Raw genomic sequence first — 71,401 nt, forward strand, 5'->3', positions numbered from 1 at the left:
TCAGTGCTGGTAGAGTTTTGTTGGAACATGGTCACACCATTTGGCTGTGGCTGCTTTTGCACTGCAATGGCAGAATTAAGTACTTGTGACAGAGACCAAATGGCCTGCAGAGGTGAGAAAATTTATTCTCTAGATCTTTACAGAAGAAGTTTGCTGACCCATGATATAGGGACTTGGATGCCAGGTTTAGGAGTGTGACTCCTGCGTGCTGCGCAGTGAGGCAGGAAGCATTATGATTGGTGGCTTGTTTAAGGAAGACGACACTGCTGTGGGCTGGAGATTTGCAGGTGAGAGCGGGGCAGGGAGGTGCTACAGGTGGTCTGGGAAACAATCCAAGTAACAAATAATAGTTTCAACTCTAGAGTGGAAAGAAAAGAGGGGGAATGTGAACAATTCATTCATTCATCAAGGCTTACTGCAGTCTGCACATAGTTCTGGGTGCCGAAAGGTCTTATGAAGGTAGAAATGGTAGCTCTGAGGGGTATGGATACTGTATTAGTTTGCTAGGATTGCCATTGTATCACAAACTGGGAGGCTTAAACAACAGAAACGTATTTTCTCACAATTCTGGAGGCCATTAACCGAAGATCAAGGTGACGGCAGGGCCATGCCCCCTCTGAAGGAGTTAGGGAAGGATCTGGTCCAGGACCCTCTCTCAGCTTCGGACAGTTCCTTGATTTGTGGCAGCATAGCTCGAGTCTTCATGTGGACACTCCCCATGCACGTCTCTGTGTCCAAATGTCCCACTTTTATAAGGACACCAGACATACTGGATTAGAGCCCATCCTACTCCAGTATGACATCGTAACTAATTATATTTGCAATGACCTTATTTCCAAATGAGGTCACATTCTGAGATACTGGGGGCTAGGACTTCAACATATAAATTTTGGGCGAATGCAATTCAACCCCTAACAAGTACCTAACAGTTTGGCATAAAGTAGTGTTGAGGGGACTCCTCTCCTTCCCCTACCCTCTGCCCCTGCCCATAGCATGGAGAGAACTTCCACTGAGCCTCCTCTGTCCCCTTCTGGCTCCTCTCACTAAGCCCCTTGCTCAGCCTCCCATAGGAGGAAAAGTTTATTTGGCGAGTCAGTGCCGACCTTTCTGCACCTGTCTGCTAGTGGGCTGTGCTTGTGGGTATAGCTCTCCTTTTCTGCCCAGTCTTCCTGCTCCCTGTCCCCACAGAGAGACACCCTCAAGGCCAGCCCACGGCACATCCTCTGGCTCCAGCTCCTTGCCTGTGTGTCTGACGGGGAAAGGGCATTCCAGTGCCTTCCTGCAGACCTAGCCACACCTGGCTGTCCTGGCAGGGACACGTAAGTGGGCAGCGTGGATTTTGTGTTCAGGGAATTACTCTTTGGACCTGACCTGGGAGTGTGGATCATGTGGATTATCAACATTTATTAAAGAAAATATGGTTAGGAGAATGTGGTGACCAATAGCACCATTAATGAAAAGCCATAGGGAAGAAAAGACATTTTATTTAAAAAAGTTCACTTTATTACGTTAATTTTACGCACTAAAACAATATGAAATGCAGACTTGTTTAAATTCTCTTGCTGATTCTCTTGAAGACAATGTTGCCCAATGTCATGGTCTGAAAGCCAGAAAAGAAATTATGAAATGTTCATCCGATGTTGCATTGTAAAAAAAAAAAAAATAAGCTTAAAAAATAGCACCAGATATGTTGGCATATGAAACAATTCAAAAATCCGTCTGGTTTTCTGTAGGGCAGGAGGAAGGGTTGGCAATTTTTTCCAAAATCCTATGCCAAGTCTTTTTCACTTCTCCTCCCCACCTGGAAAGTCCTCCTGCCTTTTACTAAATTCCTTTCTACATCGACAGCTGTTACAGCAAGACCATCCAAACCAGCCCAATCCAATTTCTCAAAGTTTCATGGAGTACCTACTATACACAAAATACATGTTGAGCACCAAGGATATATGTACATGGACACAATGAGGCACACAGCCTGGAAGGCAGTGGGTAGTACCTAATTGTCCTCCTAGAGCTGTGAAGCTTATAAAAACAGTGGATGCATCAGGTTTGTTTTTTAAGGATGTTCCCTCCGCCCCTGCCAATTCTCTTGAATAATTCTTCTGGAATGCCACAGCATGTCATCAGGGTGAAAAGGAGCCCCTTAGCTTCAGCAGCAATGCAATGGTTGCTGCTTGATGGGTTCAAGCCCTGGGTCTATCATTTATTAGCTGATGACTTGGACAGGTCAACCTGTCTATTGAATCCCTCATCCAGCCTCCCACAAGGAGACAGGAGGATTAGGTGAGATGGAGTCTATCAAAGGGTATTGGCCAGACTCACTACAGGACAGCTCATCTCCTGCTCCCTTGCTCTCCTGAGAATGTGCTGGGGGGGAGCTGGAGACTACAGATTAGGTGGGTGATGCTTACACCCTATGTAGTTTAAGAATTTTTCCATTTGAACAGAGTGATGACAGCTCCCTGAGGCAGGGTTCTGTTGTTTGTGACTCCCTAAAGCATATATTGGGGGCAAAGAAGAATCAGGGAGACATACCTGCAGGAGAAACACTGTACTGTTCACCCTCAAATAGGGGATAGGACGTAGTTGGCAGCCAGGCATGAAGGCTGACTGAATAACTGGACTGTGCCAGGCCTGTAAGCTGCCATAATATCGCCATGAATGGGATCCTTTTTATAAATGCTAAATGGACAAAGGCATTTATGAAGCACCCTGGACATGCAGGGCAGGTGGAAGCCTCTGTGGCTGGTTGGTTAGTGCTGAGCAGAATGAATTAGTGACAATGTGTGTAAACTGCCTGGGACATTATGGATCTGCAGTAAGCTATAGCAGATACTGACCACAGGAAAGAAGTTTGGGGGTTGGAGGGTGGAGAGGTGGGGTTAGGGTTTGTGAACTGCTCCCCATCCTTCACCTTTCCTCTCCCCTCAAGCACTGGGAGCCACACACTCAGAGCACCGTCAACTTACACTGGTGATTATGTCGCCGTTGAGTTCAGTCTCAGACTTGATGTTTTTGAAAGTTGTCACCAGTTTATTGTCACCTTCCATCTGAACCACTGCCTGCAGGAAACAGAGAGGTAGCCTGTGATGAAGAGGTGGTGGGGGGCAAGAGCCTTGCTAATGAAGTTGGTTCTTCTGCACAGGTCTCAGCTCATATCAACCAAAATGCTCTGGTTCCTATGCTCCTGAGCTTCCAGTTCTCTGGCTCTAAAGAGAAGCGAGGGCATTTAAGAACTAAATAAAATGTCAGGACTTCTTTTGTCTTATGGCATGTAATCTAGAAATGACCATGGAACACCTAAGTGGCCCCAAATACCAATGCTAAAATCAAATCAAGTAAAATCTCAATTCTCCCAAGCTAATGGAGGGAGGTAGTGGCAAAATTCAAAATATTGACCAGTAGAGAATACATATTTTCCTTTGGTATGTATTCTTCTTCTTTCCTTTTTTTTTTAAATTGAGGTGGGGTCTTGCTATGTTTCCCAGGCTGGTCTTAAAATCCTGGGCTCAAGCAGTCCTCCCACTTCGGCCTCCCAGAGTGCTGGGATTGCAGGCATGAGCCACCATGCCCAACCAGGTATGTATTATTCTTTCCAGAATGTTAATCTTTTCTATTGTGGCCTCTTTCCAAGCCCTTATACATTCTGGAAGAGATGACAGGAACCCAGCAGGGGGCAGAAGACCCTGGACAACATTAAACATTTTGCCTCCAAAAAGAAAATTTGGAAAAGGCCCCTGGTTAAATCCCTTGACCATGAACACATCAAGACAATTTTCCTTCTAAAATCATCCTGACTTGTAATGTTCTAATTGGAGAGGCAGAAATAAAGAGTGACCAGAAGAGACAAAAAGATGAACATGCCCAGCCCAATGCACAGAGCTGTCTGCAGGACGGGGGGTGGGGGTGGGGGGAGTGGGGGGAGAAGAGGGGTGCAAGGGCATGGAGTGTTTCAGAGGGAGGAGGAGACAGTCACTCCCATTGCTGGGATCCCCCTGCCACTGTCTGCCAATCACTCACACAGCCCACACCCAGCTCTCATTGCACACCTTGAGTTGTGCCCAGCAGAAGTGATGCTGCCCTGCCCACTGCCTTCAGTCTAGGGGCGTTGACTGTTCTTATTTTACAGATGTGGTGGCTGAAGCCAGGGACTTTGTGACCACCCCTGAAGGCTGGGTCTGAGCACCTGCCTGGGACCCTGGTATTCTGGTGTTGCCAGCACCTCCTTCAGGAAGTCTCTCCCCATTGCCACCAGCTCTAGGTTCAGTGAAGGCCAGTTGACTTTGGGTTCAGTTAAGGGTTTTTCACAAACTCCCACTTGCCCCCCTCCTGGGCCCTGCTTAGAGGACTGTTAGTGCCAGGAGCACTGAGCCTGGGAGAACCTGAGACTTAGAATCCTGCTCTATGCCTGGCTCCCCCATATCCTCCATGTGGGAGAACTCAGACTTTGGGGACTGGAACACCCCGCAGACAGTCCCTGGGAAGTGGAGAGCAGCTTCCCTATGAGATTCTTCCCTAAGAACTGTCTTTTTCTCTCTGCCTCTCCCACATGGGAGGTGGGTTCAGAGATGGGGTATCTGTGGGTGGAATTGTGAGGTTTCAGCCTTGAGGAAGGAGGCCCCAGGGCCAGGTTCCAGGGAAAGTTCTGACAGCAGAAGGGATGCTCTCCTACCTTGACCTTCTCCCCTGTCATTGTCTCCAGCTCACATTCCTCTCCCAGGGTGAACTCGTTGCTGATCACTTTGGACCCAGTGGTGATGGTGAGCTTGAAGTGCTTCCCGTTCTGCACGATTTCTGACACCCCCTTGATATCCTTCCCCTTCTGGATGAGCTCGTCTGGCAGACCTGGTGGAAACCATCTGAGGTTTAGAGACGGGCAGAGGTGGGAGTTTCATGACCGTGGTAGGTAGAGGAGAGAAATGTTATGGCATGGAGGGGCAGAGAAGGGCACCGGTTTCCCCAAGGGGCCACAGAAACTCACTGGGGGCTTGTGAGCAGCATGGGCTGTGGCCTCAGGAAGGAAGGGACAGTGGCCTAGTCTGGCCTGCTGCTATCTTGCCAGTCAGTTTATAAAAAGGACACTCTTGTGATGATGAGCATTTTTTCATATGTTTGTTGGCTGCATAAATGTCTTCTTTTGAGAAGTGTGGACGCAGCAAACCACCATGGCATGTGTATACCTATGTAACAATCTTGCACGATCTGCACATGTACCCCAGAACTTAAAGTATTAAAAAAAAAAAAAAAGAACATTCTTCTGGCCCAAAGAACTGTTCCTCTTGTAAGTACCCTGGTTCTCGTTCACTCTCCTTCCTCATTCCCTCCTCCTTTGATGACTTTGCTCTTGGAGTATGAGCATTTCATTGCTGATACCCAGGGTGACCAGAGAGTCGATCTTCCAAGCTAGGTCCCTCCTGAGAGTGACAGGGGAACTGCCGATAATTGTGACAGGTCAACACACACAAAGCAGTACTGTGCCAGGCAAGCCTGTGTCCACCTCTGCATTCAAGACTCTGGAGGAAGATGTACCAGAAATCCCTTGCCCTGGCATAGAGCTTTACAAATTTCAGAATTTGTCTACACTGTTACATAAATTGAGGTTCACAAAAATTACGTGAGTGGACAGTGAATATGGAGAGTCCTGTTGCATGAGTGAGAGATTCGACACACAGAGGTGTCATGACTTGCCTGCAGAAGATCCAAGCTCTCTGGCAACGCTGAAGGTCCTCCTCTCCCTGCCCCTGCAGTCTTCGGCACTCTTCTCATTCTTGGCACCCTCCCTTGCCATACAGAGGGACCCCTTTGCCTGTAGGGGTCCCTCTGCCTGGAGCCCCTTGGGGCACACCTGCTCATCTTCCAAGGCTCAACCTGAGCCTTCTCTTTACCTCCACCGAGCCATCCCCCTATGCCCTCCGTGAGTCTCACTCTCCTGTACTTGACCCTGGGAGGCACAGGGGTTAAATCAAGGTCTCTGAGAACCAGTGCCTGCTTCTATTCCTAACTTAAACACTTCCTACTTGCATGACCTTGGTTGTGATTACTAAATGTTTCTAGGCTTCCATTGCCTCAACTGTAAGGTGGGAAGATAATGGTACCCAACTTAGTGTTTTGGTGAGGAATAAATGAGGTATTGCATATCCCATGGTCAGCACGGTCACTTGGCACAGTCAGCCAGCGCTCCATACACCTTAGGGAATGCCTTATTACCTTCATTTCTTCTCTTCTCCCTCTAAACCTTGGAAATGTAGCTCATGATCATGTCTCTCTGATATCTATCCAGCACAGTGTTCAGTGTGTGGTTGGCCTTGAATCACTGTTTGTTTGAAGAATGAATAACTGCAGGAATAGGATCATGCAATGAAGTGCCAACGACATGGCCATCAATCCAGACCACACCCTAGTTCAGTGCTCTTTCCACTTCCTTATGGGGTGGGCTTGTGCAGTGAGGACTCGCTGCAAATAACTCCAGAAGTCAGTAAAATGCCCCCCTAGTTTCAGTATATAGCCTGAATCTCTCCCCCCATCTCAACATCCAGACCCTGAGTAGCCACTGCTGGTGGGGCCAGACCCTCATTGCTGCACAGCTTTGCCGTTCAGTTCAGCACTCACCAATTGCCTTCATGAAGGGTTCAAAGTTTTCCTGGCTTTGCAGTTGGTACTTGCCGGTGAAGTTCATGGTGGCGATAGAGCTCCCTCTCCACGACTGATCTGCAGCTCTGCCGAACAGACTGTCCACTGTGGGCTATTTTATAGGGGGCTCCCTTCCCTTCGAATAGCAGCCAGAGGTCAGCGGCTGTCAATTCCTTTATGGCCAGGTTCAAACATTAACTCCTGAGAGCAATGGTCAATGATAAAGAACAGGATGGGCACAGCAGAGGTTTGTTGTAATTCAGCAAACATTAATGAATATCAGTCAAGCACGAAGCCCTATGGCCCTGCAGCCTTTTAGTGACTCTCCACTTCCCATGAAATGTGTGTGTATATGCATGTATATGTGTATGTATGCACACGTGTGTATATATATATGCATGCATACATACATGTGTTCATGTGTTTGTACATTTGTGTTTATAGATATGTATTATATACATAAAGATGTATGAATGTGCATATATGTAATGCATATGTGTATACGCATTATGTATATATGTGTTTATATATGTCTATACACATACACACACATGTGTGCGTGTGTGTGTACACACAGAAAAATACCAAAGAATTCCTTTGAACTCAAAACCTCACTTTATTTACATAACCTTATGATGTCTTCTCATCCCAATTATTATATAAACTTAATTTTTAGAGTTGTCATCAGCTGCTAGTGCTATTTTGTATTCTGGGAATTCCTCCTGGATAACTCTAGGCTCCCCTGCAGTCCTGTTTGAGGTGTTAAAGCAGTCCATGCTAAATGGCAGGTGTAAAACATTGGAACCAGCTGTGCGGAATTGAGATGTATTTTATTAGGCTGAGACAAGGCAGGAGAAAGTGGCACCTGCTGACTTGCTCCAGCCCATCTGAGAAGACAGGACAAGGGATCTAGGGTTATGTGTAGGGAACTAGTCTTGTGGAGCCCCCGACCAGCACTGGACTTGGGGAGACAGCCCAGCAGGGCCTCTAGCGGCCTTGGGATACGCTACTTTGTTGTGAAACACAGAGAGACGTGGTGCCCAATGGCTGCACATGCCCCACTTCCTGCCTCTGAGGCAGCTCTTGACAAGCACGTCCCCCTCCCCACCGCACCAGATTCTCTCCTTTCTTTGTCTGGACTTTGGTTTCAACCTTTTCACCTGCAGCCTCCAGTCTTCGTCCTCTGGACCTCCTCTACTCTGTGGTTAGACAGATCGTCCTGAAGCATAGGCTGAGTCAGGCCACTGCTCCAGGCATGAGCCTTGGTGGTTCCCATCACTTCAGAGGCCACAGGTCCTGGATGGCCTGGTGTCATGTGTCGGGTCATGACGGCCACCCCCAAAACACTCCCATTTCCCTATCATGAGTTCTAATTTTTGGCTTGGAAAATAACTCCCACTGCCCACACTTCTAGCAGGGCTGCCAGTCCTCAAAAGGCAGCTCCAGTCTGCCTTTCCATTCTTCTTTCCTTCCTTCTCTCCAGGCCACAGTTCCAGCCACAGGGCCTAGTGGACATATCAGGGGTGTCCATGCTGTTCTCTCTGCCCTCTGTGGTCTACAGCATTTGGACACGTTGACCCAGCAAATCACTTCAGAAGTTCTCTTCTCCATCCACAGTCCCAGTGCCAGGGTCCTTCTACCACATCCCTGACAGGTGGTGTTAAGGCACACCCTGCCACGGGGAGGTCCCCGCCTTTGCAGCGATGTGAGCAGAGAGCACTCACTAATGGAATGTCCCGCCATGCAGATTGTCCTGCCATGCACCAGCAGACCTTTCCCTCCAGCACAGAGGGGTGCTCTGGCCCTCTCTGCTTGGCCCTCTTCTGACAGTGTCTAGGACACAAGGTGCCTCCCAGGCCACGAATTGGGGCTATCCCTGCAGGAAGTGAAGCGGGCTTGCATGATGAGAACTTACGGCGTTTTATAATTACCACGACTGCCTGAGTAGCGGGTGGGAAGGGGCAAGGTGGTTCAAAGAAGGCTGGGCACACCCACAGCCCCTCTCTCATCTTGCTCTGAGCTTTGATTGTGCATCTTTTAACATGTCTCATTGTACTGAAGGGGCCCATATTAGACTCTGGTCTCCAGGTGGGATGCTGATTTTTCATTTTTGTATATGTAAGGGAGCAAAAAATCCATTATCTTAAAAACTGGCATGAGAATTCCTCGTGTGTGTGTGTGTGTGTGTGTGTGTGTGTGTGTGTCTGTGTGTGTCTGTGTGTCTAAATGACTGGATTAGCTGCCTGGGAGACAGAGTGTGTGAGACCCCAGACCTCAGACCCGTGTGTTAGTGAGAACCAAGCTGGTGAAGAGAAGGGCAGCTCCCTCTGCAGGAGACCAGAAGAGGCCGGGTGTGGCTTTCTCTCCCTTTCCCAGACTGCAGAGAGAAGAGAGAGGAATGTGGCAGGCAGGCAGGAGAGGGGCCACAAAGAGGGCGTGGGGTGATGGGTCACTGAGATACCCCCAGTGACCACAAAGCAAGAAAAGCTCCAGGATGACATTGGATTTGAAGCTGCTCGTTTGCTATAATGAATCCCCATCTTTCTTTAATTCCCACCTCAACTATTTCAAAAGCTTCAGTAAAATATAGTGCCTGGATCAATACGTGAGCAAGTTGAACATGATCAGGGCTGAGCTTTATTTCTGGCTGATGTGATGGGGCTGAGGTGGCACATGCAGAAGCAGTACTGGGAAGCAGAGTGTCCAGGGGCTGCATTCCCCACAGGGTTTCCCAGGTCCCTGGAAATCCTAGGGAGGGCTTTGGAGGAATTCAAGCTCATTTTATTTAGATCCCAGATGGCATCTGGTTTACATGTGACACCTAAAGCCTGGGCCAGTAGCTGACATATGTCTGTCTAATGACCTTGCGAAGGTTCAGCCTAGGGCTGAATTCAGGTCCATACCTGAGACCCTATTCACCACCTACCTAAAGAACTCTTCCAGCATTTGTCTAGGAAGGAATACGTAAATGCTTGCTTAGCTGAGAAGTTTAGGAGCTTTGCAGCCTAAAATCAATGAAATAATCACTGAGGAAAATGACCGTGATAGAGTCACTACCATGCCCAACTCCCATCCCACGCACCAGTTGCTTAGTTTGGGAGAACCTGCTGAAGTGCCCATGTTCTCTCATGCCCCCAGCTGCCTGCCTGACATCCTACTCACATAAAGGGATATCTGGCCTATAAATTCCATATGCAGGCCCTCTCCCCTTGATTGCAAATGTCAAGTATCATGCCCCATACTGCTGCTTTCTGGGGTCTACGGAGGGGAGCGGGAAGGAGTGTCATTCGAGCTTCTCCATAGAGCAAGTCAGCACCATCGCCTGAGGCCTCAGGAGAAGTATAAAACAGGTGCACTTTTCCTGGTGTCTGAGGAAGAGCAGGACCCATGAGCTGTCTCCTTGGGGACCCCTCTGCCTGGCCTGCACTCCCTGCCTACCCTGTCCAGACTCAGAACAGCATTGGGAATGCAACTGACTCGGAGGCTGGTCAAGGGCCTGGCACAGCCAGTGAAGCCTTGACAGTTTCCCTGGCAGATGGGCAGCCTGACAAGTATATTGAGCTGACCCACACTGGGCCAGGACTCCCTCTTTCACCCAGATCTGAGATATGGCCATTCTTAGGCAGCCCCTGATGATTTCCTTTTGTCTTTTTTTTTTTTGGTGAATCTTGAGGGCACAAAGATTAGTAGCCATTTCAAAAATTAGTACTCATGAGTTTTCCATAAAATTAGGAGAGGGTAATGACATCTTCCACCCACTAGCTGAGCAAACACAAGAAGAGATAAGCTTAACTGCAATGACAAAGTTCAAGTGGCTTTCAAGAAAAAAAAAAGTCTTCCATTCTGTGGACACAGCTTAGGAGTGTTTAAAGACTCTGGCCCTGCTCACTCCACACCAGACATCTCCTGTTCCCACACCCCTACTCAGATGGGCAGCATATTGGTGTGGGAAGGGAGGGGAGTCACCTCTTGGTAGCCAGGATATGACAGGCATTCATTTTAGAACAAGCGCCTTGGATCTCAGAGCCTGCAGTGTCAGTCTGCCCATCTCCTGGGTGTTTTGAACACAGGAGGTGGCCCAAGAAGCCCATACTTCTGCTACAGGCAGGGCTGTGGAGGGAAAGGACTTGGGTTTGAGCCCAGCTCTTCTTTATACCTGATGTGGAGCCTTGCTGAGCCTCTACTTGACTATCTGTTAAATGGTCATAACATGTTTTTGCCTTGTGAAATAATCATGTAAACTAATCACAACTATAATGAGATTCTATTTCACACCAGTCAGAAAGGCTACTATTAAAAGTCAAAAAATAGTAAATGCTGGCAAGCTTGCAGAGAAAAGGAATACTTACAGACCACTGGTGAGAGTGTGAATTAATTCAGCCATTGTGGAAAGCAGTGTGGGGATTCCTCAAAGAACTTAAATCAGAATTACCATTTGACCCAGCCATCCCACTACTGGGTGTATACCCAGAGGAACATAAATTGTCCTACCAAAAGGACACATGCATGAGTATGCTCACTGCAACACTAGTCACAATAGCAAAGACACAGAATCAACCTAACGCCCAGCAATGATAGACTGCATAAAGAAAGTATGGTATACATACATGATGGAATACTATGCAGCCATAAAAAAGAATGAGATCATGTCCTTTGCAGCAACATGGATGGAGCTGGAGGCCATTATTCTAGGCAAATGAACAGAGGAACAGAAAATTAAATAGTGTTTGTTTTCACTTATAAGTGGGCGCTAAACATTGAGAACACGTGGATACTAGTAGAGGAGCAACAGACACTGGGGCGTAATTGAGGGTGGGGGGGAGGAGGGAGAGGGTCAGAAAAAATACCTATTTGGTCCTATGGTTACTACTTGGGTGATGAAATTATCTGTACACCAAACCCATTACACACATTTTACCTATACAATAAACCTGCACATGTACCCCTGAATCTAAAATGAAAGTTAAAAAAATTTTTAAAAACTTTAAGTGGTTATTGTAAAAATAAAAAAATGTTTAAAAGAATTATGTAAACTGTCAAGCCTTTCAGAAATGCAACACTCATTATCACAGGGGATTGGAGCACTTTGCATTTGCATCTGTCAGATGTCCCAGAGGTATGACCAGTGAGGACCAGTTTTTCAATCTCCTGGCTTGGGGACAAGCTTCCTTCCCATCTCCCTGGGCCAGTGGGTAGCACCTCCATTCCCCGGTTTCCTGATGGTGCAGCTGTGTCTTGTGCAGTGCCGGGGCCTCATCTCCTGCTCCAGATGGCAACAGAACCCAAGCGCCTAGCCATTTGAGTCCTTTTCAATTCTGGCAACCACCTCAGGTACCCCAGACTCAGCTCACTGCTTACTGCTCTGACTTTTAACTCCTTCTGTGTTCCTGGCATCTGGGGTTTTCCTTTTTTCTTGTGACTTCAGCTGAAAAATTATTATGCTTCAACTTGGACACTCAAGAATTTGCTGTGGGAAGAATTTGAGTCAGCTTCATCAGCCATGTCATTGGTCCTGGAAGTCCTGTGTTTTTACCATGTGCTTTTTTCAATCTTTTTGGTAGAATTTCAGGATGTACATACTTCAACAAAAAACTATTTAAGGATATATATAAAAGACTTATTTTATATATACCGATTTTGTCTTTTCAATCATGGTAAGTTCCTTAAAGAATTCCCCTGTAACAACTGTACAATATTTAGAATGAGACCTGCTCTATAATGAATCATTCAATATCCTTAGCATTTTTGGATGCTTACCTGCTAGAAAAACCCATGGGGAGGAGCAAAAATAAAAATATGCTAAACAAAAATTGTGGGTGGTGGCTTGCACTATCAAAGGAATCTTACTACACAGAAAAGTGTGTTGAATGAACAATCTTTTCCTTTACATGATAACTTGTTAGGGATGTCCTTGTTGTATGATATGAGACCTTCCCATAATTTACCTTAGGAACCCCACTAAGCTCTTCTTTACGTGGTAGAGGGGGAGAGCCCGTGGATGGTGTGGCAGGCAGTGGCGATTATGTGTCGGCTGATGTAATCAAGACAGAATCCAAAACTTACCTGCAAGGCTGGTTCATTAGGTTCCTATTTTGGCTGTAAAAGCTAATACTGTTTATTTGTCCCATGTCCCTTGTCCCCGACGGTCGAATGTTTGCCCAGCTGGTGGTTTAATGTCAGCCTCACACTTTAAAAAGAAATATCTCCCAAGCAATCCTGGACCCACTTATCACTCCCACCCTGTAACCTTTCTCCTCTGCTTTACAGCCATGGGTAATCAACCCTTCAGAGCCACGGTGGCACTGCCCTGGCCTCCTTCAAAACTCAGAGCCTTGGTTCCTCTCCAGGAAGCCCTCCTGAGGTCTCTGCCTTCTCTGCACTCCTAGACCAACATCACCAAAGCAATTTCTATTCTACTCTAATACAGTAATCATGATAACAGCTTTCATTAATTGAACAATCAGTGCTTTCTCTGTATTATCACATTGAATTCTCAAAATAATACTGTAAGATAAGCAATATGCTCCCATTTTTCAGATGAGAAAACTAAGGTATAAAGAGGTCAGTAACTGCTTCCATGTGCCCAAATAAGAAGTTGCCAAGTAGAAACACAAATCCAGCCTGCTGGCCTCCAAAACTTGTGCTTTTGACTTTTATTATTTCTATATATTATAATTTTTAAAGATAAAGCTTGGGCACCCTTCTAAAAATTCTTCTAAACTTAGCACTACACTTTCCATGGAGTATATGCCTAGAAAATGTCAACAGGACAATAGCCTAGGCACCACTGACCTCTCGAGTCATTCATTGATGGGTTACTCTTGGTTCAGAAATGTCTTATTATTCCAGAACAAAGAGCCTGACGGTTCATGTGCATGAAGACAGATCTCATGAAATCAAAGATCCTAAGGTGGCTGCTAGATTCTTGTGTTTATCAGAGGTATGGTGTAAAGCATATATACTGAATCCCAATTCTTTAAAGCAAGGATTTACAGTTCTTCCAATACTGGATTTACTGGAATACTCCATCTGGGCCAAGTTGTAAATATATACCTGTGTTTTATCATAATCACAAGCATCATCCTGTTCCCTCCCCTTGGGTTTCCTTCTTCAACTTCAGATCTTGCTGAAGCCACAAGACATCAGATGACCTATCCACTGCTTAATTATTCACTCAACAAGCATCCTCTGACCTATTATGTGAGATTTGTGCTGGGCTAACATTTTGAATCTATGAAAAACTTGCTATCTAGTAGGAAACACAAAGGGAGTTAAAGCTGCCTTTTAAATAGGATGAAGTTTGAATAAAACTTCAAAATCTAGAGAAGGTTTGAATTAAGAGAAAGAATAAATTTTCTGGTCAGGGAGGAAGTCAGCTTTCATGAAGAGAGAGCAAAGCATGTAAAAGCATAAAAAATGCTGCAGAAGCAAGGCACTTGATTAGAGCAAGATGGAGAGGGGCATGGGAAAGTCTGAATAGGGAGATGGATGTGGGAGCTGCAGAGGGGACCACACCAGGTTGTGAGAGGGAGGGGAACTGGACCATGCTTTCCCACAGTGGGCATAGTGTCAGTGCTTAGATGGTTTTAGATGGTACATGGATGAATATTTTCAATATGAATAATTAAGCATTTAGTCTAATGTGTATTAGAAAAATATAGACCAACTTGTGATCTTATGATAATTGAGAGAAAAATAGTGCATAAAATAGTACAAGAGCATATCAGTCAGAGTCCAATATGGAAGACAGACATTAACCTAGGCATTTCAAACTAGGGAATTTAATACATGAGATTGGTTACCAAGAGTGGAAACAGATGGAAGAGCAGAGGAAAAAGGGATTTGAAGCTGCTAATGCCGGGGCTGGAACCCAGGTGTCTACAGCTGCTTCTACAGCATCAGAGGTTGCTGGTGCCTTCAGTTTTGTATTCAGTAAAGTGGCGCCACCTCTACCAGGGTTTGAACCATGGAAAACCTGCTTCCTCTGCTCAGGCTGCTGGGATCTAGACCTACTGCATGGCTGCAGCCACAACAGCAACCACTAGAATTTCCAGCAAAGCTACAGAAGGAAGAGTGTCTCTTACTTCTGACTTCTAATTCCCACTGAGCAGGTGATTGGCATATTCTAGTCCTAACAGAGACACAGCTAGCAAAGAAGTCTGGAAAACATAGCGTGTAGACACCATGCTCCCCAAATACAGAACAGAGTGATGAAGTGAGGGTAAGTAGCTGAGACACGCAGGCAAACAACTGGCACAGGACATACAAAGATACGAGAAACCTAAAATAGCTGATATGCTAGTGACAAAATTTTGGATTTGCTGTAGTAGGTAATGAAAAGTCAGCAAAAGTTCTTAAGCAGAAGAGTGAAATGGTCAGATCTGTGATTTTTGAAGATTACTTCCGAGGCAGCAGGAAATATGGGATGGAGGGGAGATCTAGAGGTAGAGAAATGGGTTAGGAAACTCTTACAAAAGTTCTGGCAAGAGAGGATGAGGACCTGAATTTGGGAATAGGCAGGAGGGCATGAATTGGAGAGAGATTCTGTAATTGCAACAGAGAGCATTTGGGGGTCCATCATAGGTGGGTATGAGGGAAGGGGAGAAGCTGAAGATGCCCCTGGAAGCCCAGCTTGGGTGACCATGAGGATGTTAATGGCACGAACTGAGAAGAGCAATGGAGGGAGAAAGTCATCCCTGCCCCTCCTCTTGCTCCCTTCTCCTAGTGGGAAGCATTTTTCTTCACTCTGAACTGTCCTGCTCTAGACCACTGGGCCTCTTATTTTTTAGACCACTGTATCTTACAACCTCACCTAGGCTATGCCTTTCTTTCCTCTGGACGGTAAGGTGGTCGGTGGCAGGGAACAGGGGTTCATTTTGTCTCCTCTACTGGTCTTTCCTGGTCCCTGGCACAGACAGGCTCAATACATGTTTGGTGAATGAAGCAATGGCTGTAATATTGGGACATACTTCTTATGTGATTAATTTTTTTAAATGAGGCAGTCTTTGCTATGTGAGAAATATTCAGTCCATTCTCTCCCTCTTCCTGAGAAGGATAAGTGCTGGCTCCCACCTGTGGAGATGAGAAAAGTCGCTGCCCAGTCTCCTTCCAGACCTGGACTACGGCCGCTGTCTCACTAGGACTCAAAGCCACACTGCTGAAGAGTCACCACATTCCTCCAGCAGGTTCTTGGGTGTTACAGCCACACACACAGCTACCACTTGCTGGATGCTCACTGCTATTAGGCACACTATATGAACTTTCCCATCTACAGTACATTATAATCCATTTTAGAGATGAGCATTCTGGGCACAGAGAAGTATGGGAACTTAGTCAAGGTCGTTCAGGGCAGAAACAGAGGAGCCAGGATTCAAACTCACAGAGTCCAGCTCCAGAGCCTGGGCCCTTCCCCAACAGTCACACTGATGCAAGATGAGAAGTCAGAATCAATTCGATTTCCCAGGTGGATTATGATCCACAGGGAGCCACACTCACCAAACTCTTAGGAAACTTGTATGGAGACCAGGGCAGACGGATCCATTCATGTCAAAGCTGCTCCAATCTTCTTCTCTTTATTAGTACTGGACCTAGGAGTGATCCCACTTAGAAGAAACCATTGTAAATCCTTCAACAGGATGCTTCCCATAAATGTGCCAAACATTTGGGACTGCCTCACATAAATGGTACCTCGCCAAATGCTCTGTATAGTTTTTGATCTGCCAAGGTCTCAGAGTGGAAGGTTTCATAACTGAGCTTTCCTGCAGCATGGCCAACAGGTACAGAGGTACTGCAGGCTGCATTTGTTCTGAGGTTGATGGGAAAATCTTGAGGTTCCCTGAATTATTGTCTCACCTTTTGTGCCTCAAACTCTGGTTGAACTGTTAAATTTAAAATATTAGAAAAGAAGTAAAGTTTTCACAAAGCACAAAAAACAAATTTTCTACTGCTTATTTTCAGTCTACTGATCCATTACTAGTAGGATTTCAACTTTTAGGAAATACTAATCATAATATTAAGTCAAGAGTACAATGATAAAATTGGACATGGAGGTTTTGGGTTTGTAATGACATTTCTTTTTCTAGTTTCATCTGTTTATTACTTGTGTAAGTTTCTCAAGGGCAGGGACTGTTTTTATTTGTGTCTCTGGAGCTTAGCAAAGTTACTGAGATTAGAAGGCACTCAGGATGTCCTTATTGAATGCCTGAGTGCATGGATAAGAATAAAACAAATGTCTCCAGTTTCATCTATAAGTGCTTCTTAGCAGGATGTTTGATTACACACAGAAACAAGTGCCTTGCACAGAGTGAAGGTGAGAGAATAATTAGAGGTCTATGAGATAGAGCCAGGACTCTATTTAACAGTATTCTTATAAGCGTCTCATAGAAACTCTAAAGCCCACTGCCCTAGATGGGAAGCGGCCCCAGGGAAATTGCCTGGGAAGTACAGGATTGCATGATGCAGGCAGATCTCACCAAACGGACATTGTCCATTGAGAACAGGAGTGAGACAGATCACCCTATCTGCTGAGAGGTGTGTGTATGTGGGCCGTGTTAAATCACAGGTTCAACTTTGACCCCAAATTCCTCTTTGACCAAAGCTTTTGACAATTAGGTTAAATTTCAACTAATAGTATTTGACTAAACTGCTCTCTTATAATTTACAGGACTGGAGACTGTCAGCCTTTTTTGGATGTCTTTGCTGAAAGTAGCTCTGATGGGAATAGTTTTTTAATGTCACAGCAAAGTGAAACCCTAGTGTTTTGGGAAAGGGCAGGATTAGCCATGATAAGTGGGATTTAAACCTTTATTTACAAAGATATGTGGGCCAAATGGGACCATCCACGGGTTTCAAACCATTCACTTGATTCCTTTTCCAAATAAGCCAAAGTGGACCAACTCCTGACCCTGGTTTTTGCTGATATTTTTGATTAATGTCAGTTGGAAGACTGATTCAAAGAGACTTCAAATTCGCGAAGACCATAATAAAAAGATGACCCTTATCCTACGTAGCGTGGCTCACCATGATTTGCTCACTTCCAACTACCTATTTGGCAGACACGGTGTATACACTGAGTTCCATTTCACCAGAAAGAAAACTGCGACTCAGAAGATATGGAAACTGTCTTGCCTGAGGCCACACAGCCAGGAAACAGCAGAGAAGGCAGGTCTTCTGAGAGTAATCCCGAACTGTCTCCACTACATTGAAGATGCCTCCCTTTCATATCTTTATCCTAAATGCAAGGCAACTACTGACCTAGGAATGTTTCTGCACATACCTATTAATGCAGCAGACACTTTGGTTGCTTCCTAACATCCAACCCTACCCATCTTCCTTACTAACAAAACCTAATCTTTTTCATATACCAGCAGTGTATGAGAGCTCTAATTTTTCCACGTTTGCCAACTGTTATAATTGCATCTTTAGTATAGCCATTCTAGTGAGTGTAAAGTGGCACTGCATTGTAGTTTTGATTTATATCTCTCCCATGACTAACGGTCTTGAGCGTTTATTGGCCAATTATATATCTCCTTTGAGGAAAAGTCTATTGAAATTTTTTTGCCCATTTTAAACTTAGGTTGCCTTTTAGTTGTTGAGCTGCATGAGATTGTTATATATTCTAGGCACAAGTTCCTTATCAGATGTATAATTTGCAAAGATTCCCTCTTACTTTGTGAGTTGTAATGGTGTCCTTTGAAGCAAGAAAAAAAAAAAGCTTTTAATTGGGATTAAATTTAATTCATCATTTTTCTTTTATTACTTATGCTTTTGGTGTTGTATCTAGAAACCACTGCCTAAATCTATAGACCATAAGCTTTTATTTTATTTTATTTTATTTTATTTTGGGACGGAGTTTCGCTCGTTACCCAGGCTGGAGTGCAATGGCGCGATCTCGGCTCACCACAACCTCCGCCTCCTGGGTTCAGGCAATTCTCCTGCCTCAGCCTCCTGAGTAGCTGGGATTACAGGCACGCACCACCATGCCCAGGTAATGTTTTGTATTTTTAGTAGAGACGGGGTTTCACCGTGTTGACCAGGATGGTCTCGATCTCTTGACCTCGTGATCCACCCGCCTCGGCCTCCCAAAGTGCTGGGATTACAGGCTTGAGCCACCGCGCCCGGCCGACCATAAGCTTTTAAAGTGCTCGTTGATAACAGGTTGAAATCTGTCATCTTGTTATTTGTTTACTATTTGTCCCATTTAATGTATTCTTTATTTCTTTTCTCTGTCTTCTTTTGGTTTATTATATATAAAATCTTCATTATTTTTGTGATTGCTTTAGGGTTTAGAGTACACATCTTAACTTATCACATGCTATCTTTAAGTGGTATTATGTCATTTCAGGTATAGTAGAAGAACCTTACAGTGGTTTTTAAAATTAATTAATTAATTAATTAATTGAGACCAAGTCTCACTCTTGTTGCCCAGGCTGGAGTGCAATGGCACAATCTCAGCTCACTGCAGCCTCCACCTCCTGGGTACAAGTGATTCTCCTGCCTTAGTCCCTGAGTAGCTGGAATTACAGGCATCTACCACCATGCCCACTAATTTTTGTGTTTTTAGTGGAGACAGGGCTTCACCATCGTGGCCAGGCTGATTTCGAACTCCTGACCTCAGGTGATCCACCTGCCTTGGCCTCCCAAAGTGTTGGGATTACAGGAGTGAGCCACTTTGCCCAGCCCTTACAGTAGCAGACTTTAATTTCTTCCCCCTAGACCTTTGTGCTACTGTTATCATACATCTTACCTTTACGTATGTTATAAACTCCAGACTACATTGTTATTATTTAGGTTTAAATGGTTGATTATGTTTTAAAGAGATTTAAATACTAAAGTTTCATCACAGTTACCATTTCCTTTGCTATTCATTCCTTTGTGTGGATCCAGACTTCCATTTGGTATCATTTCCTTTCTTCCTATAAGACTTTTATATTTCTTGTAGTATGGCCCTGGTGGTTTTAAATTTTTTCAGCTTGTTTGTCTGAAACAGTCTTTATTTTGCCTTCATTTCTGAAAGTTATTTCTACTGATACAGAATTCTAGGTTGACAGAGTTTTTTTTTTTTTAATTCACTGCTTTAAAGATGTTTCTTCACTCTGTGCTTGTGTTGTTTTCAAATGAGAAGTTTGCTATAATTTTTATCTTTTTTTTTTAATTTTTATCTTTATTATTCTAGGTAATATGCCTTTTCTTTTGGTTGTGTTAAATATTTTTCTCTTTATCATTGGTTTTGAACAATATGATTATGATGAGCTGTGGCATAGTTTTTTCATGTTTCTTGTGCTTGGGATTTGTTGAGCTTCTTGAATCTACATGTTAACAGTTTTTGTTATTATTTCTTCAAATATTTTCCCCATACCTCCTTCTCTCTCCTCTCCTTTGAGGACTCCAATCAGACTTCTATTAGGCTACTGGAAGTCTTTTAGCTCACTGCCTCACAGCTTAGTAGAGAAGGCATAAAAGCAAGTTGGCTCTTCCAAGTGCAAGGTATCATATGCTAAACAAGATAAATGTCCAAGGGGCTATCGGCACAGAGATAAAGGGCAAATGACTTGCCTGAAGGAAAGCTGGTAGGATAAGTCAGAGAAAACTTCACAGAGGCAGCTCTATTTATTTTTAAAATTCTATTTGTTTCTGTGTTTTTGTGTAGGATTTATTGCTGTGTTCTCAAGTTCACTAATCTTTTCTTTTATAATATCTAAGTTTTTTTTTTTTTCCTTGAGACAGGTTTTGCTCTGTCACCAGACTGCAGTGCAGTGGTGCTATCATAGCTCACTGCAGCCTTGAATTCCTGGGCTCCAGTGATCCTCCCACCTCAGCCTCTTGAGTAGCTTAGACTACAGGCATGTGCCACCACATCTGGCCAATTTTTAAATTTTTTATAAAGATGGGGTCTTGTGATGTTGCCTAGGCTGGTTTCGAACTCCTGGCTTCAAGCAATTCTCCTGCCTTGGCCTCCCAAAGTGCTGGAATTACAGGCATGAGCTACCATGCTTGGCTGCTACATTCTTTTAATCCCATCCAGTGTATTTTTCATCTCAGACATTCAGACATTGTAGTTTTCATCTCTAAACATTCAATGTGCTTTTGTCTGTTTGGTTTTTAGATCTTTTCTACCTTTACTTAACATGGTAAACATATAGAATACAAGAATAATAACTGATTCAATATCTTTTTTTCTAATTTTAGCATCTTTATAAATTCTGAGGAGGTAGAATTGATTGGATTTTCTACTTTTTATGGCTATTTTTTCCTGTTTCTTTGCATGCTTGGTAATTTTTTATTGGATGCCATATGTTGTAAATTTTACTGTATTGAGTGGAGGATAGTTTTGTATTCCTGTAAATATTCTGGGTCTTTTACTCTGATATGCAGCTTAGTTATTTTGAAGTACTCTAATCTTTTTAAGTCTTGCTTTTAAGATTTGATAGGCAAGACTGAAACAGTGATCTGGCTAGGGCTAATCCTTCACCTAGTACTAAGACAAGATTTTTCAGCACAATGTATTCAATGAGCATAAATCATGAGGTTTTTCATTTGTGCAGGTAGAAACAGGCACTCTTCCTGGCCCTATGTGAGTACTAGATACTGTTACCTTCTAATCCTTTTGGTTGGTTCTTTCCTTAGCCTTGGATAATTTCCTTGCTGATCAGTTGTCTGGGGACTGCTTGAAGATCTGCAGATCTCTGGAGTTCTTACCTGTGCAGCTGTCTCCTCTCCAGTATTCTTTTATGTAAACTCTGGCTGACTTGGTCTTCCTGAACTCTCAGTTCTGTCTCTTCAACTCAAGGAATTCACCACAGTCTGCCTGGGTTTTGCCTAACTGTGCCATAGCTTAGAAACTCTCTCAAAGCAGTAAGTTGGGGAAGATTCTAATAATTTATTTCCAGTTTCTTAGAGATCAGTTTCCTTCATTGTATGATGTTGTCTAGTGTCTTGGAAACTATTATTGTTTGTTTTTTGGTTGTTTCATGCAGAATGATTGGCCAGAAACAGGAGTTAACTTTTTTTTGATAATCATATTATCTTCAAGTAATGATAATCTCAGCTCTTTCCTTCCAATCCTTCATTTTGTTTTCTTGCCTTTTAGTCTTGACTAAGACTACCAGAACTGTGATAACAATAATGGTAATAGTGAATTATCTTGTTTTATTCTAAAGTTTCCTTGCATTTTCAACTATGGTGGTTGGTGTTGGTTTTAGCCAATCAATTTCACTTGCTTCCTTATGTTTCATTTGAGTCCAAGGGATCTCCTTAGTGCAAATGTATGCCAAGCATTGTACTTTAGGTGCTGGGTGTAGAAAGAGGCAGGTGATAGAGTCTTTGAGGGAGGGAGATCAGAGTTTAATAGAGAAGGCAGAAAATCAAGTTAGCTTTTTCAAATGCAGTGTGTTAGATGCTAATCAAGAGATATGTCCAGGCTATTATAGGCACAGAGAGAAAGGGCATATGACTTGCCTGAAAGAAAGAGGGTGGGAGAAGTCAGGGAGGACACCACAGAAATGGTGATACTTAGGCCTGATATTGAAGGATGAACAGGAGTTCAACAGTCTGACCAAAGGGGAATGGCACTACGGCAGAAGGAAAAGCATATACCAAGCAGAGAGGTGTGAAAGCAAACAGTCAATGTGACTAGAGAAGTGAGTGCTTGAGGAAATAAGAGGAATAAAGTCAGGTCTTGATGGTTTTCGAATAATTTTTAACTTTTATTCTGGAGCGTACCTCCTTTCTGAGTTGATCTGTGAATCATCTCTATTTAAATATAGGGCATATAACTCTGGAACATATATTGCTTATTCTTATTGCCTTATGGTTTTTTTTGTGTCAGCCAAATGAAGTGATAAAAAACGTCTAGCAGAATAAAAAGACCTGGGCAGGGTGCAGTTAAGAGGGGCATTTTAGCAATCCTGCTTTATAGCCCAGTGTCTTCAGTTTTTATAATTCATAAATCAATAACATTTTCAAAAGAATTTTGGTTACAAAAATGTTAAAATATGAAAATAATAATTACTATAGATGATCACATCATAACACAAATAACAAAAAAGGCAAGAAAAGCATAATCTGAGCCCAGTTGGCAACCTGATTCTGATTTGTTCTGTAACCCAGTCATGATGCAATAGTTGGGTTTTCAGTTTGGCAGTGAGAAGAGAGAACAGCAGGCTGATGACAAAAATTAATATCTTTGGCAGGTAAGTCTTCTTATGTGTGCCTTATAGTCAAACCAGGTCCTCCCCACTTCTCTACTCCCATGTAGATGGCCTCCCAGTCTAGGCTGGGGAGAATGGTGAACAGAGGTCAGGAGCCTGGTGCCAGCATGTATGTCCCAATGGGGTGGCTCACAGCTTTAGTGGCCCTGAGCCTACTTTTCCTATCGAAAAACTTGGCCCTGTGATCATTGACTATCTGGGCATGAGCCATATATCATATTAATCTTATTTAGATTGGGAAGCAGTAGTCTAATCAATGGCTCCTTTGATTAGACCTGGACAGTATGAAGTCAACACTTGATCCCAGAGGCTTCCAGTGACCCTAGATAATGGGCACAGCTGTACCATGGCTCCCCTCTGGGTGAAAGGTCTCGTCAGTCTTGACAAAGCTGGCTAAGGACTTTGAACCTATGACTACACAGATTGCCTCACCCCTTCCCAGCAAATATGAACTCTCCTAGCTCAGTTTTTCATTTATGTGTCCATAGATGGAATGAGAAATTAGCACCATAGCCATTAGTAAAATTATTTCTATAAGAAATTTTGTACTTCTCTAGAAAGGCCATTTATTCTAGGATCTGAAGGAGAAGAGTAGAGCTCAGGTCACTTCCTTAGGCTGATCCGTTTATCTTTCTTGATAGTCAGTTTCTGATTAATGCAACTCTTTTGAGATATTCTGCTTTTTTATTGCGCTGGATGTCCTTGATCACTCAGCACGCCCAGGAGGTTTAGCTACCATTATCTTGGTGAAGGTGGGGGAGATTTGTGTCTTGTTTGTATCTGCCAAGTTAGTGACCAGCTCTTCATCCCTGTAAAAGGCAAAAGGAGGTACTGATTCGATGTATGTCAGGAGACCACCCACAGGCTGGGATTCTAAACCTGCTGTCTAAAGTGAGTTCCGTCCTCTCCCCAGCCAGCCTGCCCACAGCATCCAGGATCCAGATCATCCATGAATGTCAAAGTTGACAGATCTTTGAGGACATTTATTCCAAGAAATTATAACTAGGAGTCTTTAGGAACCTAGAGAGCCCAGAAACACCTGAATTAAGTGCAAAATTTCAGATTACATTTTTCGGATAAGGCTTTCAATAGATTCGCAAACTGAAGCTTCCCCAAAGTTCAAGAATCCTTGACTTAATGCAATCCCTTGTTAACTAATGAGCAAATAGAGAAGTAAAGTGATCTGCACAAGTCACACAGCTAGGAAGAAGTGGAGCTGGAAGAGAAGTTGGGGTCTGCTACATTCCACTCTCTACTCCCAGTTGGAATCTAGAGCAGAATTCCCCAAAGTGGTCCACTCAGCTCTTGTATCAAGTTAAACATTCAGATGTCTGCATCTATCACAGAACTACTGAGTCAGAGTGTCTCAGGACAGGGCCTAGGTGTTTAGCAAGCTCCCCTAGTGTTTTGGGGACACACTAAAGTTTGGCAATCCAGGACCCTTCCCCAAATTAAAAAAACACACGAAAAAGATAAAATAATGAGATGGCTGTAACCAGCTGCAACTCTTTTAGCTACTTTTCTGGTGCTTTTCTTCACATTTCTAAATGACATGTTTTTATAAGCTTTCTTTCCTCCTCTTCTCCATTTTCCTTTTAGCTTGAGATATTATCACCTGATTTGTTATCAGAGACATTAAGGATCATGAGACTGATTTGGTGGTTTTCAGGTGCCCACCTTGGCACACCCCAATTATCTCTATTTTCAGGGAATGCTCCAGAAGCACAACTGACTTGCCCCACTTCACCCAGCAGATTCAATCTCTGCTTATCTGGGAAGGCACTGGAGAGCTGGTCTATGACCCATGTTCCTAGCTGCCTTCCACAGCTTCCTTGAGCCCACAGCAAACTTAGTAATCATTAATAAACCTCAATAGAAACATGCAGGTAAGGGAGGGGATCTTTGCATTCTCCTGATTTGCAAGGTCCACCTGCAACCTCGCTGCTACCCTACTCCTAGGCTCCAGTGTTTTCATTCCCCTGCCTGCACACTTTCACTGTAATATCATCTTCCCAATTCATCAGTGTTGATAAAATACGCCATAATTTTTATTGGTTGTTCTTTCATTTGTGTTCACTTGAAAACAAAGGTCATTCCTCTGCTAAGGACTCAGACTTGTAATATTCTTTGTTTTCACTACTTAGGATGGGATGCTTCACATTCTCACCACAAACACCTGCAATCCTAGCTACAGGAGAGCTCCCTGGCCCTTGCAGGCCCTGAGTGTACTATAGAGAGCTGCCTCGTGTCCCAGAGAAGGAATTTGTACTGGGTCACATGCTCCTCCTGGGACCCAAATGCTGCATGGCAACATTCTGAGAGTGGAGCCAACACAAGACTACATGCTGCCCTGGGGTACATATCCACTCAGAGGACTGCATCATTACAACCTTGGCTGGACCCAGCAATACAGCTGTGTCCCTAGCATCCAAGCCCATGCAGTAGGCTACACCCCAGGGAACAGAGAGCTCAGCACCTCAGGGAGGCTGCTCCTAGGACATAGGGAGCCAAAACATATGCTACATAGAGTTTGAGAGCAACCTGCTTGGGACCACTGCCACTGACAGTGATCTCACTCCCTTGAGGGGAGAGCCTGTTGTGTACCTGTATGAGCCATCTGGGGACCCAAAACCCAGCCTGACTAAGCCACCGTGCCATCACAGGTGCTCATGCATGCTGCTTGAGGGCCTGAGGACTGACTGGTCTGCCCAGACCACCACTGCCACTGCACATACCTGCACATGTTGCCTAGAAGCCAAAAGACTGGCCTTCCTGGACCACCACTGCCATTGCAGACACCTGGCTGCCCAGGAGGCTGAGGATTGGCCTTCCTGGACTTCTATCACCACTGCTAACACTCTCACATACTACCTGAGGGCTCAAAGATTGGCTTGCCTGGCCTACTGCCACAATCATGCCATCACCACTTTGGACAATCATGTGTGCTAGCCAGAGTCCCAAAAACTAGCTCATCCTAATTGCTGCTGTCATTTTAGTTGCCTGACTTGCTCCCTGGGGGCCCAAGGACTGGCCCACCCATCTCACTGCTATTGCCACCTGTGTGCCCTGCCCAGGGATCCAAGGACCAGACTGATCAGGGCCTGCCACCATGACAGATGGTGCTCAGCCACACCACTCAGGGGCCTAAGAACTGGTCTGCCTGGTACCCCAGTTCCAAGGAAAGGCTCACTACAGCCTCTACAAACAATAGTAGCCTAAGCCACTGAGAAACTCTCCGACACCACTGACATTGATTACACCCAAATAAATCATGGAAAGTACACTATGGTGCCTACCCAGAGCTATAGCAAAAGTACCCTACCTAACCAACACTATGCATAAATTTATAGGAAAAAGACTTTTCCTATGAAGGCTACTCCACAAAATTGGAAGAACCAACTGTTACACCACATACACAGATTTCAACATAAGGACAGAAGAAACATGAATAAGCAAGGAAACATGACGTATGAAACACACACACACACACACACACACACACACACACACACACACCCTCTTCAGTAACAGGCCCCAAAGAAAAGGAAATATATGAAATGCCTGAAAAAGGAATTAAAAATAATGATCTTAAGGATACTTAGTGAGATACAAGAGAACACAGATAGATGATACAAAAAAATAAGGAAACTATTATATTATTTAAATGGGAAATTTTTAAAAGAGCTAGAAATCATTAAAAGACACAAACAGGAATCCTGGAATCCTGAAACTAAAGAACTGAATGAATGAAAAAATATGTAAGTACAATTTCAACAATTGACCAGATCAAGAAGAAAAATAAATTTCTGAACTTGAAGACAGGTCTGAAATAACCCAGTCAGACACACACACAAAAAAAATGACTTAAAAAGTGTATAGAACCAAACATAACATATAACATACCATCAATAGACTAAACATTCAAATTTGGAAGTTCCAGAAGGAGAACATATAGGGAAATGCATAGGAAATCTATTTAACGAATAATAGCTGAAAACTCCCCAAGTCATGGAAGAGGTATAAACATTCAGATACAGAAAGCTCAAAGGTAATCAAATAGATTCAACCCAAAAAGATATTCTCTGAGGCAAATTACAATCAAACTGTCAAAAGTCACAGACACAGAGATAATTCTAAAATAGCAAGGGAAAAACGTCAAATCACATATAAGGACATTTCTATTAGACTAACAGCATAATTTTTATCAGAAACATTATAAGTCAGGAGAGTATGGGATGATATATTCAAAGTATGGGAAGAAAAAAAAAAAGTGGCAACCAAGAATACTCTACATAACAAAGTTATCCTTCAGAAATAGAAGAGAAAAAAGTTTTTTTCCAGACAGGCAAAACCTAAAGGAATTCATCACCACTGGACTGGTCCTACAAGAAATATTAAGGGACTCCTACATTTAGAAGTGAAAGAAAAATGTCTACCATCATGAGAACACACAAAAGTACAAAACTCACTGATAGAGTAGATACACAAATGAGAAAAATAAAGGAATCAAACATCACTACAGAAAATCATCAAATTGCAGAAGTAAATAACAAGAGAGAAAGAAAGGAAGAAAGGATATACAAAACAATTAGAAACCAATGAACAAAATGACAGGAGTAATTTATCACTTATCAATAATAATGTAAATTGTTTAAATTCCTCAATTGAAACATAAAGACTGGTTGAATGAATTAAAAAAAAAAAAGACCAAACTTTATGCTGCCTACAAGAACCCACTCCACCTGTAAGACACACATAGACTGAAAGTGAAGAGATGAAAAAAGATATCCCATGCAAACAGAAACCAAAATTGTCCAGAAGTAGCTATACTTATATCAGATAAAGTAGTTTTTAAGCAAAAAAATTAAAAAGACAAAGAAGATCATTATGTAATAGTAAAGGGATCAGTTGAATAAGAGGATATAACAATTGCAAATATATATGCACACAACATTGGAGCACCCAGATATATAAAGCCAATATAATTAGAGCCAAAGAGAGAGATAGACCCCAATACAATAATAGTTAGGGACATTAACAGCCCACTTTCAGCACTGGACATATCACTTGGACACAAAACCAACAAAGAAATATCCAACTTAAATTGCACAACAGACTAAATGGACCTAATGGACATTTACAGAACATTTTATACATTAGCTGAAGAATAGACATTCTTCTCCCGAGCATATGGAACATTTTCTAGAATATACCATATATTAGGCCACAAAACAAATCTCAACAAATAAAGAAGCAAAATCATAACAAATATTATCTCAGACCAAAATGATATTAAACTAGAAATCAACAACAAGAGAAACTCTAAATACTGTACAAATACATGGAAACTAAATAATGTCCTCCCAAATTATTATTGGTCAATGAAAATATTAAGAAGAAAGTCAAAAGATTCTTTGAAATAAAATGGGGAAGCACAACATGCCAAAACCTATGGGAGACAAGAAAAGCAATACCATGAGGGGAGTTTATAGCAATAAATAGCTACATCGAAAAAGAAGAAAGACTCTAAATAAATTGCTTAATAATCTACATCAAGGAACTAGAAAAGCAAAAATAGATCAAACCCAAAATTAGTAGAAGGGAAAATAAAAATAATAAAAAACAGGAGAAGAACAAAATGAAATAGAGACTAAAACAACAATCAAAGAAGATCAATGAAATGAAAAGTTGGTTTTTGAAAAAATAAACAATGTTTACAAGTTATTAGAGTAACGAAGAAAAAGGAGAGAAAAGCCAAATAAATAAAGCCAGAAACAAAAACAAGACATTAAAACTGATAATAGAAATTAAAAGAATCATTAGAGACTTTTATGATCTATATGCCAACAAATGCCAACCTAGAGGAAATGGACAAATTTTTGGACACATATAACCTACCAAGATTGAACAAGGAAGAAATAGAAAACCTGAATAGACCAATAATGAGTAACACTGAATAAGCACTTAAAAAAAACCCCCAAAAAGAAAAGCCCAGGGCTAGATGGCTTTACTACTAAATTCTACCAACATTTTAAAGAACAAGAATTATTTCCAAACTCTTCAAAAAAATTGAGGAGTAGCGAATTCTTCCTAACTCATTCTATGAGGCCAGCATTACCTTGTCATCAAAACCAAACAAGAACACTGCAAACAAATAAGCAAACAAAAACTACAGGCCAATTTCACTAATGAAAAATTAACATAACTGATGCAAAAATCCTCCACAAAAGATTAGTGAACTAAATCCAACAACATATCAAAAAGATAATGTGCCATAACCAAGTGGAATTTATCTCAGTAATGCAAGAATGGTTCAACATACAGAATCAATAAGTGTGATATATCTCATCAACAGAATGAAGGACAAAAACCACATGATCATGTCAATAGTTGGAGAAAAAGCATTTGATAAAATGTAATCTTTCTTGATGATAAAAACTCTCAATAAATTAGGTATAAAAGGAACACACTTCAACACAATAAAGACCATATATGAAAAACCCACTGGTAACATCATACTGAATGCGGTATGCCTACTTTCACCACTGTTATTCAACATAGTACTGAAGGTCATAGACAGAGCAATTAGGCAAGAGAGGAAATAAAAGGCTTCCAAATTGGGAAAGAAGTTGATTTGTCCCTCTTTGCAGATGATGTAATAGTATATATAGAAAAACCTAAAGATTTTACCAAAGAACTCTTTCAACTGATAAATAAATTCAGTAATGTTGCAGGATACAAATCAACATACAAAAATCAGTAATATTTCTATACACCAATAACAAGTTGACTGAAAAATGAATCAAGAAAGCAGTCCCATTTGAAATTTCTTAAAAACAAAAACAAAAACAAAACCCATAGGTATAAATTTAACCAAGAAGGTAAAAGATCTCTATGATGAAAACTGAAAACTGATGAAAGAAATTGAAGAGAACAGAAAAAAATGGAATGACATTCCATTCTCACACATTAGAATAATTAATATTGTTAAAATGACCACACTGCCCAAAGCAATCTACAGATTTAATGCAATCCCTATCAAAATACCAGTGACATTCTTCACATAAATAGTAAAACAATCCTAAAGTTCCTATGGAACTACAAAAGACACTAAATAGCCAAAGCAATTCTTAGCAAAATAAAAAAGCTGGAAGCATCACAATATCTGACTTCAAAATATATTACAGACCTATAGGTCTAGGCAAAGATTTTATAGCTAAGGCCTCAAAAGCATGGACAACTAAAACAAAAATAGACAAATGGACTATATCAAACTGAAAAGTTTCCATACAGCAAAGGAAACAAATAACAAAGCAAAGAGACAACCTGGAGAATGGGAGAAAATATTTGTAAACTACTCCTCTGAAATATACAAGGAACCCAAACAACTTAACAGCCAAAAACCCAAATAATCAGATTTTAAAATGGGCAAATGATCTAAATAAGCATTTCTCAAAAGAAAACCACATCAACAAATATATGAAACAATGCTCAATATCACTAATTATGAGGGAAACGCAAATAAAATACCAAAGGAGCTATCATCTCAGTCCGGGAAGAATAGCTATTGGCAAAAAGACAAATAAAAACAAAAATAAACACTGACGAAGATGTGAAGAAAAGGGAACTCTTATACTCTGTTAGTGGGAATGTAAACTAACACAGTCATTCTGGAGGACAGTGTGGAGGTTCCTCAAAAAACTAAAAATGGAAGTACCATACTATCCAGCAATAATACCCAGTATTTACCCGAAGGAAAGGAAACTAGTACAAGGAGATACCTACACTTTCATGTTTATTGCAATATTATTCACAACAGCCAAAAAATGGAATCATTCAAAGTGTCTATTGACAAATGAATGGATAAAGAAAGTATGGTGTATGTACACTGTGGAATACTAGCCAGCCATAAAAAATGAAATCCTGTCATTTGCAGCCACATGGATGATCCTGGAGGACATCATTTTAAGGGAAATAAGTCAGGCACATGTCCTGTGATAAACATCACATGTCCTCACTTATATCCATGAGCTGAAAAAATTGAGCTTATAAAAGTAAAGAGTAGAATTGTGGTTATTAGGTGCTGAGCAGAGTAGTAGAGAGAGGAGGATAGGGAGAGGCTGGTTATGCCTACAAAGTTATAGCTCCATGGGAGGAATAAGTTCTAGCATTTTGTAGCACTGTAGAGTGAATATGATTAATAATAATTTAATATATATTTTCAAAAAGCTAGAAGAGAAAATTCTGAATGCTTATAACATAAATAAATGATACGTGTTTGAGGTGATGGATATGCTAATTACTCTGATTTTATCCTTACATTGCATATACTTGTATTGAAGTGTTCTGTATCCCATAAATATGTACAACTATTACACATCAAGTAGAAATAAAAGAAAAAAAGAAAAAGAAAAAAGAACATTAGTGACTCATGGGAGAAAGTAAAAAGACCAACATTAATAGGAGTTTGGAAGAAGTGTATGGCAACCCTCATGGATGACTTTGAGGGGTTCAAGACTCCAGTGGAGAAAGTAACTGCAGATGTGAAAATTATCAGGAGAATGAGAATTAGAAGTGGAGCTGAGGATGTGACTGAATTGCTGCAATCTGATGGTAAAACTTGAACAGATGAAGAGTTGCTTTTTATGGATGAGCAAAGAGAGTGGTTTCTTGAAATGGAATCTACTCCTTGTGAAGATGCTGTGAACATTGTCAAAATGACAACTAAGGATTTAGAACAGTACATAAGTTTAGTTGATAAATTACCAGCAGGGTTTAAGAAAATTGACTCCAATTTTGAAAGAAGTTCTACTGTGGGGAAAATGCTATCAAAGAACATCCCATGCTACAGGGAAATTTTTTTGTGAAGGGAAGAGTCAATGGGTGCTGCTAACTTCATTGTTGGCTTATTTTAAGAAATTGCTGCAGCCACCCCAACCTGCAGCAACCAGCACCTTTATCAGTTAGCAGCCATCCTCATTAAGGCAAGACCCTCTACCAGCAAAAATATTATAACTTACTGAAGGCCCAGCAGACCACTAAAATTTTTGGCAATAGAGTATTTTTATTTATCTATTTTTATTTTTATTGTGAGACAGAGTCTTGCTATGTTGCCCAGGCTAGACAGGAACTCCCAAGCTTAAGGAATCCTTAGTCTCCTAAGTAGCTGCAACTACAGACACATGCCACCACATCTGGCTTTAGAAATTAAGTATTTTTATTTTTTTATTTTTCTAAACTTTTTTATTTCCATAGGTTGTTGGTGAACAGGTGATGTTTTGTTGCATGAGTAAGTTCTTTAATGGTGATTTGAGAGATTTTGGTGTACCCATCACCCGAGCAGTATACACTGAACCCAAATTGTCATCTTTTATCCCTCACCCACTTCCCAACCCTTCCCCCTGAATACCCAAAGTTCATTGTGTCATTCTTATGCCTTTACATCCTCATAGCTTAGCTCCAAGTTATGAATGAGAAAGTATAATATTTGATCCATCTTGAGTGGATTTTTGTATAAGATGAGAGATGAGGATCCAGTTTCATTCTCCTACATGTGGCTAGCCAATTATCCCAGCACCATTTGTTGAAAAGGGTGTCCTTTCCCCACTTTAAGTTTTTGTTTGCTTTGTTGAAGATCAGTTGGCTGTTAAGTATTTGGGTTTATTTTTGGGTTCTCTATTCTGTTCCATTGGTCTATGTGCGTATTTTTACACCAGGACCATGCTGTTTTGGTGACTATGGCCTTATAATATAGTTTGAAATTAGGTAATGTGATGTCTCCAGATTTGTTCTTTTTGCTCAGTCTTGCATTGGCTATGAGGGCTTTTTTGGTACCATATGAATTTTAGGATTGTTCTTTCCAGTTCTGGGAAGAATGATGATGGTATTTTGATGGGAATTGCATTGAATTTATAGATTGCTTTTGTCTATATGGTCATTTTCACAATATTGATTCTACCTATCCATGAGCATGGGTTGTGTTTCCATTTATTTGTGTCATCTACAGTTTCTTTCCTCAGTGTTTTGTAGTTTTCCTTGTAGAGGTCTTTCACCTCCTTGGTTAGGTATATTTCTGAGTATTTTTTTTTGAAACTATTGTAAAAGGGTTTATGTTCTTGATTTGATTTTCACCTTGGTTGCTGTTGGTGTATAGAAGAGCTACTGATTTGTGTACATTAGCAATTAAGTATTTTTAAATTAAGGTATGTATATTGCTTTTTAGACATAATGCTATTGCACACTTAATAGACTACAAGATAGTGTCGACATAGCTTTTATATGTGCCTGGAAACAAAAAAAAAATTATATGACTTGCTGATTTCACTTTATTGTGGTGGTCTGGAACCATCCTGCAGTATCTCCAAGGTATGCTTGTACTGAAAAAGGAGGCAGGTGACCTTGAAGATGAACCTTAATTCTATTTGTTGCATCTGTAAAATGTGGGGCAAGGTCCAACCTACCTTCTGATTCTAATATGTTACAAACATTTTAGACAATTGCTGCTTTCCGATCTACTTAACAGAGAAGCCAAGGGAAAAGGAAAAAGTGATAAAGCCACTGCTACTGGAGATCAAGGAAAACAAATTAAATATAACACCACTAATGTGGGTACACAATTGGTAGTTAACCACTTACTATGTCATAGTAAGGAAAGATAATTTTCATAGAAAAAATTCCAATGCTAATAATTTTCTGGGAAAACATTGTTTCTTCTCCCCCTTCTCTTCCTCCTCCACCTCCTTTTTCTTCTTTCTTTCTGGCAATAATTTCCAATCTACTATGGTTATAGCAGCCTATACACTCTATTTTTTATTTTGAGACAAGGTCACACTCTGTTGCCCAAGATGAAGTGCAGTGGTGTGATCACAGCTCACTGCAGCCTCGACCACCTGGATCACAATCTCCTGAGTAGCTGGGACCCATGCTGCCATGCCAGGCTAATTTTTGTATTTGATGTAGAGAAGGAGTTTCACCATGTTCCCTATGCTGGTCTCGAACTCCTGGCCTCAAGTGATCTGCCTGCCACAGTCTCCCAAAGTGTTGGGATTACTGGTGTGAGCCACTGTGCCCAGCCAGTACTTGCTTGATTTCTAAACTCTTTTGGCACATGAATATATATATACCTTATGCAATTTAATGAAATAAAGAAAATTTTCTTTTTAATCTGTACAATTCTATTGCCACTCCTAAGGATTTCTTCCTCCCTCCACACCAAAACCAGACCTAGGGCTAATTTGCAATGAAACCCCAGTTGCAAGCACTTTTGACCAAGTACTGCCATCTAGTGGCAGTGAATGTAACTTTTTTGCAGGAACAAGGAACCAGAAAGTCTGGTCTTAGGGTGCCAGTACTACATTATGCAGAAAAGAAGTCTGTCAAACACCGCATCACCCAACTTTCCGCCTAGTGCAGGTGGGTAAACAGAAACCCTCTTCAGTTCCACCTATGACAGCAAACCAAGTCACCGAGGCTAGTTCAGAGGTCACCTCCTTTGTGACGCCTGCACTGAGGCTCTCACAGGCCCCTCTACTCTCTGTGCTATGCCAAATCCGGTGCTTGTTTCCTTTAGAGCACTTCTCAGCTGGGCTATGTATGTATGTCTATCTGTCCTTCTCCTGCTCTCCAGACTGTGAGTTTCTGGAGGGCAGAGGTCTTGTTTCATGCTTTCCTTTATATGCCTAGAGCCTTGGGATATAAATAATATGCACAAGATTATACATCATACATACATACATATAATTACACAATTTATGGAATAAAAATGAGTGAATGAGAGTAAATGTCCATTACTTTAATAATGTCAATTCCAAAAAATGTGACATCTGCTTCTCTTAAATCATTTTGTAGATGTGGCAGATGCTGCAAGGCATTGTGTCAAGACTCCTGCAGAAAGAGAGAGCTTCTTCCCCAGCTGCTGGGAACTGCTGGCAGAAGGTCCTCAGCTATAACCCTCTTTCGAAATTGTGTCAGCTGAAGAAACAGCCTCCCCCCAGGCCAGCCCTCTGCCATATCCAGTACCTGACCAGTGTGGCAGTATGAGGGCCCACAGTTAGAGATTCATCTCTATTCCTGAAGATGCTGTGATGTTTCTAAGGCCTGCCCTCAGGGGCTTAGTGTGTCTTCCTTGTGTCTCCTTCCCCAGGCCCTGAGTAATCTGCCCCATCTCTGCACCTGCAGAAACATGCCCCTCCCATGGCACAGGACACACCTCTAGTGTCCCTGCTCCTGCACTCAGGCAAGCTCAGCTGCGTACTGTGGTTTAATTTACAGTGTTGCCCTGTTTTCAACTCTACCGTTTGCCTCTGTATCCCTTTGTGTCTTGCATTGTTTCCTTCCTTCCTTTCCCTTTCCCTTGACAAATAAACACCAGACTTTGTCTTGTGGAGTCTCACATCGTGAGAGATACAGAATGCACAAGTTCTGAGTCTTCCCCCACATTGTTCAAACAAATGCTGCCCATCTTCACTTTGCAGACAGTAATTGTACCAAGGAGAGAGCTTCTAGACCAGAACCCAGCAAATTTTTTCTGTAAAGGGCCAGACAGTAAACAATTTAGACTTTGCAGGCCACGTAGACTATGTCACAACTATACAATACTGTACCGTTGGAGTACAAAAGCAACCATAGGCGCTACTCAAATGGTTCCAGTATAACTTTATTTACAAATCAGGCAGCGGGCAGGATTTGGCCCATGGATCATGTTTGCTGATGCTGTACTAAGCAGTCATCATCTACTGCCAGCCTGGGCTTGACCTATGGCTGTCTTGCCTGACTCGTGTGTTCTGTCTTCCAATAAGTCTAGGCTCCGTGTAGTCTCAGGCTTGTTCTTTGTGACCCAGAGCCGTGTCATCCAGATGGCCTGCACAGTACCTGTGTCAACTTGAAGCTCACCTGAAGTTTTCCACGCACATGAAGTAATAAATTATATGCTGACCTTGCCCTATTTTATGGTGAGAAGAAACCAATGACTTTCTCTAGTGTCTGGTAGTGACAAGCCTATGCAGAAGAATTAAGCCTGAGAAGAGGGCTGTTTTAGACAAAGTGCTTAGGGAAATCCCTTCTAATGAGCAGAAACCCGGCTGCATTAAGAGGGAAGACCTCTAGGGGAAGCCCATTCCAGGCAGAAGGGCAAGAGAGTGAAAAGATGTGAGGTGGTCATGTGTTTGTCACGTGGAGGAACGGTCAGATACCACGTGGCTTGAGCAGAGTGAGCAAAGGAAGGGTTGTTTTGTTCTCTCAGTGGCAGCAACGTGCTCCTTCCCAGGACTCAGTCTACCCTGCAGGCCTTAAAAACCTTCCTCTCTGGGCAGCTGTTTTGGATACTGCACCCTAACCCCTAGCCACTCGGTTTTTATATTTTTTGCAGATTTCAAATACAATATAATTCACACAACATAAAATCCACCTCTTTAAAGTGCACAATCCCACGATTTTTTAGTAAATTCACACCAATTTGTACATCTATCCCCACTATCTAATTCCAGAAATTTTAATCACCCCTAAAAGAAACTTTGGAATCGTTAGCAGTCACTCCCTATTTCTCTCTTGCCCAGCCCCTGGCAACTACTAATCTACTTTCAGCCTCTTATAGATTTATCTGTACTGGGTATTACCTACACATAGAACCATACAATATGCAGCCTTTTGTGCCAGGCTTGTTTCACCTGCATAGCATTTTCAAGGTTCATTCATGTCATAGCATGTATCAGTATTTCATTCCTTTTATGGCTGAATAAATTTTCCATGGTTTGGATAGATCACATTTATTTTTCAGTTCATGAACATATGGGTCATTTCCACATTTTGGCTATCATAAATAGTGCTGCTACGAACATTCTTATGCTATATTTTGCATGAACCTATGTTTTCAATTCTCATGGGTATGTACCTAAGAATGGAAGTGCTGGGTCACATTTTGAGGAACTGCCAAATTGTTTTTCCAAAGTGGCTGCAGCAGTTCACATCCTCACCAGTAAGGTATGAGGGTTCCAATTTCCCCATATCCTTGACACTTGCTATCTTTTTTGATTCTAGACATCCCACTGGGTGACAAGCAGTATCTCATTGTGTTTTTGATTTGCATTTACCTAATGACTAATGATGTTAAACATCTTTTGATGTGCTTATTGGCCATTTGTCTATCTTCTTCAGAGAAATGTCTATTTATGTTCTTTGCCCATTTAAGACTTAGATATTTTTGTTATTGAGTTGTAAGAGCTTTTCATATATTCTGGATACTAGATTCTTATCAGGTATACGATTTGCACATATTTCCTACCATTTTGCAGACTGCCTTTTCACTTTCTTTTTTTTTTATTGCATTTTAGGTTTTGGGGTACATGTGAAGAACATGCAAGATTGTTGCATAGGTACACACATGGCAGTGTGATTTGCTGCCTTCCTCCCCTTCACCTATATCTGGCATTTCTCCCCATGCTATCTCTCCCCACCTCCTCACCCCCTTGTCCCTCCCCCATTTCCCCCCAAAAGACCCCAGTGTGTAGTGCTCCCCTCCCTGTGTCCATGTGTTCTCATTGTTAAACACACGCCTATGAGTGAGAACATGCGGTGTTTGATTTTCTGCTCTTGTGTCAGTTTGCTGAGAATGATGGTTTCCAGTTCATCCATGTCCCTACAAAGGACATGAACTCATCATTTTTGATGGCTGCATAATATTCTATGGTGTATATGTACCACATTTTCCCTGTCCAGTCTATCATCGATGGGCATTTGGGTTGGTTCCAGGTCTTTGCTATTGTAAACAGTGCTGCAATGAACATTCATGTGCATGTGTCCTTATAGTAGAATGATTTATAATCCTTTGGATATATACCCAGTAATGGGATTACTGGGTCAAATGGAATTTCTATTTCTAGGTCCTTAAGGAATCGCCACACTGTCTTCCACAATGGTTGAACTAATTTACACTCCCACCAACAGTGTAAAAGTGTTCCTATTTCTCCACATCCTCTCCAGCATCTGTTGTCTCCAGATTTTTTAATGATTGCCATTATAACTGGCAGGAGATGGTATCTCAATGCAGTTTTGATTTGCATTTCTCTAATGACCAGTGATGATGAGCATTTTTTCATATGTTTGCTGGCCTCATGTATGTCTTTTGTAAAGTGTCTGTTCATATCCTTCGCCCACTTTTGAATGGGCTTGTTTGTTTTTTTCTTGTAGATCTGTTTTACTTCTTTGTAAATTCTGGATATCAGCCCTTTGTCAGATGGGTAGACTGCAAAAATTTTTTCCCATTCTGTTGGTTGCTGATTCACTCTAATGACTGTCTCTTTTGCCGTGCAGAAGCTGTGGAGTTTGATTAGGTCCCATTTGTCTATTTTGGCTTTTGTTGCCAATGCTTTTGGTGTTTTGGTCATGAAGTCCTTGCCTACGCCTGTGTCCTGAATGGTTTTGCCTAGATTTTCTTCTAGGGTTTTTATGGTATTAGGTCTTATGTTTAAGTCTTTAATCCATCTGGAGTTAATGTTGCTGTAAGGTGTCAGGAAGGGGTCCAGTTTCTGCTTTCTGCACATGGCTAGCCAGTTTTTCCAACACCATTTATTAAACAGGGAATCCTTTCGCCATTGCCTGTTTTTTTCAGGTTTGTCAAAGATCAGATGGTTGTAGATATGTTGTGTTGCCTCCAAGGCCTCTGTTCTGTTCCATTGGTCTATATCTCTGTTTTGGTACCAGTACCATGCTGTTTTGATTACCGTAGCCTTGTAGTATAGTTTGAAGTCTGGTGGTTTGATGCCTCCTGCTTTGTTCTTTTTGTTTAGAATTTACTTGGCTATGAGGACTCTCTTTTGATTCCATATGAAGTTTAAGGTGTTTTTTTCCAGTTCTGTGAAGAAGGTCGTTGGTAGCTTGATGGGAATAGCATTGAATCTGTAAATTACTTTGGGCAGTATGGCCATTTTCACGATATTGATTCTTCCTAACCATGAACATGGAATGTTTCTCCATCTGTTTGTGTCCTCTCTTATTTTGTTGAGCAATGGCTTGTAGTTCTCCTTGAAGAGGTCCTTTACGTTCCTTGTTAGTTGTATTCCTAGGTATTTTATTCTCTTTGTAGCAATTGTGAATGGCAGTTCGTTCTTGATGTGGCTGTCTTTAAGTCTGTTATTGGTGTATAGGAATGCTTGTGATTTTTGCACATTGATTTTGTATCCTGAGACTTTGCTGAAGTTGCTTATCAGTTTCAGGAGATTTTGGGCTGAGACGATGGGGTCTTCTAGATATACAATCATGTCATCTGCAAATAGAGACCATTTAACTTCCTCCTTTCCTAATTGAATACCCTTTATTTCTTTGTCTTGCCTGATTGCTCTGGCTAGAACTTCCAGTACTATATTGAATAGGAGTGGTGAGAGCGGGCATCCTTGTCTAGTGCCAGATTTCAAAGGGAATGCTTCCAGTTTTTGCCTATTCAGTATGATATTGGCTGTTGGTTTGTCGTAAACAGCTTTTATTATTTTGAGATACGTTCCGTCAGTACCTAGTTTATCACAAGTTTTTAGCATAAAGCGCTGTTGAATTTTGTCAAAGGCCTTCTCTGCATCAATTGAGATAATCGTGGTTTTTGTCTTTGGTTCTGTTTATGTGGTGAATTACATTTATAGACTTGCGTATGTTGAACCAGCTTTGCATACCTGGGATGAAGCCTACTTGATCATGGTGGATAAGCTTTTTGATGTGCTGTTGCAATCGGCTTGCCAGTATTTTATTGAAGATTTTTGCATCTATGTTCATCATGGATATTGGCCTGAAGTTTTCTTTTCTTGTTGAGTCTCTGCCAGGTTTTGGTATCAGGATGATGTTTGTCTCATAAAATGATTTGGGAAGGATTCCCTCTTTTTGGATTATTTGGAATAGTTTCAGAAGGAATGGTACCAGCTCCCCTTTGTATGTCTGGTAGAATTCGGCTGTGAACCTATCTGGACCTGGGATTTTTTTTGGTGGTAGGCTCTTAATAGCTGCCTCAACTTCAGACCTTGTTATTGGTCTATTCAGGGTTTCAACTTCCTGGTTTAGGCTTGGGAGGAGGCAAGTGTCCAGGAATTTATCCATTTCTTCCAGGTTTACTAGTTTATGTGCAGAGAGTTGTTTGTAATAATCTCTGATGATGGTTTGAATTACTGTGGAATCTCTGGTGATATCCCCTTTATCATTTTTTTTATTGCATCAATTTGGTTATTCTCTCTTTTCTTTTTTATTAATCTGGCTAGTGGTCTGTCTATTTTGTTGACCTTTTCGAAAAACCAGCTCCTGGATTTATTGATTTTTTGAAGGGTTTTTTGTGTCTCTATCTCCTTCACTTCTGCTCTGATCTTAGTTATTTCTTGTCTTCTGCTAGGTTTTGAGTTTTTTTGATCTTGCTCCTCTAGCTCTTTCAATTTTGATGCTAGGATTTGAATTTTAGATCTCTCCTTGCTTCTCATGTGGGCACTTATTGCTATATATTTTCCTCTAGAGACTGCTTTAAATGTGTCCCAGAGATTCTGGTATGTTGTGTCTTCATTCTCGTTGGTTTTGAAGAACATCTTTATTTCTCCCTTCATTTCATTGTTTATCCAGTCAACATTCAAGAGCCAGTTGTTCAGTTTCCATGAAGCTGTGCGGTTCTGAGTTAGTTTCTGCATTCTGAGTTCTAACTCGATTACACTGTGGTCTGAGAGACTGTGTGTTATGATTTCCATTCTTTTGCATTTGCTGAGGAGTGATTTATTTCCAATTATGTGGTCAATTTTAGAGTAGGTGTGATGTGGTGCTGAGAAGAATGTATATTCTGTGGATTTGGGGTGGAGAGTTCTGTAAATGTCTGTTAGGTTTGCTTGGTCCAGGTCTGAGTTCAGGTCCTGGATATCCTTGTTAATTTTCTGTCTGGTTGATCTGTCTAATATTGACAATGGGGTGTTAAAGTCTCCCACTATTATTGTGTGGGAGTCTAAGTCTCTTTGTAAGTCATTAAGAACTTGCCTTATGTATCTTGGTGCTCCTGTATTGGGTGCGTATATATTTAGGATCGTTAGCTCTTCTTGTTGCATTGATCCTTTTACCATTATGTAATGTCTTTCTTTGTCTCTTTTGATCTTTGTTGCTTTAAAGTCTATTTTATCAGAGACGAGAATTGAAACTCCTGCTTTTTTTTTGCTCTCCATTTGCTTGGTAAATCTTCCTCCATCCCTTTATTTTGAGCCTTTGTGTATCCTTGCATGTGAGATGGGTTTCCTAGTTACAGCACACTGATGGGTTTTGGCTTTTTATCCAATTTGCCAGTCTGTGTCTTTTGATTGGGGCATTTAGTCCATTTACATTTAGGGATAATATTGTTATGTGTGAATTTGATACTGCCATTTTGAGGCTAGCTGGCTGTTTTGTTCATTAGTTGATACAGATTCTTGATTATGTTGATGTTCTTTACCATTTGGTATGTTTTTGGAGTGGCTGGTACTGGTTATTCCTTTATATGTGTAGAGCCTCTTTCAGGAGCTCTTGTAAAGCAGGTCTGGTGGTGATGAAATCTCTGAGTGCTTGCTTGTTCGCAAAGGATTTTATTTTTCCTTCACTTATGAAGCTTAGTTTGGCTGGATAGGAGATTCTGGGTTGAAATTTCTTTTCTTTAAGGATGTTGAATATTGGCCCCCACTCTCTTCTGGCCTGTAGGGTTTCTGCTGAGAGATCTGCTGTGAGTCTGATGGGCTTCCCTTTGTGGTTAACCCGACCTTTCTCTCTGGCTGCCCTTAGCATTTTCTCCTTCATTTCAACCCTGGTGAATCTGACGATTATGTGCCTTGGGGTTGCTCTTCTTGAGGAATATCTTTGTGGGGTTCTCTGTATTTCCTGGACTTGAATATTAGCCTGCCTTGCTAGGTTGGGGAAGTTTTCCTGGATAATATCCTGAAGAGTATTTTCCAGCTTGGATTCATTCTCTTCATCACATTCAGGTACACCTATCAGATGTAGATTAGGTCTTTTCACATAGTCCCACATTTCTTGGAGACTTTGTTCATTCCTTTTTACCCTTTTTTCTCTATTCTTGCCTTCTCGTTTCATTTCATTGAGTTGATCTTCGACCTCTGACATCCTTTCTTCTGCTTGGTCAATTCGGCTGTTGAAACTTGTGCATGCTTCGCGACATTCTCCTGTTGTGTTTTTTAGCTCCATCAATTCACTTATATTTCTATGTTGTCCATTCTCATTAACATTTCGTCAAATCTTTTTTCAAGGTTCATAGTTTCTTTGCATTGGGTTAGAACACGTTCTTTTAGCTCACTGTAGTTTCTTATTACCCACATTCTGAAGTCTGATTCTGTCATTTCATCACACTCCTTCTCCATCCAGCCTTGTTCCCTTGCTGGTGAGGAGTTGTGATCCCTTGTAGGAGGAGAAGTGTTCTGGTTTCAGGTGTTTTCATCCTTTCTGCACTGGTTTCTTCCCATCTTTGTGGGTTTATCCACCTCTTGTCTTTGTAGTTACTGACTTTCAGATTGGGTCTCTGAGTGGACTTCCAGTTTGTGGATGCCGAAGTTACTTCTTTTTCTTAGCTTTCCTTCTAACAGTCTGGCCCTCTGCTGTAGGACTGCTGAGGTCCACTCCAGGCCCTGCTTGCTGGAGGATCACCTGCAGCGTCTGCAGAACAGTACAGGTTGCTACCAGTTTCCTCTTCTGCTATCTTTGTCCCATAAGGATTCCTGCCAAATGTCAGTCTGTTCTCTCCTTTATGAGGTGACTCTTTGGATATATGGGGGTCAGGGAGCTGCTTGAGGAGATAGTCTGTCCTTTATTGGAGCTCAAGTACTGAGCTGTGAGCTCCATTGTTCATTCAGAGTTGCTGGGCAGGTACGTTTAGGTCTGCTGCAGCAGAACTCATAAACTCCCCCTTTTTTTTTTTACCCCAGGTGCTCTCTCCTAGGGAGTTAGGGCTTTATTTATGAGTTTCCGTTGTGCTGCTGCCTTCTTTTTTTCTTCTTTCTTTCAGTGCTGCCCTGCCCAGCGAGGAGGCAGACTAGTCACTGTCTGCCTGCAGAGGCTTTGCTGAGCTGCTGTGGGCTCCGCCCAGCTGCCGTGTGATCTTCCCTGCAGTCCTGTTTATATGGGTGTAGTTAGAACTGCCTTGGCAATGGTGGCCTGCCTCTGTTATGGCAGACTCTCTCAGTAGTGGCTGGTTGCCCCAGCAATGGCGGGTTGCCTCAGTGATGGTCAGACTGCCTCCGTAGTGGTGGAGTGTCTCTGTAATGGCGGACGCCCCTCCCCCACCGAGCCAGACCTTCCCGGGTTCAGCTGTGCTTGCTGTGAAACTCTCAACCCAAAGCATTTTCAATTACTGTTTTTTTTCTTTTTGTGGAGGGGGCGGGTGGGACCAGCTGAGCCTGATCACCTGGCTCCCTGACTCAGAGTCTTTTTTGTTGTTGTTGTTGAATGGCAGACTCTTTTGCTGTTGAAAAGGCGCCGGATCTCCCATGCCGCGACTCACTGAGCCAGCTGAAACAGCGGCACTGAGATTCCTGGCAGTTTTTTTTGCCTAGGAGTCTCCTGACCTGGCTCACTATTTCAGATGAATGGCTGACTCTGCCGTCTCAGGGCTCCTATTGCCAGCTAAGAGGGCACCTGGACCAACATCTTTCGTACGGAGAACCACCGTGCCAGGGCGCGGGCAAAGCAGTCGCATGGGCCAAAACAGCCGCGCTGGCCAAAAGAGCCGCGCTGGTGACCTGTGGGGCTCCTCCGCCTGGAAATCTCCTGGTCTGTGGGCAATAAAAATCCTTCTAATGCAGCGTCCACTTACCCTCTGCACTTTCACTGGGAGCCGTAATCCTGAGCTGTTCCTAGTCGGCCATCTTCCCCCAATCCCCTTGCCTTTTCACTTTCTTAATATAGTCCTTCAATGCACAAAAGTTTTAATTTTGATGAAGTTCAATTTATCTGTTTTCTCTTTTGTTTCTCTTTTGTTGCTTTAGGTGTCATATCTAGGAAACTGTTGCCTAATCCAAGGTCATGATGATTTAAATCTATGTTTAATTCTAAGAGGTTATAGTTTTAGTTCCTATATTTAGGTCTTTGATCCATTTGGAGCTAATTTCTACATATGGTGTAAGGCAGGGATCCAAACTCACTCATTTGTGTATGGATGTCCGGTTGTCCAATTATAATTTATTTAAGATTATTTATTCCCCATTGAATAGTCTTGACATCCTTGCCAAAAGTCAATTGATTGTATGGGTATGGATTTATTTCTAGATTCTCAATTCTATCCCATTGATCTGTTTGTCTATCCTTATGCTAGTACCAGGCCATCTTGATTAACATAGCCTTGATTCAGGATTTAAAATTAGGAAGTATAAGTCCTCCAACTTTGTTTTTCTTTTTCAAGATTATATTGGCTACTCTGGGTTCCTTGCACCTCCAAATGAATTTTAGGATCATTTCTGCAAAACAGGCAGCTGGAATTATGGAAGTCATGTTTTACCTATTTATTTGGCACTCTTGCTACTGGGTCAGAAACTCAAGAAGTGAGGGTGATTCAGAGTACTTAAATTTAAATATTACCCCATTTCCTCCAATAACCACTACACATATTTGGTAAAATGATGGATTATCAATTTAGGAGTTCAAAAATGTTCAGAGAGAACAGTATGTTCTGACTTGGAATGTCATCTCTCTCTTCTGCCCTGCTGTCCTTGCCCAGCTTGGATACTAGAAGCAGCCTGCATTCTGGCCTGTGCCCTGCACAAAAGCTGGAGGACTTTTAGCAGGTTGCTTTCTTCTCCAGAAGTCTAGGCCCTAACCTAATTCTTAGCAAGGGCTCTGGTTCCGTCGCATGGAATATATTTTAAAAATATATTTTAAAAAACATATTTTGGAGTTGAGTGGATGTCACCTACCTGGTGGGTCTTGAAGTCTTAACATACTAACCACAGTTTGAGGACCAAGGCGTTGGTCCAGCCCTGTGATGCTGCAGATGAGAAACTAGAATCCTAAAGGAACGCAGGGTTTTTCTTCCTCGCATCTTTCTGTCCATTTTCTAAGCTGAAACCTGAGGTTTTGTGCGACTCACAGCCCTGCAGTGAAGATTCAGAGGCTGAAGGTGAATAAAGCGTTTAGTAAAGAGCCTTAAAAAATAGGCCGCGGGAGGCGCACAAGGCTTCTCTCTCGTGATGCTTCCCTCCTGCCGCAGCGCTGCCCACGCCCTCTCCGCCGAACTCCGCCCCCGCCTCAACCCCAGGTTCTTCCAGCTGCGGAACTGAGAATCGCAGCCCCGGCCCCGACCGGAAGCCCCACGCCGCCGCCGAAGACGCGGACTCCGGTGCGCGCACGTCAGCCTCCCGGGTAGCCGAGTCGCGTCCCGCACGCTGCACGGGTAACGCCTGCCAGCTTCGCAGCGCCCGCCCCGGGGTCGTCGCGGGCGAGATTTCCGAGCTCCCGACGCTCTCGCGGCTCCGCTCAGCCCTGACTTCCGAAGGCCCGCGTCCGCCGCCCCCCCCACCCCGTTTCTGGAACCTTTAGTTCCGGCCCTCGGACTTAGGAGAACGTGGGAGGATGGTGGTGGGGTTTCCGATGCTTTACGTTTTCTGCTGGGTTTGGGCAGTCCTTGGGGAACCCCGAAACCGAAGTCCGCGGTGTATTCAGGGGCTGGGAGTGGAACCTCAGGCGCCTGCGAGGCCCCTGAGGGCTTGGGCTGCCCTCCTTGGAGGGATGACTGGTGCAGGCAGCCTCAGAGAGCCGGGGGCCGGCCTCCACCGCCGGGAGTGCCGTGAGCTGCTGGCGTCCGAGTCTCTGCCTTGCTCCATCCATTCTCACAAAGCCCCTCCACCTCCCTGAGGAGCTCCCTTCCATCCACCTTCCTGTCCCCAGCCTTCGGACTACTGTTTTCCGTATTATTTATTTACCCTGGTTATTGGTCACAGTTTCTCTGACCTTTTCCACTCTGGAATAGGTTCCAGAGGAGTCACTTACACGGGAAAATTATTAGAATATAAAATCCCAGAGGTCACGTAGTCCAGGTCCCCATCCCATGCTTGGAGCACTCATAGAGCAGCCTCACAACAGCGCTTGGTTTTTTTCCTCAACTTCACCACCACCTGCGGTTGCTGATTCCGCCTCTGGCTTACGTGGAACCCAATCATGTGTATGTCTCTGTAGCTCTGCTCTCTTGGCCTGGGAATGCTGCTCCTGGAGGCCATTGGACAGAACAGGGACAGTCCTGTTGTATGAAGGGCATGGGTCTGTGCTAATCAGGCCCGCTCCCTCCATGACCTGTGCAGAGCCCTGCGCCAGCCCCTCTGCCCACTGTTCCAGGACAGTTGTTCTACATCCTCCTTCCCAGTGCCCGAGGTGTTCCTTCCACCCAGGGAAGGACATTTCAAAAATATTTTCTTCTGCTGTACCTTATGGCCCTGCCTGCTCCTGCCCTCACTCCTGCCATGGTTTCTTTGGCAGCTCAGGCGTAGCATTTAAGTCTGGTCCTATGAAGGCTTTCTTTCTGTTACTCCAGGGTCTTGGGCAGTTTGCAATGGCTTTAACTCTTACTACAGAATTGCAGAAATTCCTCTCTTTGTGGAAGACACTGCTAGCCCCTGCCCCCCGCCCCCCGCCCCGTTCTGTTTTCTGTAACACTGTGCCTGCTTTGCTTGTCCACTGCAGTTAACTTTTGGAGTAACCCAGATTTCATCTCTTTGACATGGACTCACATACACGGTGACCTTGTGTCCTGGGTTGCCGGAGATAGTTCTGGCTTATACCGTTGTCCCAGCATAATCACATTCAAAAGATTCATGGTTTGTATGATCCAGCTTGTCTTTGTCTCTAAGTTAGATGCACTTAAATTTGTGATTAAGAGAGTGGCACGTGGCAGCCCATGTGAGTCTTGCACTGGCCCACAGATTTTAGAGCCACAGACTAAGAAACCAGAATTCCTCCAAGTCAGTGTTCATACCCTTCATGTAGGTAGAGGGCTTTGGGTGGCTTTGCCCCCAGAGTGTAGGGGTTTCCCTCCCATCCTGGCACAGAAAGTCCAAGCTAATACTGAGAAGTATGTCTAATCAAATTCATCCCCAGTTACTATGGGGCTTTGAAGCCAGTCCTCCTAAATTCACTGTCATGCTCCAGAGGAAGGTGGTGTTCAAGCCCAGCTCCTTGACATGGCACCTGCCTCCTGGAAAAGTGACTGACGTGGAAGTGTGACCGAAGTTAGGCCTGAGGTGTTCTGGGCTTCCCTAGGAACCAGAGAACTCAGTCCATGCAGGGCCAGTTAGTTTTAAAGAGACTGCATGTCAGCACTTCTAACTGTCCTAGCATTAGGCTAAGAGGTAGAACCCTGGTTATCCACTAGGATGACCAACCATCTTTGCCTGGGATTGAGGGGTTTCCTGGTATGTGGGTCTTGTGGAGCTGTGTGTGCTTTGGCTTTGCCTCGTGGGATGTGGGAGCTTTGAGACCAGGTGCCTCTGGGACTGTCCCCTCTGCAGGCTTCCAGGATCATGTGGTACGTTAGCACCAGGGGCATGGCCCCACGGGTCGACTTTGAGGGGGCCCTCTTCTCTGGCTATGCGTCCGACGGAGGCCTCTTTATGCCTGAGGAGCTCCCACAGTTGGACAGAGAGACCCTGTGTCAGTGGAGCACACTCTCCTATCCTGGCCTCGTGAAGGAGCTGTGCGCCCTCTTCATTGGCTCTGAGCTCATTCCAAAAGATGACTTAAATGGTGAGCACTCCCACCTCTACTTCCAGTTCCCCAGCCCCTGCCAGCTCAGTCTACAGAGTTGCAAATCCATCACCAAACCACTAAGAAGTCTATAATCACGTTTCTCAAACTTTGGGATTTTTTTCCTGACTCTAGAATCCCAGACCTGAAAATATTCTGAAAGATTTCATCCTTTCTCCAGCAAGATGAATGTTGAAATTACTTACAGGGAATTCTTTCTTTCCTTTTCTTTCTTTCTCTGCCTCTCCCTTTCTTTCTTCCTCTCTTTTCTCCTTCCTTCCTTCCTTCCCCCCTCCCCTTCCCCCTTCCTTCCTTCCTTCCTTCCTTCCTTCCTTCCTTCCTTCCTTCCTTCCCTCCTTCCCTCCTTTCTTCCTTCCTTCCTTCTTTCTTTTCTTTTCTTTTCTTTCTCTTTCTTTCTTTCTCTCTCTCTCTCTCTTTTTTTCTTTCTTTCCTCTCTTTTCCTTCTCTTTTTCTTTCTCTCTCTCCCTTTTTCTTTCTTTCTTTCTTCAAAAACCTCTTCAAGACTAGGGATTTTAGAATTATCTTTAGTGACTTGAATGTTGCGGTGTTTCTTTCCTGCACATAAAGCACCCAGACCCCCAAATTGCTATTTTGTTTTTTGAATGGTAATTCCAGAGGGGACTTCAAGACTGTCTGGGATCAGCTTGTCTTAAGCTGTAATGTGCCTATGGATTCCCCTGGGGATCTTCTTAAAAAGCAAATTCTGATTTAGTAGGTCTGGGGTAGGTGTGAGAATTCTGCATTTCTGTCAAATGTCCAGATAATACTAGACTACTGGTCCATGAACCACACTTTAAGTAGCAAGTACAAAATCCATAACATAGTGGTGGTGGTTTGGGGTTGGCAAGAGAAACGACCACTTAAAATGCAGTCCAGTGACCAGCAGTGATGGCATTGCTTGGGCATTTGTTGGAAATCCTAGACTCCCTCCTGCTGACTGAACCAGCCTGCATTTTAACAAGATCCCAGGGGCTTGGTTTGCCCGTGACAGTTTGAGAAGCTCTGCTCCAGGACTTCTACAGTTTGCTTTAGGGACGATTGTATATCAACCATCCAAAGGTTCTGGTGTCACAGGTGTGAGAGCTAGTAATGCAGCAAAGAAAAAGCTTCCTCTTTTTAGGAAGGAACATTAGATGGGATGTGACATTATTGTGTTATGTAGCTATTTAATTGATCCCTGATTGGAGTACTTGCTCACAAGACAGTTAAGCAATGAAGTATAAAAAGTGAAAAATAAAGTCTTCTAGTACCAGTTCTGGTCTCTGGAGAAATCACTATAAGGAATCTATGAACAGTTTGGTGTATGTTTTCCCAGACTTTTTTCTAGGTTTATACAATTGTATTCAAAAATGGTATCATTTAAGATGAAAATTTCTGGCCTTTTAACTTAGTAGCAGGAGTTGGAAACTTTATATTCAGAGACTGAGAGGGGACTTGAGAAAGAGACCAGGCCCCTCAGTGGCTCTCCAACCCCCCATCCTCACAGATCTGATTGACCGAGCCTTCAGCAGATTTCGTCACAGAGAGGTGGTCCATCTGTCCAGGTTGAGGAATGGGCTGAACGTGTTGGAGCTGTGGCATGGCGTCACATATGCATTTAAGGACCTGTCCCTGTCCTGCACAGCACAGTTCCTACAGTACTTCCTGGAGAAGAAGGAGAAGCATGTCACTGTGGTCGTAGGTATGTTTCGGGGCATGAATGCGGAATACCTGAGTGTGGGGCGTCCACCTATAGGATGTCATTCATTGAGCCACTTAGGGACTATGTTACCAGTTCTTCCAGAGCAGGGTTCCTAACCTTTTCTGGTGCCATGGACCCCTTTGCCAGACTGATGGAGGCTGTGGATCTTTCTCAGAGTAATGTTTGAAATGCCCAAAATGCTTAAGATGATGTCGTTCACAAGTTCACTGATACCCTGAATTTTATCTGTGGATCCATGGACCCTAGGTAGAGTGCTAGGTTCATATCCTCCAAGTATTTGAAGTAGATGTTGCTTTATTTGACAACAGTGCTTTGGGGACCATTTGTTTCCTCATTCATTCCCTTTGTTCTAAAGGGGGCAAGTTCTTCTTTCTTCCCATCCAGGAACGTCTGGGGACACAGGAAGTGCTGCCATTGAGAGTGTTCAAGGGGCAAAGAACGTGGACATTATCGTTCTGCTGCCCAAAGGTCACTGCACAAAGATTCAGGAGCTTCAGATGACAACAGTGCTGAAGGAGAACGTCCATGTGTTTGGAGGTGTGTGCTGAGGCAGAGTCTCTGGGGACAGTGCAGCCTTACCTTAATTGGGTCTGCGTTGGGAGATGGGCCGGTAAATTTCACCCCTCTCCCCTCCCAAATGTAGATCCAATGGAGAAATACTCAGGCATCAGATAAGAAATCAGTATTGGCTTGATTGCTTATTGAGCTAGATTGGGGGATATAACTTTTATTAGAAGGCAATTCACCCATAAATTTATCCGGTAATTCACTCATAAATTACACTGATGCACACACCCAGCTTCAGGGATGGGAAGTTCTGTCCATGTAAGCTTACCTGCCTTGCAGGAGCAGAGAGCAGAACCCCTACCATGTGATCTAAATGAGGGCAGAGGGCACAGGGGAATGGTGACAGTTTCCACCTTGGCCCCTGATAGAGGACTGTGGAGGAAAGGCTAGTTCTCTTACCATCTCACAATCAGGCACACAGTTCCTCCTCTGTGGAAGAGTGGGGGAAGTGGGCATGGAATACGAAGAGAAATTCTCCCAGTATCACAGAAGTTTGACATTTGTTATCTTATTTTAGATAATGGTAGAAACATTGGAACTGGTTCTGGCTGCCCTTTTTGTTCTGAGCTAGGGCAGATCTTTAGGAACACAGGAATCTGGGGCATGGTTTCTGTCCTTGAGGACCTTAACATTGAGTCTAGAAAGTGAGGCCAAGCTATGTGAAAGTAAAGAAACCAATGCTGTGCGAAGGTCCCAGGAGGTTGGGCTTAGCCTGGGAGGGCCTTGTCACAGGTGAGTGCTGACCTCCTGGGGATTCTACATGCTCCTGACAGCTGCCCTCTCTTCTCTCCCTGGCAGTGGAGGGAAACAGCGATGAGCTTGATGAGCCGATCAAGGCCGTGTTTGCTGATACGGTTTTTGCCAAGAAGCACAATCTGATGAGCCTGAATTCGATCAACTGGTCCCGGATACTGGTGCAGATGGCCCACCACTTCTTTGCATACTTCCAGTGTGCACCGTCCTTGGACACGCATCCCCTACCCCTGGTGGAGGTGGTTGTGCCAACAGGGGCTGCTGGTAACCTTGCAGGTAAGGAGCTCCCGGGGCACAAATGGGCTTTCCAGAAAAATGCCTGTGGCCCCAGTCCTTGTAGCTGCCCTTTGGCTGCAACTGTGAGGAGAAAGAAGGTGGAGTCCCAGTTCTGAAGGTGATGGGAAAGCCCACAGAAGAAGCTCCCAGAAGATGTCCCACCTCATTGCCTGGGGCAGCATCCTGGGCTCCTGCTACCATCAGAGGGTGATGGGTTAACCCCGAGTGCTCCTGCAGTCTGATCCAATGTGCTTGCTGGCTCAGCAGAGTGTGGAGAGGTAAGATCAAGGATCGGCTGTTGGTCTGGCTGGAAGTGCCCTCAATCAGAAATGTGGACTTTGCTCCCAACCCTGGTCAGCTACCCACTGTGAGGACAAGTGGCTTGACTGGCACATATGTTCTCACTCCTGGACACACTACCCTGACCCCATGTAAAGTGGAAAAAGTTCTGGACTTGGGGTTCTGGCCCAAGTTCTGTTCTTTACTAGCTGAGAGGCTGTGGAGCAGTCCTTTAGACCCAACCTCTGAGCTATAAAATGAGATTGTATCATCATATCTCCCAGGACTGCCTCGATGAGCAAATAAGATTCCTGTGTGCATGCAGACTTTGTAAGGGCAAAGTGCTGTACACCTATGTAGCATTAAAATCATTTCTCTAATAATCACTAATATTTATCAAGGACTTACTGTGCAACTGGCACTGTTCTAAGTGCTTTTCATGTATTAACTCATTTATCCTCCTGTGGAGAGGATGTTTTCCGTTTTGTAATGAGGAAACAAAGACACAAAGAAAGCAGTCATGCCCTGATTACAGAGTTGGGCAGCAGTGGAGCAAGGAGCGTGACCCAGGCAGTCTGGCTGCAGCGCTGACAAGGATAGGGGAATTACTGTTCCTGATAGTTCCAGCAATGGCATTGGTTCTGATGGGCACCAAGGATGGTCTAGCTGAGAGCACAGAAGCATCTTAGTGGTTAGGAAGCTTCCTGACCTCTACCACTAACGGGGATGGAGAGAACAGTGGGCTGGCAGGCAAGGAGGGATGGGCTTCTTTGCCACTGTGGGGTAAAGCCCACCATGCTCCCCATTCCTATCACCCTCCAATTAGTGATGCACCAAGTTGTGCAGCCAGTGGCCCTCTGCGGCCCAGAGCCTACCACAGTGCTTGATACAAAATAAACACGTGGCCAGCATTTGCTGAGGGTGTTTCTATCCATCTTTCCTCTGTCATGAACCAACTCTTTGGCTTTAAGGCCCTGGACATTCCTGAGCCTCCATTTCTCCTCTGTCAGGCAAGGATATCATGATGTTCTCATGAGGATCAGGTGAAGTAAGAATGAGAAAATTAAGGTCAGTAGTTCAAGACCAGCCTGGCCAACATGGTGAAACCCCATCTCTACTAAAAATACAAAAATTAGCCAGGCATGGTGGTGCATGCATGTAATCTCAGCTACTCAGGAGGTGGAGGCAGGAGAATTGCTTAACCAGGAGGTGGAGGTTGCAGTGAGCTGAAATTGCACCATTGCATTTTAGCCTGGGCAACAGAGACTCAGTCTCATTTAAAAAAAAAAAAAAAAAAAAAAAGAATGAGAAAGTGTTTTTCCAAGTTAAGAGTGATATTAGATGGTGTGGTTGTCCCTAACTCCTCTTAGCTACTCACCAGAGGTAAACTGCTCATGAAAGCACCATGTGTAAAACCTTACTAAATGATGTGACGTGTTTGGGCTCTACACCTCTCAGGGGGAGGAATTCCTTGCTTGTCCCGTGAAAACAAGACCTGCTGTTGGGATGGACTGAGGGTGCAGCTCTGGTCTCCCCTGGTGCCTGTGCAGGGAATGTAGTCTGAAGCTACTGACTCTAGGAAGCTGAGTCAAGGGAGGGTATGTGCTCTGGACGTGGGTGTATTTTGAATCCTGACTCTGACACTTCACAGCCTTCGGACAGCTCATTTTGACCTCTTGGAACTTTCATTTCCTCTTCCAAAAATTGGTGTTTTACAGTAGTCAGCCATCTATTAAATACTTTGGCACCTGGCAGGGGGCTGACTCATAGAACTGCCTCATGGTGTGGTGATGTGCTCCTAGTCATTCTCTGCTCTCTCGCTCGCTTGCTCTCTCTCTTCTCTCTCTCTCTCTGTGTGTATGTGTGTGTAACAGGTTTATTGCTAAATGATTCACATACCATTCACACATTTTAAATATATGATTCAGTGGTTTTTAGTATAATATATTCACAGAGTTGTGCGACTATCACCATAATCAATTTTGGAATGTTTACATCATGCTGAAAAGGAACGCTATACCCATTAGTAGTCACTCCTGACTTTTCCTTAGACCACCTCCTTCGCCAGCCCTCAGCAACCATGAGTCTACTTTGTTTCTATAGATTTTCCTATTCTAGACATTTTCTATAAGTGGAATCAGAGTATGTGGTCTTTTGTGCCTGGCTTCTTTCACCTAGTATGATGTTTTCAAGGTTCATCCATGTTGTATCATATATCAGTACTGTCGCTATTATGTGGATATACCATACAGTGGTATATTTTATTTATCAGTTTATCAGCTGATAGACATTTGGATTGTTTTAACAGCTCGGCGGTTATGAATAATACCATAGTGAACATTTGTGTATAAGTTTTCATGTGAACATATGTTTTTATTTCTTTTTGGTATGTAACTAGGAGTGTAATTTCTGGGTTATATGATAATTCTCTGTTTAATATGTTAAGGAACTGACAGACTTCAGTTTTCCGAAGTGGCTGCACCATTTTATGTCACCACCAGCAGTGTAGGAATTTTCCAGTTTCTCCACATCCTCACCAACACTTATTATCTGTCATCTTGATTCTAACCCTCCTAGAGGGTGTGAAGTGATGTCTAGTGATTTTTGTTTATATTTCTCTCATGACTAATGATGTTGAACATCTTTTCATGTGCTCATTGGCCATTTGTATGTCTTCTTTGAAGGAATACCTGTTCTTTTGTCCATTTTTTTTTTTTTTTTTTTTTTTTTTGAGACGGAGTTTTACTCTTGTTACCCAGGCTGGAGTGCAATGGCACGATCTTGGCTCACCGCAACCTCCGCCTCCCGGGTTCAGGCAATTCTCCTGCCTCAGCCTCCTGAGTAGCTGGATTACAGGCATGCGCCACGATGCCCAGCTGATTTTTTGTATTTTTAGTAGAGATGGGGTTTCACCATGTTGACCAGGATGGTCTCGATCTCTTGACCTCGTGATCCACCCGCCTCGGCCTCCCAAAGTGCTGGGATTACACAGGCTTGAGCCACCACGCCCAGCTTGTCCATTTTTAAATTGGGTTATTTGTATTTTTATTGTTGAGCTGCAACAGTTCTTTATATATTCTAGATACAAGTACATTATCAGATATATGAATTGCATTTTTTCCCATTCTGTGAGTTGCCTTTTTATTTTCTTGATCGTATCGTTTTTAAAGCACAAAAGCTTCAAAACGCAAAAGTTTCTTAATTTTGATGAAGCCCAATTTACTTTTTTATTTTCTTTCTAAAAAGCTGTTGTTCTCCTGTCTTGTCTTAAGCTGGGTACATTGCTCAGAAGATAGGCCTGCCCATCCGCCTGGTTGTGGCAGTGAACCGCAATGACATTGTCCACAGGACTGTCCAGCAGGGAGACTTCTCTCTGTCTGAGGCTGTTAAATCAACCTTGGCATCAGCTATGGACATTCAGGTAGGCCTGGGGGAGGTGTGCAGATCTGGCCCAGGTATTAGTTGAGGCTGGGTGGGGCTGGGTGGGGCTGGATGGGGCTGAGATCAGTGTGGGCCTGAAACTGACTTTCTGCCTAGGTACCCTATAACATGGAGAGGGTATTCTGGCTGCTCTCTGGCTCTGACAGCCAGGTGACAAGAGCGCTCATGGAGCAGTTTGAAAGGACTCAAAGTCTGAATCTGCCCAAGGAACTGCACAGCAAGGTCAGTCACTACCCACACACCACAGAGAAAGGAAAGAGTATAGCCACATTGCAGACCTGGGGTTTGGAAGTCTGGTCAGGGGAAGAGGACACCTGTTTCTTGAGGAAGGGAGGGAGGGAAAGAGGGAGGGGCGAACTCAACAGGAACAATGGTCTCTGTTCATACTGGATGGGCAAAATGGTTCCCAGTTGCCAAAATTATTAGAAATTAACACCCATAATAAGTAAAACTAAGCTAATATATCAAGCCATATATTATCAGGAAGTATGCAAAGTGCATCATGTATATTATTTGACTTAAATCTCATAACAACTCTATGAGGTTTACTATCCACATGTTATAGATGAAGGAACTGAGGCACAGAGTTTAGGAAACTGGCCCAGTGTCTCAGAGCTCACTTGGGATTCAGGCCATTTGACTCTAAACCATGTTCTCTGTTACCTCTCCTCATTCAATCAATTATTGCATGTAAAGTGGCAGTACAAGTGACTGGCTCAGAGCTCAAGAAACAGGTGTCCTCTGAGTGGCCATCCAGACTGTGCATACCTCCAGTGACCTGGCCCTCACTGCCTCACACCAGCTCTCACCATTACAAAAGTCTTTATGTTGAGCTGGAATCTGCTCCTAGCTTACACAGCCTGATTCTATATCCTAGTATTTCCTGTATTTAAAGAGAATCCTCATTTACCAAGTTAGTCTTCTCACTTCCTTTAGTGGTCCCTTGCATGATGTAATTTTGCGTGGTCATTATCCATCTTAAAGTGTTGTTTTCAAAGTTGGATACAGTTCTCCAGGCTGAGCCATACCAGTGCAGACTGGAGCAGAATTTTGGCCTTCTGGAATCTGTGCCTCTTTTGATGCACCCAAAGATCAATTTGTTTGGTTAATGGTTTGTTTTGACATTCACATTCCTTCTCATATAAATGAGGTTCTCCGTGAAGACAGACACCATACCCCCCCCCCACTCCTTCATTCTCTCTCTGGCTATACACATAGAAGACACTTTACTTGCTGGAATGGCATTCATCCATTCATGTTATATATCTACTGTGAGCCAGGAACTGTGCTAGGTGTGAGAAACACAAGTAAAATACATTCATTGCCTGCTGGGAACCCTAATTCACAGCAGGTAGCTAATATGAAAATCTATGATACCAGCTAGGTAAGGTGGCTCACGGCCTGTAACCCCAGAAATTTGGGAGGCCGATGCAAGCAGATCATTTGAGGTCGAGGGTTTGAGACCAGTCTGGCCAACATGGTGAAACCCTGTCTCTACCAAAAAAAAAAAAGAATTAACTGGGCATGGTGGTGCGTGGCTGTAAATCCCAGCTACTTGGGAGGCGGAGGCAGGAGAATCACTTGAACCTGGGAGGTGGAGGTTGCAGTGAGCCAAGATTGCATCACTGTACTCCAGCCTGGGCAACAGAGAGAGACTGTCTCAGAAAAAGAAAAGAAAAACAGCTGTGATCTTTATTGCAGTCAAGTATATGCAGGGTGCTTGATGTATTGTAAGCATGCAGTACATTTTCAGAAGATGATCAAATAAACCAAACACACTGACAAGGGAGTCCTCCTCTGTCTGAAGGAAGCAGAGAGGGCTTCCTGGAGGAAGTGCTTGGTGAGCTGAATAGGAACTGACAAGAAGGAGGTGTGCCAACAACCAAGCACCAGATATGTGGCTGCCCGAAGCCTTCTGGCTATGGCAGGTTGTTGAACAAATCTTTATTTGTTGACTAAGAGACAAATCCCAACTAAACGGATTGACATAAAACGCAAATGGATCCTAAAATTGAGTGAGTCAGCTCAAAACTGGGAGGCTGTATTTTATTGTGAGCTGCATCTGAGCCATTCTGTCTGAATGTTCCATTGGATCCTTGGGTTTTGTGTGGGTCTGTGGTGGACAGTGGGGTTTTGTCATCTTTCCCTGCTTCCCCCTACACTGAGTCTCATCCTTCTGACTTGGGACCCTTCAGCTTTCAGAGGCAATGACATCTGAGTCAGTGTCGGATGAAGCCATCACCCAGACCATGGGCCGCTGCTGGGACGAGAACCAGTACTTGTTGTGCCCCCACTCGGCGGTGGCCGTGAACTACCATTACCAGCAGATGGACAGGCAGCAGACCAGGTATAGGCTATGGGGGCCTGGGTCACTGGAGGACCATTTGAATTTCAGGGGCCCTCTTCTTCTCCAAGCAGCGGGAGAGACAGGAATGGGAACAAATGGCTGTAATGGAGTGTGATGGGTGCTGTGTGGAACTGGGCCCTGGAAACTGTGGGCCTAGAAGAGGGAGCATGACAGGTATCCCAAGGACAGCCATGGGCAGAGTTGGTGGCTGAGCTGGCCTCCAACCAGGAGGAGGAATTTGCCCAGGTAGCATTATTGTAGCAATAAGTTTGAGGTGCCAATCGTCTGTCTGTGTCTGTCTCCTCCATACCTCACACTATCCCTAAACTTCCCCTGTTCCTTCTTCTTCCTCCATCTTTTCCTTTCCCATCCGTCTATCTATTCTCTCACTGTCCTCCTGCTGCCACCTGCCCCCATCCCCAGCAGCACTCCCCGGTGCTGCCTGGCCCCTGCCTCTGCAGCCAAGTTCCCGGAAGCTGTCCTGGCTGCTGGCCTGACTCCTGAGACTCCTGTGGAGATTGTAGCCCTGGAGCACAAGGAGACACACTGCACCCCGATGCGGAGAGGTGACTCCTGGACGCTGATGCTTCGGGACACCATTGAGGACCTTAGCCGGCGGTGGAAGGGCCGTGTTCTGAACGCCTCCCAGTAGCCTGGCTGGAGGTGGCTTCCTTTCGGCTTCAGATCCCAGGGAGGTGCACCCTCTAAGCTGCCTTGTGCACCCTCCCCATTAAGCATAGGTTAGGAGGTTCCTGGGAGGCTGCTTAGCTGGGTCTGGAGCCAGCTGGCTTTGCTCTGTTCCCTGGCTTCTCTGTGCCCGGTCATCAGGGAGGCTGAGTGAGGGGGTGTGAACAGTTGCCAGAAGTACCCCCTCCCTCCCTGGCTCGAGCAGCAGTGTCACAGCTGTAGTGAAAGTTTCATGGCCTGCAAAAGAAGAGCCTTGGGCACAGGATTGACCATGGCTCCAGGGGTTTAGGACCCCAGACCTGTGAAGGTGGGGGTGGCTCACCGCCTGCATGCAGGCCTTATATGGTCTCTGAGCCTTAGTTGATTTGGCCCCCAAACCAAATCCAAAGCTTCTGGCCCGCCTTGTCAGAGGCTTCCACCCTGTTCACGTGTTGGGAATCCCTGGAATAAAATGTTTTTTCATTGTGATGGAGATGGCATGTCCTGTGGGGAGGTCCCTTCCTAGAAGAGCTGTAGGACTCGGGGCAGCCCTGGGGGCTGCTGAGTGGTGGGCTGAGGTGTGTGTGGCATCACTGTGCTGCCCTGCATTGGCCCAGGCTTGAGGGGCCAGCAGAGAAGGCATGAGCCTGTGGCCCTGGTGGTGGTGGCATCCATAGAGGCTGAGGTGGGGCTCACCCTCCAAAAATGGAGGCTTTGTGGGAAAGCATTGGCATCAATGTCAAGGTGCCCTGTTGCTCATACATCACTTGGAATTGAGCCTATTTGACTCAAGCTCCAATCCAATTCATCAGGTTTCAGTCATGTGTGGGTTGAGGAGAGTTTTAGACAAACACATGAACAGCAATACAAGCCCCATATCTTGGATGCTGGAGGCCCCTAAAAGGGCAGGGGAGGCAGGCATTAGATGGAGGGATTTTTTTTTGCCACTAGAGGACGCTGTTGCCACCACCCTGGGGGCTGCTGTGAAATGACCTAGTGGACATCTGTCCTCCAGAGCCCTCTTCCCCTGCCTGCCTCAAGATCTAAAGGCACTGCTCACCCAGGTGCAACCCCTGCAGGGCATTCCCCATCAGAACATCCCAGCCGCACATCTCCATGGGACTAAAGGGAAGGCCTGTGGCACCCTGTGCTGGAAGACTGGACTTTGGGTTACTGCAATCAGTACCCAGAGGGGAGGACAGGGATGCTGGACCCCAGGAGGACAGAAGGAGTGTTCTTAAAGGAGTGACAGTGACTCCTTACCAGCCAGGACACTTGGCAGTTTCTGAGACATTTTAACATCCACAGCAGCAGACACTGATGCAGCCCCTGGGGCCACTTACCCATTAGATATGATAGGCCCAATGCCTAGGGGCCACCATTCATTAAAGACCCATGAAAATGTCTGTAGTTCTTTTAAAACCAAAATAAAACAGTGAGTATAATCCAGCTGGGATTTTATTCATTTTTCTTCTAATACAGTTTTACCATAGAATTTTAAATATATTTTTTTATAGAGGAAGATACCCATGAAAGCAAAAGTGCCCAGTACCCACAAAAGTTACTGTGCAGCCCTGTTAATACCTACTGTGTGCCAGGTGGCATTTTACCAAAATTAGCTCATTTAATCCTGACAGCAACGTGTGAAGCAAGTGCTACTGTTTCCCCCATGTTGTGGGTAAGAACACAGGCTCTGAGAGATGAGGTAACTTACCGGTGTGGCAACACTGGGAACAGAGAGGCCAGGACTTGAACCCACACATCGGAGCCTCCAGTTAGATGTTTATTTCTCCTCATACACAGCCTCCTGTGTCAGCGGGCACAATCTTATGGGGCTTGCTCTGCTGCCTGCTTCCCTCCATCCTTCCCCAGGCCCTGGCCCTACTCCTGAGTCCTCCTGCCATCTTCCTTTCTTGGATTGGTCTGGGAGATGGCCGTGCTTCTCCAGGAGTCCTCCAGGGGCCGCTGCAGCCCTGCTTTCCTGGTTTCTGTAACTGGCACTGATGCCTGCTGTGGGCAGGCCCATGCAGGTGGCTCCTTTTTCTTTGCTCCTATATTCTGAGGACCTCTGGCCAGGACCAAGGTCACAAGGAAACCCCATCCACTGAATGGTTCTGGGACCTATCCAGCTCTGAGAGGCCACCATGCCAGTGAGGGAGGCCCAGAAGAAGGTCACACCAGGCACAGCGCACATCGACAGGAAACCTGAATTGAGGCTACACTGGTCACAGGGAGTCCTGGGGAAATGAGAAGAAGGACGAGAGTGAGATGAAGTCTGGAGAAGTGCCCACCCCTGTAACACACATACACACACATGCACACACACACATGAGATGAATTGTGTCACTTCCACTATATGTTGAACGTACAGTATCTCTGAATGTAACTGTATTTGGAGATAGGGTCTTTAAAAAAGTAGTTAATTAAAACGAAGTCCTTATGCTGGGCCCTCAACCAGTGGGACTGGCATCCCTTATTTTATAAGAGGAAATTAGGACATAGACCATAGACATGCATGCACAAAAGGAAAACCGTGTGAAGTCAGAGGAAGAAGGTGGCCATCTGCAAGCCAAGGAGAGAGGCCCCAGAACTAAAGCAACCCTGAGGGTGCCTTGATCTGAGACTTCCATCCTCTAGAACTGGGAGGAAATAAATTTCAGATGTCTAAGTCTCACCCAGTCCCAAGGAGACTCTCTCTCTGTCCGTCTGTCTGTCTGTCTCTCTCTCTCTCTATCTCTCTCCTACACACACACACACACACACACACACACACACACACACACACACACACAGTGGAAAAAACAAGGATCTTAGTACTAGATGAAGTAAGAATCAGGGTGGAGCCTTTCTTTTCTGCATCACCCACTTACTGGTAGTGATCACAACTAAGCCATTTAATCTCTGGGAGCCGTGGTTTCCTCATCTGCATTTAACGAAACAGATGATCCCTGACTTAGGACTTTGCAACTTTAGGATGGCGATAAAATCCTGTGATCATGAGGATAAATAGCCCATATTCCACAGTGTGCTGTGTTGACAGATGACTTTGCCCAACAGTAGGCTAATGTAAGTGTTCTGAGCACATTTAGGGTAGGCGAGGCCAAACGATGATGTTTCTGTAGGTTGAGGGTATTAAATGCATTTTCAACTTATGAAGGGTTTATTGGGATGTAACTATGTAAGTTGAGGAACATCTGTACTTACCTTGCTGGTTTGCTTTGAGGATTACATGAGATGAAATAATGTATTTCCAAGTGCTGGGTAAACTCTCAAATGCCATACAAATGGTTCTTACTATTAACACAATTATAGTTTGCACTGAACAATTTAGTACTTTTAAGCTATCTTGTGTTTTTTACTAATTGCTTTGTGAATTAGTCTTATCTTGCCTGTGATGTTGCCTCTTCCTTAAGGATAATGTTCTTCTGTGCCCGCCCCCGACCTCCACAGTGCTGACGCAGCTTTGGGTATAGGGTTAGAGACTGACCTGGCCCAGCCAATGTGCCCCACAACAGGATCTGTTAGGGTCACTGGGGACCATATGCCACAGATTAGTCAGTAGTGGCTCTGCTAGCCAGTTAACAAACTATGTTAATTTGCAGTGATGATGAGGATAGCACAATTCCTCTCTTGAGCACCAATGATGTGCTGAGACCCTTATAAAACACTTTCCAGACATTGATTCCCTTAATCCTTATGAGGAGTCTAGGAAGAAGTAGAGATGAGGGAATGCAGCTCAGAGAGGTAAGGTAACTTGTCCAAGGCCACACAGCCAGTGTGTGGTGGAGGAGGGATGTGTAGGCTGGTTATAGGATCTGTGAGCCTAACCACTCGGGTAGACTACCATACCATGAGGAGTGCTTTGGGTCTATTGCCTCCAAGTTTCCGTCAAATCAGTGTGTGGTGGTCTGAAGGCTAGTTGGGAAGGTAGAGGGTAGAGGAGAGGACCCATCATTAGGAGAAGGGCCAGATGCTCTGCGGAGGGGGCATGGAGCCAGAAGCTTTGGGAAGGACTTCCCTCTGACTTAGGGTTGCATGTGGAGCTGGGCTCCTCACTGTGAGGATGGCTGGGAGCAGTTGTCTGCTCAGAGGACGGTGTTATTGTAGGAAGAAAGTGAGAGTGGTTCTGGGAATTTCCAGCTGCTGGCAGGGAGGCCCAGCTGGGTGGGCCCTGCAGGAAGAGTGGGGGAGATGGAGCCTTTGCTGAGTTTTCTCAGCTGTGTCCTGAGAGAAACATGGGGTGAGCAATATAGCGAGAGCAGGGCCATCAGCCTGCTGAAAAGAGGACAGGGTCATCTCAGTGTTCAGAGCTTGCTGCCTTTGCCCAAAAGTTTTCCTTCTGAGATCTGCCCTTTCACATCCCACCCACCAGTCCTCCACTCCACAGCTGGGGGGCCTCCCAGGGACCAGGGGCTGGGCAGATGCTGAGGGCCAGCGTGGTTACTTCCTACTATGTCCTGGACAGTGATGGATACCAGGAGAGAGGTAAAAATGAAGAAAAGATGTGACTGGGATTGATGGAATTCCATGGCCATATCCAGGAGCTGCCCCATGGCTTGAGCAATGTGCTCCCCATTGCAGGCCCCAGGTGCCTCTTACCCTTCCACCCCTGTAGTGACCTTAGTGTTCCAGAGGCTGGTTTGGGGGTCTCCTCCCTGACTACTTACCCATTCCTCAAAGGCCACTGCGTTAAACCCAGGCTCTAGTCTCACACCTAGCCTTCACTGTGAATGTTCAACTGGAGCAGAACCAGTAGGAGGAGCTGCAGGCCCAGAAAGATGCCTGGGTCGGGGCTGGGGGAGTGTGGAGAACAGTGTGGGTCTTGAAGGGCTTGAAGTGCCCAGGGAGCCTTCTAGAGTCAGAACTGTTTTCTTCTCCTCAGTGGTGTGGTCATTGCAAAGATTTAACATAAACCAACACCCTGGAGAAGGCACAGGGCCTCCCGTTGCAGGCAGAAGTGTTTTTGAGGCTAGGGAGGGGGCTTCCTTCCCCTGAAAGGATGCTCAGGAGCTGAGTAAACCAAGGCCAAGCCCTGTAATAGACAAAGTTGAGAATGGAGGCAGGGCTTGGACCGTTCAGGCCAGGGTGAAATTGTGGGAACCTCCCCTTGATTTGGCCACCAGGGAGACCATGGCGGTGACCCTCTTGCCCTTTCCCTCATCTCATTCCTGGTGTGGATCATTGTTTTCCTCCCCCCATCCCTTATCCAAGGCTCCCCCAAACAGGGAGAGTGCTTGCTTGTAAAATTGGCTCAATTAAGGCCATGAGGGTTTAGGTGGGTCGAGGTGAGCTCTGTGCAACGGTCCTACAACTAAGGTCACCATGACCTGCCACCTGCCCAAAGGGCCAAACACACCCTCCAAATTCTCCAAGCCCAAGATAAGGGCAGCAATGATTTGTGTGGCCAGAAGAGGGCAGCAGAGCACACCCAAGGTCCTCCCTCCAAAGAGGACTGACCACTTCCCTTCCTGCCACCACCTCAACCCCAGCCCCACTCCCACACCCCATAGGCAGGCAAGTCTGACTTTGCTCTCTGGGAATTAGAGGCCCTGAAGGTTGTTGGTGGTGGTGGTGGGGTGGGGGGTTGTGGAGAGGAAATTTGGCCCTAAATAGATATATATTTTAAATTCATTGCTTTTCAAATTTTATATTGGGACATCCCTCCTTTAAAAAAAAAAATCACAGATACCTCTAATATTGTCTATAACTCTAATATAATACAGTTTTTGTTTTCGTAATAAAGCCACTTAGACATGTGCAAACATAAAATTACCCATAAATTCCTTGTACTGATAGCTCCCATACAAGGATAAACAGAAATGAACATTCAAATTAAATATGAACAAATCTACAAACAAAATTTTAAAAATTCAAAACAATCACATTCATAAATGCTATATCATGTGCTGCCCTCAGAACTCCAGTGCAGAGGGACTCTGGCACTTCATTCCTACAACGTGATTTTTGTTGTTTATTCCATGTATTTATCTCCCGTTTGTGGTGGAATAATTTTGCTCTTTCATCCTTTTCCTATTCCAACCACAGGGAAATAGCCCAAGCACAGCATCCAAAGCACATCCCATGTCACATGCTCTTCGCTTGGTGCCAGCTTGCCGTATATGTGCCCCTTCCATCTGCTTCTACTTACTGGCTTGTGACAGTTGAAATAGTATTTTTAAGGTGGCCAGACTGATAATCCAGAAAATGTCGTTTTTCAGGAAAAAAAAAAAAAAAATCAAGATGAAATCACCCCACCCCCCAACCCACCCCACAGGCCACACACTTGGTTGATAGAGAATCCTGAAACTGCAAGAATGCATGCCTGGAGCACCATATGAGAAACATCATCCCCCCGAACCCCAGCCCTTGCTTCTTACAGATGAGCAAACTGAGGCTCAGAGAGGTCACACCGATAATCAGGGCGGGGCAGCTGGAGAAGTCAAGGGCCTCTCACTTTGTACAGCAGTGCCTCCTGTCAACACCCTCAGGCAGCCCAAGACAGGCGGGGCTCTGGGAAAGGAGCCCTGGGGATGTTCAAAGTGATTGGCCATCCCAGTTTGGGGTTGACTTTTGTGCAGGTTTCAAGCACCCATCTTCCAAAGCTCAGAAAATGAAAAAAATTGCATAGAGACAGTCACTGCTGCAGATGGGAAGACTTTGTCTCAGATCTCCCTGGAAACCCTAAATCTCTTCTGGCCTCCAGGTTTGGTAAGAAGACCCAAACAAGGGCTCTGTGTGTGTTCTCATTTAGCAAATTTTTTTTTTTTTTTTTTTTTGAGATGGTGTCTCACTCTGTCACCCAGGCTGGAGTATAGTGGTGCAATTTTGGCTCACTCCGCCTCCCGAGTTCAAGCGATTCTCCTGCCTCAGCCTCCCAAGTAGCTGGAATCATAGGTGCACACCACCACGTCCAGCTAATTTTTATATTTTTAGTAGTGATGGAGTTTCTCCATGTTGGCCAGGTTCGTCTCCAGCTCCTGACCTATAACGAAAGGTTAACACTTCCTTCAAATATACATGTCGGTAGCAAACCAGTTAATCCTAGCAACACCTGTGTCTTTGTCAACAATAGAAACCACAGACCTTTTCACATGACATTACGGAGGTTGTGGCTGCCTTGAAATACCATTAACTCTTATCATCACTACTTTGATATATTATTAGACCTGACACCATATTGTGTTTTTAATTATCAATAAAGAGCATATGTTTCTATGTTCAAGTATTTTAAAATATTTTCATAACTGTCTTTCAGTATAATTGGTTTCCTTTCTTCTACCATGTATTTTTTTTTTTTTTATATACTTTTGAAAATATTCCAGACTGTCAAAGAAGTTCATGACACAAGAGAATACCCTTTGGGGGAAACACATCTGTAAAGAGTTACCTTTTTTTTTTTTTTTTTTTTGAGAGAGAGAGTGTCTCACTCTGTCACAAGGGCTGAAGTGCAGTGGCATGATCTCAGCTCACTGCAGCCTCAACCTCCCTGCTCAAGCGATCCTCTCACCTCAGCCTCCTGAGAAGCTGGGACTACAGGCACATGCCACCATGCCCAGCTAATCTTCATATTTTTCATAGAGATGGGTTTTTGCATGTTGCCCAGGCTTGTCTTGAACTCTTGAGCTTAAGCCATCCACCCATGCTGGCCTCCCAAAGTGCTGGGATTATAAGCATGAGCCATGATGCCCGGCTAAGAGTTACCATTTCTTGTATATCAGCTATAAATTGAGCACATCTGGGTTCTTTAGGTGTATTATCTCTAAATCTTGCAACAAAGAGGTGTACTTTTTTTTTTTTTTTTTTGAGACAGAGTCTCAGTTTGTTGCCCAGGCTGGAGTGCAGTGGCACAATCTGGGCTCACTGCAACCTCCGCCTCCTAGGTTCTCTTGATTCTCCTGTCTCAGCCTCCTGAGTAGCTGGGATTACAGGCACACACCACCATCCCCAGCTAGTTTTTGTATTTTTAGTAGAGACGAGGTTTCACCATGTTGGTCAGGCTGGTCTCGATTTCCTGACTCTGTGATCTGCCTGCCTCAGCCTCCCAAAGTGCTGGATTACAGGCATGAGCCACCGTGATCTGCCCGGCCTAGAGGTATACGTTATTATCCCCCTTTTATACAAGTGGAAACTGAGGCTCAGAGAGGTGCCTAATACCGCATATGTTACAAAACATAATAAACGTGTTACATATTATCATAGAAATATGGACAAAATGAAGCTAAATAAATGACTGTTTTCGTTCACTGCTATATCATCCATGCCTGGGGCTTCCTAGATGCTCAGCAGAGGTTTGTTGAATGACAGGATGAAAAGATATCTAGTAGCCCTACTAGACATGGGACGGGAAATCCTTCAAAGGAAAGGTGAGGGTCAGAATGAGCCCTGGGATTCTGGGAGGTGCCGAGCTGGTGTAAACCAATCATGATATCCCATCCTCTACGATAGTTTCAGAAATGGCCTGTTACCTGGTTCTGGCCCATGAGATGGGGAAAACTCATTGAGGACCATCTCTGCCTCTTGACATTGGGGTGAAACCTAGTGCAACTTGGAGCCCCTGCAGCCACCTTGTCCCCCATAAAGGTGACAGAGCAGAGGTGAGGGGGCAAGGGCCTTGGTGATGGTGAGAACCTCTGAGCTGAGCAGCCCCGCAGCTTCTCACCTCTGCACTTTTTGTCAGGGAGATAATGAGGCTAGTTATATTTGAGCCCATTTTAGTTGAGTTTTCCGTACTCTGCAGTTAAGTCATCCTAAGTGACAGATTGTGTGTGAAGAGGGGGGCAGGGTCATCCTGAGAATGGCATTTGTGGTGTGACATGACTACATTCTAAAGAGCTTGTGCTTTATCCCAATAGGTGATGGCTTAGGGTGGATGGTCTGAGGGACTGAATGATCAGAAAAAGGGGCCAAGGCTGGGCGTGGTGGCTCATGCCTGTAATCCCAGTACTTTGGGAAGCCAAGGTGGGTGGATCACCTGAGGTCAGGAGCTTGAGATGAGCCTGGCCAACATGGTGCAACACTGTCTCTACTAAAAATACAAAAATTAGCGCGCGCCTGCAATCCCAGCTACTTGGGAGGCTGAGGCAGGAGAATCACTTGAACCTCGGAGGCAGAGGTTGCAGTGAGCTGAGATCACGCCATTACATTCCAGCCTGGGTGACGAGTGAAACTACTCTGTCTCCAAAAAAACAGAAAGAAGGAGGAGGAGGAGAAGGAAGTGGAAGAAGAGGAGAAAGGAGAAGAAGGAGAAGGAAGAGGAAGAGGAAGAAAAAAAGAAGAGGGAGAAGGAGCAGGGGCCAAAATGGGGTGATTTATGATCTAGGACTTTGTAGGCAGTGTGGAGGAGGACAGTGCAAAGTGATAAGTAAATCGTTAAAAAGGTAAAATGGTGGTGCAAATATGGTAAATAAGCACATTGGGAATGCACCTTATTCTGCTCTCAGCTTGATGAAAAAGAGGAATGAAACAAGTAAGCATGTTTATGTTAGAGAATTATTGTAAAACTCAACTTCCAGGAAACACGTTTGAGTTGGTTGGTGCAGTCTCATAGACCTCACAGAGGACAGGCTGCTGAGGAGGAGGCTGGAATCGTGGCGTTGAGACACTGTCAGCACCAGCAGTGACATCAGCATCTTCAAAGAAAGCATCACAGTCTCTTCAGTGCCATTTCACTGCCAGGAATCTTCCCTTCTAGTCCTTACAATTTTTTGAAAACTGATCATTTTTCTGTGATTTAAGTGATTACCCTCAATGAACCGTCACACCTCATTTTCTCTACGCAGACGTTTTCCAGCGTATTGGTGTGAACTGGTCATCATGCGGTATGATAGATCTCTTGAACCTGTCCCTCTTTCTAATTGAAACCTCATTTTTTTCTAGATAAAAGAAAGCATGCTATGTTTTGGCATAGCTTTAGGTCAATGGTTCTAAGCACAGAGACCTGTCCTGGGGACAGAGGTGATGTTTATGTGGACAGAGGAGTAGCCTGGGAGTCAGGAGGCCTCCTGGCTCCTGCCCCTGCTGCTATCTGTTTGGATGCCCTCCAATACCTCATCACCTGTCTGCGCTGTAGGGACCTGTCTGCAAATCTTTGGGGCTGGGCTACTCACAGCCCCATGTCCTCTGCTTTTTTTCTCAGTCCCCATGCCCTTGGACTCTCACAACCCTTCGTTGGGCTGCATCTTTTCCTTGTGCTGGTCCTTCAGAGGGAGAGGATGGGATTCCTCAGAACAAAAAGTGCTGTTCTCCGTGTCTGTCAATAGACAGTTGAACATCCAGTATTTGGCAGCTTGGTAAACACAGAGATGCATCCTAAAGAAGGTAGTCCCTGGACAGAAGAGCTGTACACACACACGCACACACACGCACACCTTCACACACACAGCCTTACACATTCACACATGTATACTCATATGATGTGCACACAGACACACACAGAGACAGACACACGCACACACCAAAAGATGGACACAGACATGCACACCCAGATGCACACACACAGACATGTACACATACACACCCATACACATACACAGACACACACACAGAGACAGACACACAAAGACATGCACACACAGACGTGCACACATGCACACACACATACAGACGGACACACACATACACATACACACACGCATGAAGGAGTAGGAGCACTAGGTAATTTCCTTTGATGGTTCTGAGAACTCATTGATACAGTGTTGGGCACTTAGTGAAAACTTCCTAGCGGGAGTGAGTCAAATATGTTACTAAAGGGTGTTAGGTTTTGGCTAAGGGAGGTCTCCAGCTGTTATAGGCTGAAGAGTGTCTCTTCCCTCTCCAAAATTCATATGTTCAAGTTCTAACCCCAGTACTTCAGAATGTGACTGTGTTTGAAGATAGGGTCTATAATGAGATGACTGTAGTAAAACGAGGTCATTTGGATGTACCCTAATCCAACATGACCCATGTCCTTATAAAGAAGAAGTTTGGGCACAGACACATGTAGAGGAAAGGCCGGTGAAGACACAGGAAGAAGATGGCCACCAGCAAGCCAAGGAGAGAAGCCTGGACCAGATCCTTCCCTCATAACCCTCAGAAAGAACCATCCCTGCTGACACCAACACCTTGATCTTGAACTTCCAGTGTCCAGAACAGTGAGATGATAAATTCCTGTTGTTTAAGTGGCACAGCTGTGGTACTTTGTAATGGCAGTCAAATCCTAGTTGACTAAAACACCAGCCAAGAGGCAAAGCATGCAGAAAATCACTGAGAGAGGCCGGAATGTAGTAGAGATCAGCCTGTCTTGATGAGGGAAGGGAAAGGACGCAGCTCCTGTGTGCCGGGCAGGTGCAGGACACACGACCCCATGCGAGGCGCCCCAAACACTGCTTTCAGATGAGAAACCAGAGGCTCTGAGTGCCAAAAACCACACTGCTAGGTCGTGGCTTCCCTTTGCTGTTGTTCACCTCCCTTCCCAGCTGTCATCATCATTATGATCATTGTCATTTTGACTGGACTGGTGCTGCTCACTGTGGCTGACATCCAAGAAGTCTCACTTTGCTGACCTTCCCACCTATCCATGAATATTTACTCAGCTGTGTAATAGATGCTGTGATGCTCTGCCCAGATTCCCTCTTTGGGGTCTACACACCTATTTATCCTCCAGCTGCTTGGAATACCAGCTGCTCACAGCTTACAGCTGCATCCCTTGTTGGGCATTGCCCTGGGTGGCAGGGAGCTGCCTCACCTAAGGCTACACCTCCTTCCAGGGGTCCAGGCTGGGATACAAAGGACAACTCCTGGCTCCCTGCAGGACTGTCTGAGTCCTCTATTGCAGATGCTTTATGGGTCACCTTTCTACCTGTCCTGCCATCCTCACTTCCTTGCAGGTGTATCTCCTTAAGACAGCCTCATGATCAGAGGCAAGACGTCCCCTCCCTGGGCTCAGGAGCCTGATCTGTAAAAGAGCCATGGCTTTTCCAGTCTTTTTCAGTCTTTTCCAACAAAGTTCAGTAGAGGAGAGAGAACATGACAACACAATCCACCTGCCCTGATAGTACAGCTGTTTACAGGATCTAAACAAATAAAAGTTCTCTCCACATCTAAATCATCCATGCACATTTCCGTGCCATTCTTTGTCATGAGTTGAACTGTGACCCTGTAAAAGATGATGGAGTCCTAACTGCCAGGGTCTATGACTGTGACCTTATTTGGAAAAAGGGTCTTTGCAGATGATCAAGTTTAAGATGAAATCATTAGGGGGAGTCCTAGTCCCATACTACCAGTGTCCTTATGAAAGGGGGGCATTTAGACACGAAGACAAACATAGAAGGAAGACGATGTGAAGACAGGGAGAATGCCAGCTGCAAACCCAGGATTGCCTGGGCTACCAGAAGCTGGAGACAGGTCTGAGACAGATTCTCCCCTAGATCCCTCAAGGGAAGCCAAGCCTGCTGACACTTTGATTTCAGATTCTGGCCTGCAGAAATGTGAGACAATGCATGTTTGTTGTTAACGCCACCCAGTTTATAATAGTTATGGCAGCCCCAGGAAACTAATAACTTCTTAAAGTATCTTTTTGTCTTAGTAAATGCAAATATTAAAATGTTTTCCTTCAGGAGCAGTGGCTCACACCTGTAATCCCAGCACTTTGGGAGGTCCAGGTGAGAAGATCGCTTGAGTCCAGGAGTTCAAGACCAGGCTGGGCAACATGGCAAAACCTTGTCTCTACAGAAAACATACAAAAATTGGCCGGTGTGGTGGTGTGTGCCTGTAGTCCCAGTTACTTGAGAGGCCAAGGAACCTAGAAGGTGGAGACTGCACTGAGCTATGATCACACCACTGTACTCCAGCCTGGCCTACAGAGTGAAACTCTATCTCAATTTTTAAAAAAAGTTTTTCCTTCAACTCTTCAAGGAAAAGTTATGTCCCTACAAGATACCCATGCTTAGTCTATAGCCTGAAGAACCTCCAGTGGCCCTACCACCTATTTGGAAAGATGCGGGCTTGGATTCAGGCATTCATTCATTCATTCACTCATTCATTCAACAATTTTTTAAGGTGCATCAGCAACAAGCCAGGCACGGTCTTTGGCATACATATATAACAGATAAAGTCCACACTCCTCTGGAGCTTTCATTTTGGAGAGGTCAGGAAGCAGGCAAGCGAGAAGTCAATAAATCAGCAAGTAATTCCAGACCAAGGAAAGTAGGCAAAAGGGCAAAGCCATGATGGGGACAGAGAGGCACAAGGCCAACTTTGGAAGGGGTGGTCAGGGGAGGTCTCTAAGCTGCCAAACCAAGAATGAAGGTTAGATAGCCAATCACAGGACCACTCAGGAGGAAGTCACAGGCCAGAGCAGGGGCTTAGGGCTGGGGAGGACCTGGGGTGTTTGAGAATCCCAAAGAAGGTAAGTGTGGTTGTGGCCATGTCCCCAAGGACAGTGGGATGAGAGGAGGTCTCTGAGTCTATAGGGACCCCATCAGGCAGACCCTTGTAGGTTCCAAGAGGGGCTTGGATTCTCTTCTAAACAGTGAGACAGAATGGTTTAATCTGCATGTTTAAAAAATGAGTCTATACTATATGAGCCAGTAATTTCCCTTCTGGGTATATACCCAAACAATTGAAAGCAGGGACTCAAACAGATATTTGAACATCCATGTCCACAGCAGTTTTACCTACGATTGCCAAAAGACGGAAGCAACCCAAATGTCCTTCAACTGATGAATGGACAAACCAAATGCAGTATATACCTATGGCAGAATATTATTCAGCCTTAAAAAGGAATGACACTGTGGCATATGGATGAATCTGTGCCACAAATTCATCCAT

The 71,401-nt window shown here is 44.2% G+C and overlaps 2 protein-coding genes across 6 annotated transcripts; one reads left to right on the forward strand and one right to left on the reverse strand.

Moving 5' to 3' along the window:
• Positions 1-1,485: 1,485 nt before the first annotated feature.
• Positions 1,486-6,778, reverse strand: FABP1 (fatty acid binding protein 1). The gene is made up of 4 exons (XM_032243635.1): positions 6,610-6,778; positions 4,673-4,845; positions 2,970-3,062; positions 1,486-1,600 (listed from the first exon to the last, which is right to left on the reverse strand). The coding sequence occupies exons 1-4, from the start codon at positions 6,674-6,676 to the stop codon at positions 1,550-1,552; spliced, it is 384 nt and encodes a 127-aa protein (XP_032099526.1). The 5' UTR covers positions 6,677-6,778; the 3' UTR covers positions 1,486-1,549.
• Positions 6,779-45,051: 38,273 nt separating this feature from the next.
• Positions 45,052-58,090, forward strand: THNSL2 (threonine synthase like 2). Of its 5 annotated transcripts, none has more exons than XM_032243632.1 (9): positions 45,052-45,201; positions 47,309-47,543; positions 49,051-49,245; positions 49,651-49,803; positions 50,632-50,862; positions 54,414-54,562; positions 54,679-54,804; positions 56,778-56,929; positions 57,353-58,090. In XM_032243632.1, the coding sequence occupies exons 2-9, from the start codon at positions 47,321-47,323 to the stop codon at positions 57,579-57,581; spliced, it is 1,458 nt and encodes a 485-aa protein (XP_032099523.1). In that variant the 5' UTR covers positions 45,052-45,201; positions 47,309-47,320; the 3' UTR covers positions 57,582-58,090. The 5 variants fall into 5 exon arrangements, with proteins under 5 accessions (XP_032099523.1, XP_032099525.1, XP_032099521.1 ...); XM_032243630.1 differs by lacking the exon at positions 45,052-45,201 and adding an exon at positions 45,230-45,386; XM_032243631.1 differs by lacking the exon at positions 45,052-45,201 and adding an exon at positions 45,230-45,386 and having other exon boundaries at positions 57,356-58,082.
• Positions 58,091-71,401: the final 13,311 nt, after the last annotated feature.

The sequence above is a fragment of the Sapajus apella genome, unplaced genomic scaffold, assembly GCF_009761245.1.
Source record: "Sapajus apella isolate SASKATOON/1434 unplaced genomic scaffold, GSC_monkey_1.0 scaffold52, whole genome shotgun sequence".
Classification (NCBI taxonomy): domain Eukaryota; kingdom Metazoa; phylum Chordata; class Mammalia; order Primates; family Cebidae; genus Sapajus; species Sapajus apella.

What these genes read in the sequence shown, in the direction of transcription:
- FABP1 (XM_032243635.1), bottom strand. Translation starts at nt 6,676, where the DNA reads ATGAACTTCACCGGCAAGTACCAACTGCAAAGCCAGGAAAACTTTGAA. An exon ending in ACCCTTCATGAAGGCAATTG is followed by an intron (nt 4,846 to 6,609) that starts GTGAGTGCTGAA and finishes GGTTTCCACCAG; the next exon opens with GTCTGCCAGACGAGCTCATC. An exon ending in TGACAGGGGAGAAGGTCAAG is followed by an intron (nt 3,063 to 4,672) that starts GTAGGAGAGCAT and finishes TGTTTCCTGCAG; the next exon opens with GCAGTGGTTCAGATGGAAGG.
- THNSL2 (XM_032243630.1), top strand. An exon ending in GGCTGCTGGTAACCTTGCAG is followed by an intron (nt 50,863 to 54,413) that starts GTAAGGAGCTCC and finishes TCTTGTCTTAAG; the next exon opens with CTGGGTACATTGCTCAGAAG. An exon ending in ATGGACAGGCAGCAGACCAG is followed by an intron (nt 56,930 to 57,352) that starts GTATAGGCTATG and finishes CCCCATCCCCAG; the next exon opens with CAGCACTCCCCGGTGCTGCC.